A 72,089-nucleotide genomic window follows, 5' to 3' on the forward strand; every position below is an offset into this window, starting at 1 on the left:
GGAGTTAGGGGAGATACCGAGGAGGGGGAACCCAGAACCCGGGAAAAACTAAGAGTGATCCTCATGCTTGCAGCTATGACAGTAATAGCACAAAGATGGAAGAGTACAGAGGTGCCCATTGTACAAGACTGGTTACGGAAAATTTGGGAGATTGTGGCTCTTGAATGGGCAACGTACGCCACACAGGATAAGACTCACACTTTTGCGAGCGAATGGGGAGAAACTCTAACCTTCCTCAGAGACGACTTCCGGGTGGGGTGGTGTCCCCAGCGCCTAAGACTATTGGACTTACAGTGAACTTTGGTGTTTGATCCATGAAACTAATGGACCGAGTACTAGGATGAATATGCATCTGGGGGTGGGAGAGAGAGAAAAGAATGTTGGGGGGGAATGGGTTTATATGTTGTAAAACCAATAAAGAGATTCATAAAAAATAAAAAATAAATCACCAAACCCTAATAGGAATTGTTCATGCTTTGGATTTTGCCATGAGGGTTGGTATGACTGAGGGGCAGGTGAAGATCCTAGGAGCTTTGGAGCCTTCCCTTTGTCCTTTCGCTCTCATTTTTCTGGTTTGGTCTTAACAGCTTGAAGAAGATTTTTCAGTTTTATCTCCTACCACATCTTGTCGCCAAAGTAAGAAAGACACATCCTCCCTTAGAGATTACCACCTTGGATTCTTGTTTAAATCAGGCTGTGGCTATGTTTGAGATCCCGATTACAGAAGTAGCAAACTGCCTTAATGCTACACATGTAGCTCCACTTCCACGGGGTGATGATTGTCTGTGCCCTACAATACAGAATATAGTGCATAGCGGTCCGTCTGTGGCCTGCACTCCTTTGCTGTATAATTCTGATGCTACTTTAATTGAATCAATTAATGTAGCCCTGGGGTTGGCGGGTCTGAATTAAGGGGTGATGACAAAAATCAGTCGAAATTAACTAGAAATTAAAAAACAGCCTAAAATAATGTATATGAAAATGTCCAAGTATGCTGGTAATATGCTGATGGGTGAGTAGAAGCAAAACGTTACAGGAGCCATTAAAAGGTCTTGAGTGGGTTAAGCACGGCAATGAGACCATATTTATGGTTCAACAGCTACAGGGTGATGTTGGGAATGTAACCTGTTACATTCGGACAAAAGGGTTACCGCTTCAGCGCTTCCCTGGTGGAGTTCCCTGGAAGATGTCTCTTATAAACCTTACAACTGCTGGAGAAATCCCTTCTTAATCTGTCTGACGAGGTGGAAGATTTGGAGTCTTTGCATTTGGGAACATTTGTGCAGCTATTAAAAAAAATAGTTTAAGGTTAATATGCAACATTATACAATCCAGGATGTCTCTGAAAAAGAGATATTGGCTCTCTGGCTCTAGTAAATTTGAATCCAATTAATGAATGAATTAAAGCGGGGAAGTAAGTTGTGTCTAGTTTGGATCAGCAAGTGGGGTTTACGTGGCCATCCTGTAAAATCTACAAGTGTGGTTCATGGCCCTTGCATAAACCTACGTAATACCTATGAAAGAATGACCAATTCAGTCCCTGTCAAAGAAATACCAGGCTGTACCACCTATGTGCTAGATATAAGACAGGTCCTGGGGATAATTGCTGCTATGAAAAAGGATACAGTTCGTCTGATTAATAAAGTGACAGACTGGATGAATAGCTCTGGCCTGGAAGGAAGAGTTAAAAGATAAGATTTCCTTATGGTTAGGAGTGTACCATGGATAGGCAATAACTAAAAGCACTTGGATGGTGATTCTATTGTACTGCCCTTAAGGAAGCTTTGGCTAGTAGCGGGTATTGTAAACACAATCGTGTAGAGTAAATAAACCGGCATTTAAAAATTGTCCTGGAGTCACAAGCAGAGGCGGAGTGACAAGCAGAGTATCGTCTGGTTACTGGTGCTGCGCGCCAGAGGAACCTCTGCCTCCTGCAGTTTGCTGCCTGTGAGGACCATTTTGACTTCAACACCTACCAGTGTTATTCCGCATCCAGGTGTGGCGTGATGAGCAGAGTGTAGTCTGCTAACTGGTACTGCATGCTAGAGGAAGCTCTGCCTCCTGCAGTATGTTGTCTGGGAGAACCATTTTGACCACAACACCTACCAGTGTTATTCCGCACCCAGGCACGGTGCACCGTGCAGATTGACGAGCAAAGTGACAACTGCAGTAGTTTGCAGGGATTGGTGTCCAATGACATTTCTGTTTGACACTTTTATTGCAGCTGAGATAGCTTGCTTTCGGTAAGCTTCTCGCCAGTGTATGTTCTGTTTTATATGTATTCCTATGCCTTATTCAGCAAAACAACACCAGCAATGAGTGTGCTCCCCAGTGCCTTTTTAAATGCCAAAGTGGTGACATGTTGTCAAACATGACTAATGCAAAAGATGACTGCGCAGATACTGTAAACTCAGCCCAAGATTTTAGGTCTTCTTCTACATCGCCACAAAATGTGCATCAGTTACATCAAACAGATCCGGATATGATAGTTCTCTATTAGAGGAGTTGTGGACGCTGAGGTCATGATGGGGTCACAAGAGAGTGACTCGTCAACCTTGGTGTGATTTTGAAGTCAAGAAACAGAAATGCATATGTGTCCTGGTGAAAAGTACTGATATTCGTGAAGCTGGGAAGTGTCCCAAGGAACTGTGTTGTTTTTGAAAGCTGTAATATTTGAACTTGGGGAAGGGAACCCCCATAACTTGTGAACTGTTTTGAGCTTGGGGAATCTGACCATAAGCCAAGAGCTGGAAGAAGCTCTAAACTTTCTTTTGAACACTATTTGTTTTGATGCTGATATCCCTACACATTGTATACAGTTAGTTGTGAGAGAAAATATAGGGTTTGGGCACAGACATACTTTCGATTTGGACTTCCTGACACAGACTATCCTTAGTGTTTTTTAGGTAGGGAAATCCCACCTTAGAATAGGGCACGTTAGGCCTTACTCCATCCTGCCTTTTAAGTTAATAAAACATTTGAGTACCAATTTTGAATCTGTTGTCTGTGTCTACTTCATGATGCCTTCGCAGTATCAAGACAACATTGAGAGGGCTTGAGTGCCCTTAACAAATGCAAGACTACATCTGTGTACATCAAGATAAGGCGCCCAAACCATTGTAACTGCATGTAATGATATCTGTTCCTTTTGCAGTTTTTCATGAATGGCAGCTACTTTGAAGATGAAAAATATATTAAAATCATTCACCAGCTGGAAGGCTAGTTTGCAATCTGGAGACGTCAAGTTTTTAGTGATGGTGAAAAGTTCTTTAGGTTTGTTGCCAGCTGAAAGTATCTGATTGTGGAGATGGTCCTCTTTAGTTTCAAAAATCGCTTTTTTATAGGCTTTAAGGCTGGTATATATAAGCAGCCGGGAGGATAGTTCTCTTCATTGTTACCACCTTTTCTAATGCTTTATAAAAAATGTTTAGGATCTTTAGGTTCGGAGAGTACCATGATTTAGACTTATTTTTTTCTCCAATATTTTTTAAAGGAGCAAAATGATCTACTACCCGTTGGAGACCCAACATATTGCTCTAAGACATTTTCACAGTTTAAATCCCTTTCTGGGCTAGGAGGCAGAGCCTGCAATGATATAAGTGGGACACTGAGTACAACTTTGTTCAATCCAATTTTGCGTGACCATGATACATTCTGATTGTTCAACTTCAACCAAATGATCAATGTAAAAAACCTTATAGAGGGATCCTTCCAAGACACAGGAGTGGCAGCGATGTCTGTGATAGTAAGATCTCCATGTATAGTGAGGTGGAGGAAATGGCTGGTCATTTGAGAAGGGTTTTTAAAGAAAAGACATGAATGCATGACAATGTAATAGGTCTCTCAGTTTAATAGAGTCAGACAGCGCTATATAATCGTACCATCTACTAAAATCACCAAGTGTAAGAAGTTTAATATAAATCAAGGCAGTAGAAGCTTAAAATTCACCAAACCCGATTCAAAGATGGCTGCCAGCACCAGGTAGACGTGCTGACAGCGCTTTCCTGGACCCAGCGACATAGAGGTGCCCACCAGCCCGTCTGACTGCTGGGGAGGGGGGATGCAATGACCCCCCCCAACAAGGAAGAGACTGACGGCAAAAGGCACCCTTCGGCACCCCATAGCGAAAGCCGAGCCGGCGGTGCGGGACGGACCGGGGCCCCCGCCTGCGGAACCATGTGGCCTCGCGTAATTGCCCACCGGTAGAGGCTGCAGCGGGAAGCAGGAGCAGAGCTCCGCCAATAGCTCAGAAGAGCGACGGAGAAGAGGCCTCTCCCGCATGCAGATAGAGCGGGACCTGAAGCTGCGACTCCCGTGTGTGCTCTGGAGAGAAGGTGGAGCGCCAGAGGGTGAGGGGGCGCTGCTTGTGGGAGACTCCGGGGCTCTGGGCCGGAGACTCGGGGCAGACGGGCCAGCTGGGGTTGGCCCGCACCGGAGCCTGATCAATGCGACGATTTGGAGCAGGGAGGTGGGGAGGAGCCATGGGCGCGGGTGGAGGTAGTGGTGTTGCTGCACGGCACGATCACCTCCCTGCCCCGAAGTACAGGAGAAGACGCTCCATCCTGGGGCACTGAAGAAGGGGCAAGCAACGCCAGTGGGGGAGCAGTGAGGAAGAGGATCCCACAAACCCACCAGGGACATTGGGGACAACTAGCGTGTGGGGGAGATTGCCAAGACACCCCTAAAAAGAGTCAGCAAAGCGGACATTCAAACTGCCTGCAACCCCGCTAGGGGATTATATATAAGATCCGGGAGGACAGAGAAGACCCTGAGTAGCCCCCACACCCACGGGGAGGACTGAACCTGAGGCAAATCTATCCGAGGGCCGGTGGCGGGAGGCAACGACCACCGATCCACTAATTGTCCTTTCTGGGTCACGACTGCCATCTAAGCAGCCAGGAGGAGAGGCAGATAGGCGCGGGCATTGAAACCTGCCATACGAGCACCCCGGTTGGGACACGACTTAAGGGGGTGAATTTGGAAGAGGCTAAGCCCTATTGTGATGGCGGAAGGCGAGAAGGGTGAACAGAGGAGTGCACCTAAAGGAGTGAGGGGCTTCCCTGTAGGGAGCGGGGGACAAGGGTTAAATACCCGGAAGTACATCGAGAGCCCGGGTGGACTATAGGGCCCCGGTGAGAAGAGCAGAGCATCCACCCCGGAGATTCCCACTGGGGGAAAAGGGCCAGCAGGAGGGGCAACAATGTCAGTGAAACAGAAGGGAAGGGGTGGGAAAGGCCCACAAAACCAGGCGGACGCCCCAGGAACACTACCCAGCATCTGGCCCTCACAGGACAGCAGGGAACTGGCCATAGTCACGACCGAGAGCCCCAGCAGAGGAGCTGCAGCACGAGAGGGGGACGCGCACGGCCCAATGTCAAGGCAGGACTTTCAAGGAGAAATGCTGGCCTTACAGAACAGCTTGTCCAAAACATTCCATGAACAATTTCAGCTGATGAGATCAGACATTAGCGCTTGGCCTTGGGGGAGATCTGGCAAGATATGAGGCAACTAGGAGAGAGGACAGACCTCCTGGAGAAAGGGATACAGGAAATGGACAAAGAAACAACAGCGAACAGCGAAGCGATTGAAAGACTCGACATAGCAACACGGAACCTCGAAATCCAGGTACAGGACATGGAAAACAGGTCACGCAGGATCAATATCAGGGTGAAAATGCTGCCGGAATCGGTCTCAGACAAGGACCTAAAGGCGGTGGCCCAGTCAATCTTCGCAGAGATCCTGGGAGAGTCAATGCCTGAAAGGATGGAACTGGACCGCATCCACAGCGTGGGGAGAATAGTGAAGGGGCCATCTGCAAGACCAAGGGAAGTATTGGCGGCGTATATATACGCTCAGAAAGAGGCAGTGCTCCAGGTGGCAAGAAAACAGGAACCGATCATGTACAAAGATCACCGAATAGCGCTGTTCCAAGACCTGGCGACTAGCACCCTGTTGAAAAGAAGATTGATGGGCCCAGTGCTCAAGGCTCTCAATGAGAGAGGAATTTGCTACAAATGGACCTTCCCATTTGGTTTGGCGTTCTACTGGAAAGGAGCTCAGAAACGCATCACAACGGCGCGGGAAGGAGCGAGTATCTTGCAAATTGACGTGGATGATGGAGCTGCGAGGGGGGAGAACAGCCGTGGAAAATAGACCAAGGCCGTGGGAATGGACAACGGTGAGAGAGAAAAGGAGAAGGGGGTCAAGATTGTCCAAGTTGCCACCACAAGATGAGAGCAGGGCGCCGGCAGGAGAAATGGATCCGGCGGAACAAGAGGAGCCATGAATGAGACCGGTACTTTAGGGGTGGTGGGCCTCTAAAGGTGGTAATTGAGCATAGGCGGGAGGGCAACCATCTGAGAATCAATAAGGGCGAGGGAACCCGAGGCAGGTGAGGTGGGGAACTGGGGAGGGCAAGCCCCTCCAGTGAGGGTGAGGGTGGGAGTAAGGGGGTTAAGAGGGAGGGGGGTGGGGGAAGGAGGTGGGACGGGGACAGAGGGGGGGATGAGGTGGATTTCACGTGGAACATCGGATGCAGCAGGCAGAGGTCCAGGGTTTCCTAGGGGACAATATGGGAGAGCAAGGGGGCAGCATCGAGCAAAAGGGATGTCCACATCACTCAAGGACAGGATTGGGAGGGCAGGGTAAGGGATGTCTAGCTAGAACTGCAAAAAGGCGAAGAGGGCTACACCTTTCTATCGGGGGTTCATGGATTGCAGTCCAGAATAGATTATATTTGGGTGTCAACGGGTCTGATGGGTCAGATTGGGGAGGTGATGACGGGCCCCATTGGCATAGCGGACCTAAGGTGGTATCTATGCTTATGGACTTGGGGCGCAAGGAGAGAGGAGTGTGGGGATGGAAATATCCGAAGTTCCTACTTAGAGACCCAGTAATCCGAGAAGAAACGGTAGGGAAAATTAGTGACTTCTTCGCACAAAATAGGAAGGGGGACTCGAGTGAAGAGATAAGATGGGATGCCTTCAAGGCCACACTTAGGGGGGAACAGATAGCAAGGGCACAGAGGGAAAAACAGCTGAAGATATTGGAAGATCAGCTTGAGGCGGAGGTGGAAACAGCAAGGCAAAAGACGGGAGCAACCCTGACCAGGGCCTCCATGAGGGAGTACAGGAGAGCACTAGGGCAGTTGGAGATCCTCCGGACGAAAAAAGCTGAAGAGGCGCTCCTTAGAGTTCGTCAAAAATAGTACGCAAAAGCCAACAAGGCGGATGCACTCCTTGCACGCCTCCTGAGAGGGGTGAATTCTAGTAACGCGATTACGGCTCTCAAGAAAGGCACAAGGGAACGGGTCACACTCGTGAGAGATATACAGGAAACACTGATGGAATATTACGAATCCCTGTATATGTCCCAGAGCCCACAAGCCCACTGGCAGGCAGAATTCCTGGAAAGGGTCGCGTTCGGAAAAGTTGGGATGGAGTCACTAGAACTCCTCGGAAGGGAAATCACGGAAGAAGTAGTATGAGGGGTGATCCACAACCTACCATCAAATAAGGCTGTGGGCCCGGATGGTTATACCTCGGCCTTTTATAAAATGTTTGCAGTGGAACTTGCCCCTCACCTGACTTCCCTATTTAACACCTTCCGGCGAACAGGGAGGATAATAACGTCTATAGAAGAAGCCAAGCTAACATTGATTCTTAAGCCCAGCAAGGACCCTGAGGAAAGGACGTCATAAAGACCCATTGCATTGGTAAATATTGACGCCAAGATCTATACGAGGCTAGAGCCCTTCCTCCCAGAACTGATCCACCGGGATCAGGGGGATTTATAAAAGTTCGTCAGACAGCGGATAATATTAGGAAGGTGGCCCACTTAGTGGAAAAAGCCCAGCGGACGGTCACTCCCGTGGTCCTGTTAGCATTAGACGTAGAGAAAGCATTGGACCGCGTGGAGTGGTCCTTCCTATTTAGGGTTATGCAGAAGATGAGCCTGGGGGGGAGTTTTTGAAAATGGTGCAGGCCAATTATCAAACACCATCCACGAGGATTGCAGTGAATGGGGCCATGTCTAGACCCTTTAGGCTGATTAGGGGCACAAAACAGGGGTGCCCTCTGTACCCAATGTTATACGCAATTTATCTGGAACCACTCCTACAAGCAATAAGGGAAACGGGAGAGACACAGGGCATTCCTTTTGGGGGGACCACTCAGAAAGTGGCAGCATTCGCAGACAATATGTTGCTCACCCTGACAATGCCGTTGGAATCTATTCAAGCTAGTAGAAGCCTGTTAGAGGAGTTTGGGAACGCTTCTGGCTTAAAAATCAACGTGGGCAAATCAGAACTCTTGAATCTGACCTTGAAAGCAGAGATGCGTGAATCTCTGAGGACAGCCACCCCATTTGTATGGAGCCCGGGGGGGATTAGATATCTGGGGATAAAAATCACAGCAACTCTCGAGGGTTGGTACGCTGCCAACTACCCCCCACTGCTAAAGGGCATTACGCGTGAGTTTCGTAGGTGGGGAAACCTCCGGGTTTCGTTGATGGGTCGGGTGGCGGCAGTTAAAATGGTCACACACCCCCCTGCATGTTATATCTTTTTCAAGCAATCCCCTAGGCGATACCAGCAGGCTTCTTCAGGGAATTAACAGGGATAACCAACGAGTTTTTGTGGGAAGGGAAAAAAGCAAGAATTGGTAGGCAGTTATTGATGGTGCCTAGATGGGAGGGAGGGATGGCCCTGCCGAACTTTCAACAGTACTTTAAGGCTACGCAGCTGCGGGTAATTAGAGAATGGCTCCGAGAAGGGGAATCTGGGCAAAATAAACAATGGGTGAAAGTGGACAGAGCAGTCATACATCCCAATTTGGCAGAGGTCCTGTGGCTCCCGAAACACTTCAGACCCAAGCATCTTTATGTGAGCACTATATCTAAATTAGTGGTGGATAATTGGGATAAACTGGTAAGATCCAAAGGAATCACAACCTTCCCCTCCCCTTTCACACCCATATTTACCAATGGGGATTTTACACCTGGGCTAGAACAAGGGGCGTTCAAGCAATGGCAGGAAGGGGGTTGCAAAAGGCTGGGGGATATATTCCGGTATGGGGAAATTCTCTCATTCTTGGACTGTAAGAGGGAATTCGGACTTCGGGAGGTGGAAAGGCTGCAGTATGCACAGATACTGCACTGGGTCTTGCACCCCGGAAACAAACAGGCAGCGACCAGGAACATGACGCAGTTTGAAAGGTTTCTCCTGTCCAATGACGGGTCAAAGGGGTTAATATCAAACCTCTAAAGAATCCTAGATAGCGCACTACCCAGACAACACTGGCCATATATGTGGAAATGGGAACAGATCTTGGGGAGGGAGATGGGAAGAGAGGAGTGGGAGAGGCTATGGAGGAGAATACCCAAATTAGCAAGAGCATCCCAACTACAAGAGGGGTGGTATAAGATACTGTTTGGCTGGCACTAACGCCGGCCCGCCTTCACAAGATATATCCAGAGACCTCGGGAGCCTGCTGGAGGGGGTGTGGGATGGAAGGCACGGCAGAGCACATCTGGTGGAGATGTCCAAAAATAGAACCTTTCTGGCAAGAGGTACAAAAGGTGCAAGAACAAAGAACAGGCCTATGGCCCGGGAGGCAACAGATCACCGGAGCAAATCATACTAGGAGTTAGGGGAGATACCGAGGAGGGGGAACCCAGAACCCGGGAAAAACTAAGAGTGATCCTCACGCTTGCAGCTATGACAGTAATAGCACAAAGGTGGAAGAGTACAGAGGTGCCCATTGTACAAGACTGGTTACGGAAAATTTGGGAGATTGTGGCTCTTGAATGGGCAACGTACGCCACACAGGATAAGACTCACACTTTTGCGAGCGAATGGGGAGAAACTCTAACCTTCCTCAGAGACGACTTCCGGGTGGGGTGGTGTCCCCAGCGCCTAAGACTATTGGACTTACAGTGAACTTTGGTGTTTGATCCATGAAACTAATGGACCGAGTACTAGGATGAATATGCATCTGGGGGTGGGAGAGAGAGAAAAGAATGTTGGGGGGGAATGGGTTTATATGTTGTAAAACCAATAAAGAGATTCATAAAAAATAAAAAATAAATCACCAAACCCTAATAGGAATTGTTCATGCTTTGGATTTTGCCATGAGGGTTGGTATGACTGAGGGGCAGGTGAAGATCCTAGGAGCTTTGGAGCCTTCCCTTTGTCCTTTCGCTCTCATTTTTCTGGTTTGGTCTTAACAGCTTGAAGAAGATTTTTCAGTTTTATCTCCTACCACATCTTGTCGCCAAAGTAAGAAAGACACATCCTCCCTTAGAGATTACCACCTTGGATTCTTGTTTAAATCAGGCTGTGGCTATGTTTGAGATCCCGATTACAGAAGTAGCAAACTGCCTTAATGCTACACGTGTAGCTCCACTTCCACGGGGTGATGATTGTCTGTGCCCTACAATACAGAATATAGTGCATAGCGGTCAGTCTGTGGCCTGCACTCCTATGCTGTATAATTCTGATGCTACTTTAATTGAATCAATTAATGTAGCCCTGGGGTTGGCGGGTCTGAATTAAGGGGTGATGACAAAAATCAGTCGAAATTAACTAGAAATTAAAAAACAGCCTAAAATAATGTATACGAAAATGTCCAAGTATGCTGGTAATATGCTGATGGGTGAGTAGAAGCAAAACGTTACAGGAGCCATTAAAAGGTCTTGAGTGGGTTAAGCACGGCAATGAGACCATATTTATGGTTCAACAGCTACAGGGTGATGTTGGGAATGTAACCTGTTACATTCGTACAAAAGGGTTACTGCTTCAGCGCTTCCCTGGTGGAGTTCCCTGGAAGATGTCTCTTATAAACCTTACAACTGCTGGAGAAATCCCTTCTTAATCTGTCTGACGAGGTGGAAGATTTGGAGTCTTTGCATTTGGGAACATTTGTGCAGCTATTAAAAAAATGTGTTTAAGGTTAATATGCAACATTATACAATCCAGGATGTCTCTGAAAAAGAGATATTGGCTCTCTGGCTCTAGTAAATTTGAATCCAATTAATGAATGAATTAAAGCGGGAAAGTAAGTTGTGTCTAGTTTGGATCAGCAAGTGGGGTTTACGTGGCCATCCTGTAAAATCTACAAGTGTAGTTCATGGCCCTTGCAACCTACGTAATACCTACGAAAGAATTACCAATTCAGTCCCTGTCAAAGAAATACCAGGCTGTACCACCTATGTGCTAGATATAAGACAGGTCCTGGGGATAATTGCTGTTATGAAAAAGGATACAGTTCGTCTGATTAATAAAGTGACAGACTGGATGAATAGCTCTGGCCTGGAAGGAAGAGTTAAAAGATAAGATTTCCTTATGGTTAGGAGTGTACCATGGATAGGCAATAACTAAAAGCACTTGGATGGTGATTGTATTGTACTGCCCTTAAGGAAGTTTTGGCTAGTAGCGGGTATTGTAAACACAATCGTGTAGAGTAAATAAACCAGCATTTAAAAATTGTCCTGGAGTCACAAGCAGAGGCGGAGTGACGAGCAGAGTATCGTCTGGTTACTGGTGCTGCGCGCCAGAGGAACCTCTGCCTCCTGCAGTTTGCTGCCTGTGAGGACCATTTTGACTTCAACACCTACCAGTGTTATTCCGCATCCGGGTGTGGCGTGATGAGCAGAGTGTAGTCTGCTAACTGGTACTGCATGCTAGAGGAAGCTCTGCCTCCTGCAGTTTGTTGTCTGGGAGAACCATTTTGACCACAACACCTACCAGTGTTATTCCGAACCCAGGCACGGAGCACCGTGCAGATTGACGAGCAAAGTGACAACTGCAGTAGTTTGCAGGGATTGATGTCCAATGACATTTCTGTTTGACACTTTTATTGCAGCTGAGATAGCTTGCTTTCGATAAGCTTCTCGCCAGTGTATGTTCTGTTTTATATGTATTCCTATGCCTTATTCAGCAAAACAACACCAGCAATGAGTGTGCTCCCCAGTGCCTGTTTAAATGCCAAAGTGGTGACATGTTGTCAATCATAACTAATGCAAAAGATGACTGCGCAGATACTGTAAACTCAGCCCAAGAGTTTAGGTCTTATTCTACATCGCCACAAAATGTGCATCAGTTACATCAAACAGATCCGGATATACCACAACTAATCAGTGATAGTTCTCTATTAGAGGAGTTGTGGACGCTGATGTCATGAGGGGGTCACAAGAGAGTGACTCGTCACCAAAAGTAGTCTGCAGGTCCCTTTTGCTTACCAATATCAATACGAATTTATAAAGAAGAATGGATCCTGTAACTATACAAGTTGGTAAAGGTGGTGTTAGTCTGCATTTATCTATGATAGTTTAGCATGAGCTAATCCATTCATTGATCCATTTATTCATTCATTCATCCATACATGCATCCATTTAGCATAAGCCATGTTTAAGCATTATAGTTGTTTTGTTCATAGATCGATTTTGCTGAAATCTATGCATATATGTGAAATCCTCTTCCGACCCGTCTTGTCCGGCTAACTATCGCCCAATCCCCATCACTCATTTCCTGGGCAAACTCTTGGAAAAGCTGGCCATCTCCCAGCTCAATCTTCACACTTAATCTGTTGGTTGTGTCCATGATCATCAGTCTGGCTTCAGAGCTGCCAGAAACACCGAAACTGCTCTCCTGAACATCCTCTGTGTCCTCATCTTACTTGATCTCTCTTCTGCCTTTGACACAATCAACCATGCCATCCTGCTCAACCGTCTCTGTGATAACCTGGGTATCACTGGTCAGGCCCTTGAGTGGCTGACTTCTTTCCTCTCTGATCGACCCTCCCAGGTCCAACTTGGGTCCTTCCTCTCCTCCAGCTCTATCTCTACCTGTGGTGTTCCCCAGGGGTCTAACCTCTCTACCTGGATGTTCAACCAATACCTGGCACTTCTTGCCCACTGCATTGCCGCGCTGTGCCACAACTTCCAGTGCTATGCGGATGACGCTCAGCTCATTTTCAGGCTACCCTCAGCCACCTCTGCTCCCTCTCTCATCTCTGACTGTCTGTCCGCCATCCAGGAGTGGTGTGTCACCAATGATCTCTGCCGTAATGCCAGTAAGGCTGAGATTCTCCTCATCGGCACATCCACTCCATCCTTTCCTTGCACTCTCTGGCCGGCCTCTCTTGGCCCTCCTCCTGCTCCCACCTGCGAGGCTAAGAACCTCAGGGTCATTTTCGACTCCACACTCTCCTTCTCTCCTCAAATCTCTGATGTCTCTAAGAAGTCACACTACCAGCTGCACCTCCTCAGAGGTAATCTCCCTTTCCTCTGCTAACCCCAGAAGCTCACTGTCTCCAAAGCTCTGGTTCTCTCTAGGCTGGACTATTGCAACAGCCTCTTTCTAAATCTGCCTGCTTCTACTCTCTGCCCTCTGCAACTCATCCAGAACAGGACTGCGAGACTTGTCCTTGGCCTCAAGCCCAGGGATTGTATCTCTCCAGGACTGAAATCTATCCATTGGCTCCCAGTGGCTGCAAGGATTAAGTTCAAAACCCTCTGCATTGTCCACAAGGCCTTCTGGGGCTTGGGGCCTTAATACCTTCAACTCTCTCTTCCTAAATATCTTCCTTCTCGAGCTCTTTGCTCATCCGCCTCCAACTCCCTCAGGGTAATTCGCTTCTCCAAGCAATGAGTTGGTGGTAGATCTCTTCCTTCGGCAGGGGCCTCCCTCTGGAACAGCCTCCCTGCCTCCCTGAAATTTGAGGAGAATCATCTCCGGTTCCGGAAGCACCTCAAAACATTTCTCTTAGCTTCTGGTTTTTCTCCTCCTCTCCCTGCTGACTTTCTGGATGAAACTGAAACTGCACTGGTTACCAAGCCACCTTCTGATCTCAGGCCTAGGTCCCCTCCCCCGCCAGCACACACCTGCACTGCCTTCCTGTCAACCCCTGCACTTGGGGACTGTTTCTGTATCCCTACAGTCCCACTACCAGCACTTGACACCTGTTGTCTGCACTTACCCTTGCACTTGCCAGCTGCTGCCCGTACTTTTACTTATTGTTATTTATTCTATTATCCCATGTACTGCACTGTCCCCTTCTCCCTCCCCCCGCATTTTCCCACTTTCCCCTTCCCTTGCGCAATCTGAATGACACATGGCCTAGTAGGATCGTTGTCTGTCTTCCCTCTGTTCCCCCTCCCTTGCCTCGTCGCGCCTTGAAACACTTGTGTATAGGCATGTTATAAATGCCTTATCATATCATATCATATATATTTAGTTTGTTATTTTGTAGAATTCACATTGTAGTTTGTTTTCTAGGTGCTATTGCTATTGTGTTTTTGACCATCATGAATCTGGCTCATGTTGAGCGCGAGGAGAGAGAATCGTGTTCGTAGCCGTACACAGTGGAAGCGGTGTTTCCATAATAAAATGATTCTTGGCAGACTGTTAGAGAAATAACCTTGCTGGCTGCAGAGAAATGCTTGTTTTTGTTCTCAATGAGACTGTCTCGATGTGCGGAGAGACAGGAATGTTCTGGTCTTAGAATCGAATAGAGTACATGTCACTGTGAAGTAGTACAGTATATGATTATGCTATGATGGCTGAAATTATGTATACACGCACGTAGCCATAGTATGCACATAGACATAAGAATGCTTTCTACCCACACAATTGTAAAATTTGCATACAGATTGTAGAAATGTGCATACAGATTCTACGCACACAATTGTAAAATGTTATACAGAGCCTCATTGCTCTGTATAACAGTAGATTGTTGTTTTGTTCTGTAGTTAGCCTGTTAGAGAGCTAGATAGAGGAGGCTGTCTCACAGCTGGTTGAGAGAGAAGGGAGGCAGTCTCTCACTGCCTTAGTCTTGGAGGTTGTGTGTGGGGGTAGAGCTAAAGCTGGCATTTGCTGGGACGCTGAAAGGGTTGGATTTGCTAAATGCACTCGTAGCTAGAGAGTGCTATGCTTGTTAATGATTAGTGACATTTTGTAATGCATGAATAAAGATGCAATTTGTTTTGAAATAATCTGGTTCCTGTGCCTCTGTGATTCTCTTCTGTTGTGTTTGCATAGCATAGCATAATTAGTTTTACAGTGGCTCAGAGTCCCGCCTATCTAGAACCCACTCCTTACATGCTTATGAAAGCTCAAACATGTTTTAACCATCTGCATTTTCTTATCAATCCTCTCCGACTCCACTGAATTCTCCCAAGTTAAGTCCAGATTTACATACTTCGACACAGGATTAATCGTCGGCTCTATTTGCGTTCTAAATTTTGTTCTTAACTCCTTGGTGAAACTTTGAGAGAATAAGCCAAGAGTTGAAAGAACAAAATAACTTACTTGCGTCAAAGTCAGCCAAATAGAAGGTTATATGTATGCCAAATCCGATGATCACAATACAGGTAATATGCCTGAACCACCAGGTCAGCCAGTTGCAAGTGTGGACTCCTCTTTGTCCCTTTCTAACGCTCAGGGCTGGTCAATAATAAGTGTTGAGACCCCAGAGTCATGTGTACCTTCTGTGTCATTAATTGATACTGCGGCCCCACCAGAGAACCATCTCATTCCATCTCTAGACCCTACACTGTGGAGGAATTTAAGGATTCATCTAAACCTAAAAAGTCATAAAATCAAAAGAACCCTCCAAACTCTAAAAATAAAGGTTCATGCAAGTTCCTCAGAAGGTTAAAACATGCGTTATTAGCGAATGAGGTCCTAACTGCATTTGATTTGAACTCCTCTTTGCTGGAGCCTAACAATCAATTGCCCAGTGAGGTTACCTTGATTAGGAATAGCTCTAGAATGGAGAAGGAAGGTTGTAAGGAATTGAAAGCATCCGTGAATCCTATGGATGGAACAAATTTGATAAAATATTTTCTGAAACTTGTGGTTCCTACCGCCATTCAGGAGTACTCAGAATTCAATGTAAAAAGTTTGACAGAGTGTTTCATTTGAATTCAATAATCCTCCCTCAGATATTACAACTTTGACTAATATGCCTGCAAGGGACTCTGGAAGCCAAAAGACTTCAGCTATCAACTATTATTCAACTATCAAAGACTCATTTCTGTGCCATCAAGGACCACATCAACACCCTGGCTCAAGCCTTGGTTGATTTCTGCAATCACTCCTTTTCCACTAGAACCTTCCCCTCCCCCCTTAAGCACTCCCTTGTGCACCCCCTTCTTAAGAAGCCCTCTGCTGATCCTTCCTCTCTGGCTAACTGTCGCCCTATCCCCATCACTCCTTTCCTGGGTCAACTCCTGGAAAAGCTGGCCATCTCCCAGCTTAATCTGCATACAGAATCTGTTGGTTGTCTCCACAACCACCAGTCTGGCTTCAGAGCTGCCAGAAGCATGGAAACTGCTCCCCTGAATACCTGTGAGGACTTGCTCCCTAATCTTGACTCTGATCTTATTTCTGTCCTCATTCTCCTTGATCTATCCTCTGCTTTTGACACGGTCAAGCATGCCATCCTGCTCAATTGCCTCTGTGGCAACCTGGATATCACTGGTCAGGCCCTGTCCTGGTTGACCTCCTTTCTCACTGACCGGCCCTCCCAGGTCCAACTGGGGTCTCTCCTCTCTTCCATCTCTCTATCTACTTGTGGTGTTCCCCAGGGGTCTAACCTTTCTCCCTGGCTATTCAACCACTAGCTGGCACCTCTGACCCACTGCAGAGCAACATTCTGTTCTAACTTTCAGCGTTATGTGGATGACACCGGGCTCTCTTTCAGGCTCCCCTCAGCCAACTCTGCTCCTTCTCTCATACCAGACTGTCGGGCCGCAATTCAGGAATGGTGTGCTGCCAATGATCTCTGCCTTGTTGCCAGTAAGACTGAGATCCTCCTCATCGGGACACCTGCTCCCTCCTTTCCTCTCTCTCTCTGGCCGCTCACCCTTAGCCCTCTTCCTGCTCCTTCCTTTGAGGCTAAGAACCTTAGTGTCATCTTCGACTTCACCCTCTCCTTCTCTGCTCACATCTCTGACGTCTCTGAGAAGTCACACTTTCAGCTGCACTTCCTCAGAGGTATTCTGCCTTTTCTCACTTTCCCCCAGAAGCTCACTGACTCTAGAGCCCTGGTCCTCTCTAGGCTGGACTATTGCAACAGCCTCTTTCTAAATCTGCCTATCTCTACTCTTCGACCCTTACAACTCATCCAGAACAGGATTGCAGGACTTGTCCTTGGCCTCAAGCCCAGGGATTGTATTTCTCCAGCACTGAAATATCTGCACTGGCTCCCTGTGGCTGCAAGGATCAAATTGAAGACCCTTTGCATCGGCCACAAGGCTTTCTGGGGCCTGGGACTGCACTACCTCCAACATTTGCTTCCTAAATATCTTCCTTCTCGAGTTCTCTGCTCATCCACCTCCAATTCTCTGAGGGTCAGAAGCTTTTTCAAGAAGAGAATGGGGGGCAGATCTCTTTCCTCGGCTGGGGCCTTCCTCTGGAACAGCCTCCCTGCCCCTCTCAAACGTGAGCAGAACCACCTCTGTTTCTGCAAGCAAATCAAGACCTTCCTTTTCACATATGCTGTCTCTCTTCCTCTCCCCTGCTAATGTCCCTGATAGCTCTGCACACTGGTCACCTGTCCGCCCCTGAACTTGGTCCCAGGCTCCTGCATGACCAGTTGCCCTTGCACTGCCTCTGGACTCCGTCAGCACTTAAGGGTCTGTATCTGTAACCTTACAGTCCCTTCTCATTGCACTTAAAAGCCACCCTCTGGCAGTGCTTATTGAGTCACCTGCACTTCTTCTCACCTCCCCACCCCCCAAAACCTCTTGGCACTTTTCCCCTCTCCTCTTCCCTGCACTAGCGTGATCTGAATGACACAATGCCTAGTAAGATCCTTGTTTATCCTCCTTCTGTTTCCCCCTCCTTGTCTTGTCGCTCCTAGAAACACTTATGAACAGGCGCGTTATAAATGACTTATCATATCATAAGATCCAATCTGGTTCCAGTGTTTAAGATTTCACAGAACCGGCACCAAATCACCTTGCTCGGTTGAGCTTACTTCTTCTAATTCTAAATCCCTGAGGAGAAAAGGGCTGAGGATTTTTCTCTCTGCTGTTTAGCTGTGGCGATACCGAGTGACTTACTTTCTCTTCTCTTCCGTGCATCTCAACCTACTGCCGACACAGAGGATAAAGAGGTGCGTGTGCCGGTACCTGTACCTTTAATTCCAACAACCAATAAGGCCACAGGGTACAAAAGGCCGCCTCTTGCGCCCTTGTGGCGCTAAGCCCTGAGGAGAAAAGGGCTGAGGATTTTTCTCTCTGCTGTTTAGCTGTGGCGATACCGAGTGACTTACTTTCTCTTCTCTTCCGTGCATCTCAACCTACTGCCGACACAGAGGATAAAGAGGTGCGTGTGCCGGTACCTGTACCTTTAATTCCAACAACCAATAAGGCCACAGGGTACAAAAGGCCGCCTCTTGCGCCCTTGTGGCGCTAAGCCCTGAGGAGAAAAGGGCTGAGGATTTTTCTCTCTGCTGTTTAGCTGTTTGGCGAGTTGGGAGTTGAGGGACAAACCTCATTAAAGTACTTCTGGCAAAGATGTCCTCGCCCAAAACTCGTGCTCAGAAGAAACATGGGGACTTAGCAGCAATGCATCGAAGTCTGCTAAGCAACCGGCAAAACCAAGTAAGTAACTATCATTCATGTGTTTCAACAAGCGAAGATCTGGACGATATGGAAACACACACGCATACAAACTTGCTTGCACAATCTGCCGCATTATCAAACTTTGGCATTCTAAATGATGATGTATTTTGCGAAGGAAGCACCGGTAACACACAGACTCAGCATGGGGGGACAAAAACTTTCTGTTCGACTGACTTACCAGCGGACCAAGTGCACGCTCCGCCCCTACATCCTGCATCCGAGTCATGCAACACTGTGGTAGATCAAGTAGCTCAACCCCCACATGACATACTGGAGACACGGATAGACAACAAAGCCAGGAGAGACACAGGAACTCACACAAATTTACCTGTGGTGTGTTGTTCCTTGGCAGAGGCCGAGTGGGGGGCCGTGTTGTCGGTGGCGCCGGGCGCGATGGTGTGTGCCTCGGCTGATCTGTCCGTGAGTGCGGCGCGGAGCGAGGGGCTGTTGTGCGGAGGGTGGGAGGCGGGAGCGGAGGACCGGCGAACTGTCGTTCCGGGCGCCCGTGTCTCGCCGCCTTCCGCGGGGTGCCTGTCTGTCGGCGTCCGGCGACCTGGCCCGCCCTCTCCTTGGATTGAGGACGGCCCGGCGACTGGCGGGATGGGCGGGATAGGGTGTTCTGGCGGCTCTGGCGTGGATGTACTCACACTCGCGGAGGAGGAGAGGATCGGCCTGCCCACTGACCTTTGCGTGGGCTCGCGAGCTTGCGCGGCGACGACGGACGCGCAAGTTGCTCAGAAAACACGGCGAGAACCGTCAGAGCCCGTAACAAATGTACTACAAAATTCAATCATATTAAATAATGTTCAAACAAAAGATAGTGCAGCTGATACAGTCACAACCATAGTTACCCCTAACAACGAAGGGGTTAAACATTTATTAAAACGCGACATTTCGAGATTAACCTGCGGGTGCGGCTCAAAAGATGAAGGAGCTGTAAACATTCCACACAAGCGAGCGAAAATGTCGATAACAAGAGAGCGTGTGGACCTCAGCCCGGATTTGCACAGTTTACCACCTCTGTCACAAAAAAGATCAAATAACACAACCAAATGTCAATTGACCATGACTTCTGCACACAAAAAAAAGACACTGTCGTTGAGTAGCAAAAACTCTGACCTTGACTCAGACAGTGATGAGACCACTGAGTCTTCCTTCATTGAACGACCATTCCCGAAAATTAGAAGAAACAGAACTAATAATGCCAGAAGCCTCAACCAGTCGAAAGCACCCACTCACAGCTCCATAGACAGCACCGCTATGACGACCTCATGTCTGCAAGAACTAGTCTTATCCACATTAACCATCTCTCTTGCCCCGTTCATAAAACTATACGAACACATACATGAGGCCACCCGAGATTTGACCACGGTAGTGGCTCTACTCAATTCAAAAGTAGTGAATGTAGAACAAATATGTGGATTAACTAATAAAACACAACTGGTGGGCGCAGGAAAACTAGACGACCTACACAAGCTTGTGACTAAACAAAGGAATAATGAGGCAACTGACAAAAGACTACTCGCTGAAGTAGCCAAGGAAGCATTAGCCTTATTCAAATGGGAAGGAAATCGACCACACTCACTACCAGGACAAAAGGGATCTGATGACCTATCACAACTGGCAACTGAAGATTCTACGCAAGGAATAGATCACTGCGATGTCACCACAAACTCGCTAGGCCTTTGTCCAACTATTAAATCTAGCCTAACACAGGTGAACTCTGGAGTCTTGTCTGAGAAGACACTTGACCAGACCCCACCTGTGGATTCCTCTACGGCCCCTATTATTACATCAAAAAAACCTAGACTACAGCCAACAAGTCTCAGTGCCTCAGCAAGTATAGCAACCCCAAGTTCTGATGCTATTCCAATCACTGAAATTATTGACGTATCCTTTCACACTGCATTCGAACAAGCTAAAAACTCTGCAAATTTAGCTTTGAGAGATTCACAAGTTGAATCAACCTCTACCACACAGCCGCAGCGTGCGGAATCAAACTGGACCGAGCAGGGCCCTACTGAAGATACAAATCGTCCATTATTCTCCATTTTCAATAAAGAAGATGAGACATCATCACAAAAAAGTGTGGGTAAACACCTGACTGGACAACAATTAAAAAAAAAATCCAAAAACCTACCTGTCAAGAGAGGCAACAAACAAAATGGAGCACGAAAATTTTTACGTAACATCAAAGTGGTCCACACGTTAGCCCCAAGAACAATAAAGCAGTCTGCTAAGCAAACTCAAAAACAGGCTTCTGCCAGTCTATCTGACACTGAGAGTGTCCCTAAGGAATCCAATAAAGTAAGCACAGAGAAAGAACCCTCAATTGACTTATTAAATTTGTCAACTTATGATGACAGCGTGTATGAAGACTTGGAATCCAGTGCTGTTCTTTGTGAAAAACCATGTACTGGTAACGAGCCGAAAACGGAGTGCTTAAAGAAAGAAGCATCCGCGGTGGGCAGAGCGACATCCACTGGGAACGACGCCAAAGCGAGTGCTCCTACCACGTCACTCAAGGCTGCCGTTGAGTGTCCACCTGGGCGAAATTTCCAAATAAACGACAAGGGAGTCGCCCTACCGAATAAGAGTCACAATTTCTTGACCATGCAAGACAAACGACAAGAACAAAACAGAATTTACCAATTAGAAAGGTGTACTGATCAAGTTCATCCACCATCGGATCAGAGAAAGACTCAAGCAGGAGCCTGTAACGAAAGAGTCGAACTCCAACGCTCATTACTACCAGAGAGGAACAATAATGATCACAAAACAAGACCTACAAATACAACTAAAACAATGAAAGAGATGCTAACATCCAGGGGATCCCATCATCATCCCTCGGTCAGAATACTTGTCGAGCGATTGCAGCCCCATGACAACTTGATTCTAAATCGCAGGAACATAGTAACACTATTACATCACGTCCCGAGATTACGTGCCATCAACTCAGACGATCTGCTTTTAGTCGAATTCCCAGAAGAGGCCCGGAACGACAAAGTGGTGCTTCATATAACCTCTCCCTTGATCGCTTCCTCCATTTTAGAGGAAAACGTGTCCCTGCTTTCCATGGGCTTTGATGTCTATAAGTTGCAAGACGAATTATCCACCGTAGTAACATACAATCATAGTCCACAACTTAAGTCCATAGGACGTGTCTGGGACACCCAAAAAGCATCAGAGAGCCTGTACGAGGCGGCGGCAAACGCCTTCGCGGGACAGTTAAAGCCCCCGCACCAGAACTCAAATGTCGAGAGCTCAAAAGCAAAAATTACAAATAATAAGTTTCCGTCTACTGGTAAGAAACACGTCTCATTTGATAACGATTGCTGTCAAGAAGAAAATGTGCCCATAAAGCAGTTTTCTATAACAATTCAAGGCTATGGAAAAACAAACGATGAAGCAACAAATACTCATATTACCTCTCTTCCCCGTGGGGTGGAACAAAACTGGAACTGGGTAGCAGCAACACTGAACATCAACCAACCACAATAATGCCAGGCTGAGCCCCCATCCCAGACATGTTCACTTGGATCGTGGAACACACGGGGTTTCAACCATTTGTTCTACAGTGAGTGGTTGGGTGATTTGACAATTGCTTGTTTACAAGAAACATGGTTAACTGAAGCTCCGGTAGCGACGGGCTTTCAGATCGTCGTAAACCCTGCTATACAATCTGGCAAGGGGCGCCCAATGGCTGGCCTGCTAACGATGGTAAGGAGTATATCTGGGTTCAGGATTACAAATTCTGTGAATCATTCTCCTTTCATTCAAGAATCAACCTTGACCAGACCAGACTGCGACAAATTAGCACCTGAACAAATGACAATTATTAACGTTTATTGGAACCATGCCAGTGTGGGGAATGACGACTTCATCGATGCAATCTCGACTATTATAGATCGTCTACTTGTGAACCAAAGGAGCTCCAACATAATACTTTGCGGCGACTTGAACATTGATTTCTTTCATGCAAGAAAATCCTTAACAAAAAAACCTGGGGTTAAAAATAAAGAAAGAACTAGGCGCTCGAAATTTACAAATGTTAAATGGTCACACTCAAGGCGACATACCACCAGCGCACACATGGAAAAGTGGTTGCCACGGCTCAACAATTGACTATATATTTGTCTCAGCAGATCTTCACAAACGAGTAACCACACTAAAAGCGATCTCAAAGGAAATGAGTGACCACGACATGTTAATAATGAACTTTACTATTCAGACGCAAAACGCCAAGTCGAAATGGCCACAAAGGATCAAAGTTGGACCAAACAGAGTGAGATTAAGGCTTGACACCGAAGAAGTCGTCCAGATATTAGACCAGTATTGTACAGGAGAACCAACACCTGACTACGCAGGTCTATTAGTAAAATTTCAAATAAACAAAGGTGGGCTAAAACGACCTAGCATAAAACGCCTTCATTGCTTTGATCTCAATGTATTGCAACAAAAACGTTTAATGAGGCGTACTATCCGACTAGCCCGGAACCACGATAACGCTACACGCGTAATTTTGACCAAAGAGGCCAGACAGCGGTATAAAAACTGGATCAAATCCCACAAAAGGTCAATGTTACAAGGTGACTCAGAACGAATGTTAAGAAGTCTTGGAAATAAAAATACCAGAGACTTCTGGAACATCATTAACGATTCAGAAGCCTCCCAGTGTGGCATGCAAGCCGTGATGGTGCCTGAGTCAGGTTGGATTGCCCACTTCAGCAATTTATATAAAAAGAACTTTGAAATACCTAATCCGTGTGCCATAATCTCAAACAAATGGGACTTGGTATTCAACAAAGACGACATCATAAACATAATTAAGAAATCCAACAACTCGCGAGCTCCCGGCCCGGATGGCCTTACAAATTTTACAATCAAGCAACAACCAGAGTTGTGGGCCGACTTTTGCATGATACTATTCCAGAGAATAAACGATCAAAGGCAAACCCCAAGATCATGGAAATCAGCAGTAATCGTACCCATCTACAAAAAAGGTGACAGAACCTGCCCAAAAAACTACCGACCAATTGCTTTACTCGACGTATTAGGAAAAATTTATGCAACCGTGTTACAAACAAAGCTAGTGACGTGGGCAACCCAATCTAATCATGTTGATACGCGTCAAACTGGCTTTGTTAAACGTGTGGGATGTTCTTTGAATTTATTGCTACTGAATTTACTGAAGATGGAGGCTATTAGATCTAACACAGCTGTATACCTCGCATTTATTGATTTTTCCAATGCCTTTGACACGGTAGATCGAGAACTGCTATGGGAAAAACTGAACAAATGGGGGTGCCCAATCGACCTTTTAGACGCAATAAAAGACTTACATACTGGTACCACTGTGAGAGTAAGACTGGACCAAACTGGAACATTGTCTGCACCGATCAAAACATTTAAGGGGGTTAAACAAGGTTGCCCCCTGGCGGCAGCCATATTTTCCCTGTTTATTTCTGACATTGGAATTCCAATAGAGGCAGTAAGATCTTTTCCGCCGAAGATTCATGGGTCCCCCTTGAATTGGCTTCTGTATGCGGATGACCTTATATTACTGGATCGGACACCGATTGGTCTGCAAAGGAAAATCAACGCAGTACAGCAGTATGTGCTTGAAAATCATCTTCTTATTAACACAAAAAAATGTGAAATTCTTGTGTTAAACAATTTGCAGAGGGGTCAGAAAAGAACGCGAAAAAACCAATCTTGGTTCATAGGAACGGAAAAACTTCTAATATCGCCGAGTGTAAAATACCTTGGAATGATCGTCAGTTCCTGTCTTAATGACAACCCTTGGGTAACAGAGACAAAACGTAAATGTAAACAATTAGCAAACCAAGCCTTAGTTCTAAAGAATAGATTCGGCAGGTTTTCACTCAAAGTGGTACTAAAATTCTATCAACAAAAAGTAATCCCATCCCTAATATATGGAGCTGAAAACGCCTTGGGGTGCTCTTGGAAAATTTGGTCCACGCTCGAGAATATTTTCTGGGTAAAAGTCCTGGGACTACCCAAAGGGACTTCAACAGCATCAATTAGGTACGAACTATCACTGATCTCCATGCACGCACGTGTTTGCTGGAGTTTGTTGTCTCTATACCGAAAAACAAAAGTCGGAGAGGGAATTCCGCAATTTGCCATTTTCAACAATGAAACTATATCAGCTTTAGGAGTACTAGAAATGTGGCTAAAACGCTGTGAAAGCTTAATGTCGGAATATGACATCAAACCAGCCCTGCTAGAAGGAAATCCGGATGCTGCAAAATTAAAACTATGGCGTCTAGACTGGGAGCTGACTTGTTCTGAAAGAGGAGCCTTGAAATTATTGAGCGAAGTGCCACCCGAGGCTTGTGCGTTTAACAAATTGCAAAAATACATTGAGTTATTTCCTGATCCGAACGCAAGAAGACTATACATGCGGTTTCGGCTTAACATGTTCAAAACAAAAGAACGTCTGAGAACATGGACAGCTAACAGGAATACGAATCCAATGTGCCGACTCTGTGATCAAGAACCAGAAACTTTAAAACACTTAGTGCTATTTTGCACAAATCTACGCACAGAAAGAACCCGACTGCTGGGTAACTGGAGTGAGAGTCACCCTTCCCTCAATGCTGAGGAGTGGTGGTCTCACATGTTTAGAGGAACGGATCAAAAATTGATACTACCACTGACAACTTTGTTAGCATTAATTGAGAATTGTTTAATGGACTAATGTGGTGGCTCAAAAATCAATGTGGATAATGTGAATGTAATGAAGAGCGATTCATAGTCTCATCCTTTTTGCTTTTCTTTTTAAAGGTTTGTAAATAAACCAATAAAAATATAAAAAAAAAAAAAAAAAAAATCCCTCTTGGTTTTTCAGCCAGAGAGGCAAAATATCTGCGAGATAGACCATATTCCTTACCCCAAAGTTGGGAAAAATCAAAACCGAGTTAGTTCGCTGTCTACTTAGAAAGACTTTTCTCTTGTGACAACCCTAGTCCTTTAAATGTGTCATTGTTTCTCTATGAAATCCCTCGGCTGTGATCAATTACTTCGGCCGATTTGTTGCAAGTTGAATTTGTTTTCTGATATGCGGACTGACTTGGTGATGTTACATTTTAGTTCCAATTTGTTTCTAACTATTTTATTGGAAGAAGCCATCTTTTCTATTATTTAAACATATGGGTTGCAAGAATATTGTAGAGAAACAAACTATCGACTCCAGGGTTCAAGACCTCCTTGCCTCACATGATTTTAGGGAAACACTGAAAATGCGATTTCCCTTAGAAGGAGCCTCTGAGAGACAAGATTCACTTCCTACAAATGTCAAGTCATCCACCAAATGAATCCCTGTCTGGTCTCCAGCTTTACATTAGTTACATGCTAGTAAACCCAAGAAGGTGTTCACAAATTGAGATCAAGATATTAACCAGCTCAGTGTTATGTCTTGAAATACTTGTTGCCATTCCCATCTTTTTAGGAAATCCTTTTCCAATTTCAATGGTAGGGCTCATTCAACCATATGCTTTCAAGAAACCTGGTTGGTTGATGTTCCTCTTATCAATGGTTTTACTGTTTTTTTATAAACCAACATAAACATGTTTGCTAGGCAGGCTCTTTCGTGGGCCAGATTTGTGCAATACAGAATGGCGTTGGCCTGTTAGCTGAGTCTTCAAAGGGAATCTGTCCGGACATCTTGGCACTTAAACCGAGCTGGATAAATTATGTGTCTAACAGACAGGAAAATTGTCTTTTACTAAATGTGTATTGGAATCACAAAAAGGTATCGGTGTATTCATTTTCTACCCTGCTCACTGATATTGTTGAAGAATGCCAATTAACATGTTCAGGGTGGGTGATATTTTTGGGTGATTTCAACTGTGAATGCCTAGACCCCTTTTTCTATGCAAACCGTCCTGCCTCTAGAATGCTAAAACTGGTGTTATATCTGGCAGGTGTCATGAGGAACATAATGAAGTTGTGGGACCTTGTGCTACTAAGTGGTCATGTTCAGGGCAACATCATACTGCATTTTACATGGCATAATTTAGACCGTGCTCAACGTTAGATTATATCTTTGTTTCTGAGTTGTTCCAAACTGATGATGTCAGAAACGAATGGAGAGTGATCATTGCATTTGAAGCCTGTGTATTGAGATTTGTATACCTCGGGAAGTTACCGCCAGTTTACTTTTCGCTGTGGAAATTGTGCCTTGTAATTCCAAGGTGTTGTGGAGACCAGGCTTGGCACAGCCTTTGAATAAGTGTTTAGGCGAAATCGTGGCTAATGGCTATCCCGAGGCAGAAAGGTTATTGGACCCTCGTTATTTTGTTGATCAGTGTCACCAGTTTTTGAAAGGGCTGCTCATAGACAGCAATCATTTTAGAACTAACTTTCGGAAAAAAACATATTCATTGCTATGACAATGTAGTGCAAGTGAGGAAAAAAGATTTGAGATCTAAAATAAGACAGTTATCTCAACAGAATTCTACTCTATATTTGAAGGAAATTAAACTTCTAAAGCAAGCCTATAAAAACTGGCTAAAATCCCACAAACAGTCTCATTATCTACAGGCCCAACCTATTGTTGCGGCTCGGTGGGTTGAACATTTTGAGAACCTCCATGCCATTACGGGTATGAACTATAATGGGCCTCATTACGACCCAGGCGGTAAGGGGTTTACGGCAGCGTAAACAGCGCCGACCCTTACCGCCTGAGTATGAGGTCCCTTAGCGCCATGGCGGATTTAACACCTGCTTTTAGCAGGTGTTAAAATCCATGGCGCTAAGGGACCATGGAGTTAATTACGCCACCGTAATTTACGGTGGCGTAATTAACGCCTTCCCCACTCCCATTATGCCCTATGGGGCAAAAATGGGAATGGGGAAGGGTAAATGGGGATTGGGGACTTACCGCCCCGCCAAGGTCGGAATGGGGCGGTAAGTCCGCCAACCACCATGGCGTAAACGTAGTTTACGCCATGGTGGTAAAGTCACGGCCCAGGCGGTAACTTACCGCCTGGGTCGTAATGAGGCCCAATGTGTTGCCTTGTAATTATACCTGTGGATGGTTTTTAGATTTTTCAATTGAGGATGTTGTATATATTATCAAAAGGTTTAATCCATGCAGGGCCCCCGTCCCAGACGGTTTTTCTAATGAACGTCCAAAACGCATCCTGAGCTGTGGGCCACAGTTTTGGGGAATTTGTTTAAGAATATTGTTGCTTTCCAAAGTATTCCTGCTTCATGGAAGATCTTGAACATTATTTTTATTTTGGTATTTAAATAGGGTGATAGGCTTAACCCGGGTAATTACTGGCCAATCTCCCTTGTGGATGCCACAAGTAAAACATTTTCAGCCTTGATTTTAAGCGATCTACAGACTTGGGTAAATGCGTCAGGGGTAATGGGCACATACCAAGCCAGTTTCTAGAAACAAGTGGGAACTTCCGTTAACTGTTTTATTTTGTATCTTTTATCCCAACAAGTTAAGATAACAAAATGCCCAATATATACTGCATTTATTTATATATCGTTGGCATTCGATTGCAGGAACGGAGACAAACTGTGGCAAAAATTAAAACAGAAAGGCTGTCCATCTCATTTGTTAAACATTCTAATATCCCTGCACTCAAATACCAAAGTTGAAATTCGCCTTGATCACGAGGGTTCTTATTCTCGTCTTATCACTACATTTTCCGGCCCCTCTGCCAGGGATGTGTTTTAGCTCATTTTTTCTTTAATTTGTGTATATCAGATTTGAATGCTACTCTATCCTCTGTAAAACCTTTACCCCCTCATTTGGACACTGCATCTATTTAGTTTATAGCTTATGCAGACAATATTGTTTTATTTGATTTAACCCCAATAGGCCTCTAGAGGTCGCTGAACACGTTGTCAAGCTATTTGAAGGAGTTACACCTGGAAATCAATGTATTAAAGATGAACATTCTGATAATGAAACCTGTGAAGACAAACAGTTAATTGGCACTTGGAGGAAAAAAACAGTGAAACGCTGGACGAATTTAAACACTTGGGTGTAAGAATATTGTCCAAAATGTTTAACAAGGACTATAAAACACTATACTGTTATTAATCCAATGGAGTCATCACAGATTCCCTAATGGGAACCTCCTTCCGTGTGGCCAGGCGACGTCAGCCGCTACCTGATCCTGACCCTGGGGGCGGTTAATGAGGGAGGATCACATAGGAGGAGACAACTACCGGGGGAGATGTGTTGACTTAATTGGAGAAGATGCAGTATTCCCCCCTTTCCTATGAGGAAGACCCTCTGACACCCAAGGCCGTAGTGGCCCATTGTCAGCTAACGGATCCACCTTGCAGGGAAAGTCAAGAAACCTTTTCTTTGCACTATTCTGATCAGGTCCCCACCTGTGATTCAAACACCCACAACTAACACATAACACTTTTTGTTTCTGATGTGGCTTTATGTGAAGTCTCGAAGAAAAACCATCTAAGTTAAAAGTCCGAAGACATCCATGGACTCCAAATCCCATAACCACCCACGTACTGAAATGAGAATGAGGGAGTGTGTGCAAAAAGACAGGAGCTCAAAGTGCAACATGAAGGCTAGTTGTTTTTCCAAGTCTTCAGTGCCCGAGACATTTAAAGATGGCAACCACACTGTTGGATCAAGCAGTGCAGGAGAGGACGTTGAACCCCAGTCTGAGGCTCACGAATGCGAGGCACATGGACAGGCTTGGAGGAATGGGGAGGGCCGACCGGGACAGAAGAATATAAGCCGCATGTGAACAAGTAGTGCCATGGAGACGCCGGGAGGTTGACTGCAGAGCCGCTCTGGACGCTGGAAGAACGTCTGCACACACCAAAGTGGAAAGTGGGTGAAGGAGCCACACCGCAGAGGTGGGAGCAGAATCGGAGACGCTGGAAGGAACTGGTGAGTCTGCCCAAAGCAGTTGGGGACCCCGGGGCGTTCCGACAAGCACAATAACAAATGTTTGAATGGTGAGAAATTGCTGATGCAGAAAATATCCAAAGTTTGTTTGAATGCAGTGAAGGCAAAGTACAAATTCAACACCCAATAAGAACATTTTTTTAATGCAGTCAAGGCAAAGTACAAATTCAGCACCGAAGTAAGAAGAATGTTTGAATACAGACAAGGCAAAGTACTAAGGCCAACCCCAATCCAGTACAGATGCATGAGATGCCAGTGTAGGGAAAAGTTTGATCAAATGTTAACATAGATAGATCTACCAAGCACCTCACAGTATATGCTATTGTAGTATATCCAAAGAACTGCAAAATGTATAAGAAGTCCTGGCAGGCGACTACACTAGGCAGCGGAAATTGTATAAGGATTCCTGACAGGGGAGTATAACAGGCAATCTGCAGAGTTAAATGATGTTCTACAGAAAGACTGTTACAGAACCTATTGAAACAAGAACTTTGTGAGTCTGGTGAAGCCACAAAGAACTTTGTGAGTCTGGTGAGTCTGGTAATTAAAGAGACTTTTTTGCCATCCTATTTAAAAATCATGGGGAAAGGGACCACCCTCTGGGTCCACTGGTCTTTACCTTGGAGAACATTTTTATTCGAGTCAATCTTATACTTTTGATTTTGAAGTCAAAGGCATTTCCTTGCACCCTTTTTTGTTTTGTTTGTAGTGTGAGGGTCAGGATAGAACATTTAGGACACAAGGACGGCTTTCGAGTTACTGACATCCTGACACAGACGGATCCTCAGTTTTGATTTTTAGGTAGGTAGGGATTTTTAGAATGGGGCCCAACCCATTTTCATTTAATAAATGTATTTTCTTTAAACAAACATGACTAACTTGTGTCTGGCTCTCATTTCTGACCCCTCACAATACCCAGTTATCAGGGTGATGACAGCACAAACAAAGAGAGTTGGCCTGAAGTATGGTCGGTTTTCTATCCTGCCTATGGTGAGGTTATATAAATTAAAGTGATACCGAGCTTCATTTTTGGGGCCGAGGTGAAAAAGCTGGAGGCCTTATTTTGGAGACAATGTTGATGCCTGTCGACTGGGGTTCCTACAACCGCCATCATACAGGAATCGGACAGGAATTAGGTATTATCTCAATTCAAACCATAGCCGAGTGGAAACAACTACATCTATATTATAAAATCCTGTCCCTACCGCCAAGCTCCCTTTTCATTGAGCTGCACTCCCTTTTGGTCAATAAAATGTGCTCAGCATTAAATATCTGGTCATTGGCCTGTTTAAACAATTTGACAGCCATGGATTCCGATACGGCAGAATTACTTCATAATCCCACTAGAATTAAATCTAAAATGTGGTCCCTTCATTGGATCAGTACCTATGAAGTACCATTTATTTTCTTACTCACTGGTGGAGGTAAAAGCTTTCAACATCATTCCCGTTATTCATTACGTCATGAGCTAAATTTAATCTAATTTTAACAAATTAAATAATAGGTGCCAGAAGTAATATCACAAGATTATCTAGACTTTGTCAGTTTTGTGGTTTGTCTGTTGACATTTTAAAAATTTGATTATAGAATGCCAAGCTCGGCTTTTAAAGAGAATTTACTGTTTTATTCACTTTGTACATAATTAAATGAGTTTACAGACTGATCAATTTTGGGAAATAATTCTTAAAGCAAATGAAATATCCTTATCTTTTACAGTCTTAGCTTTGGTAAAGATCAATTTTATCTGATGTGTATATATATATATGTGTATATATATATATATATATGAATTAGTTGCCAATGTATCGTTCTAGGTATTTGGGATTTGGGGACGTCTTATGATGTCATTTCTATTCATCTATGTTGTTGTGTGTTGAATGTGAAAAGTTTTATACGTAAACCAAAATTGCATAAATAAAAATGAATAAAACAATAAAAATGGTCCCATTTGGCTACTTTTATCCGCTGATGCAAGTCATTAATATATCCAAGCGTATTAATGATTGCGGTAACTTGAGATAACATGCAAAGATATTGTGTACCGATGGGTAACCTAGATTGCAGAGCAGGTTATTTCTTTTTTATTTTAAGAACTGATTTGTAGTACTTAGTGCTTTAGAGGAAAAAGGTTAGCTTGTGGACCTAGAAGACATTGCTGTATCACAAAACTGATTAGCCCTGAATTCAGATCCGCCAGGCCATTGCACACTTTCAATAGGCTCTTGAAATGTTGGTGGTTTAGCAAATAAGTGAAATGACAACGGATCTAAGAGCTTTATCAGTACATTTGACATCCCCATAGTGCACAAGAGCTGTGTGTATCTGCCTGATGAAATAGATGGATTTATGTGTAAGTTTTCAAAGTGGAGAAGTCAGTCAAGTGCAGTAAGATGGATGGATGGATTAATTTGGGTATCTGTCAAATTGAAGCTTAACGCCGTTAAAATGTGTATAAGTTCTAAGACAATATTGGCCCTAAAAGTATGGTTTAATACACATCTAGGCCTAATATTTATTTATATATATAATGATGTAGATAGAATGAAATCATGGACCATGTTATCACTTGTACAAATCTATCTTTTTGACCTATTGGGAAGTAATGAAAAACATAATTAATGTAAATTGCTCTTCTCACCCTTTTGATTTTGAGGAGGACCTGGCTTTGGGCCTCCTACCCTTCGTCCTTACTAATGCAAGGATATATTTTCTTAAATATGTGTATGAGGTAGGTGTGACGAATTGACCCGGGTATGGGTCAAGTCAATGAACTCAGAGGAGCACCGATGAAGAAGCTGGTGTTTTCGCACAGCGCCTCGAGCAAGGCAAGGCAGCAGTACTTCGTGGTTCGATCCTACGCAACAACGTGCTTCAAGTGCCATGGTGCAGCAGCCAACGGGGTCGAACAGCTGTTCAGATAACAATGGACACCAAAGGGTAGCACGCAAGGGTCCAGCTAGATAGCTCGGCGTCGAGCACACTCGAATCATGACCCGGAGTGGGCGGTCATTGACAACAGGGGCCTTTTCTGGCTTGGCGCCCTGGTGCTGTGCGTCCCACTCCACGGTCTCAAGACCCAATATTAGTCATCATCTCAGGCTCTCAAATACGGGGGGGGGGGCTGGCACGCACCTTCAGTGAATCTGCAGCACAGTGAGGTCCTAGGCAACAGGGTAGCTGGCAGAGAGGCAGGTCTATGATACAGCAGAAATGTTCACCCTCAGTGGTGCCTGAGTATGGTTAGCAGACAGAGCTCACCTCTGCCTTGTAACACCTGCTTTCACCTCACAACCAGAGGGTATTTTAAAAGAACTGCTCTCCCAGCAGGGCTCACCAAAATCCTCTTCAGGATCAAAGTCCCAAGCATGGTTCAAAGAAGTGATGGGAGACCCCTTCTCTTATAGGCAAAAGTCTCGACGTGATTGGACTAAAGCTAGCCTGTCTAGGGGTCCAATCCCTGCTCTTGAAATGTGCGGGCTAAGCCATTCCGATGTCACACCCGAAGTTAATTATTCAAGAGAAAGTAGCAGGGACAGGAAAGAGAATGAGAGATTTAATATGGTGGAAGTCTCCGTCTTGAAACAGAATTCCCCTGACTACTCCAATCCCGCCCCATTCCCTTCTCTCTAACAACAAAAACAAGGAAAAGGGTGTTACCTGCCCTTAGCAATGAAAAAAGAGAAGCATTTCCCCAAGGCTACAGTCCTGCCAGTGAGCCAGGGTGAGCCTTGTCTGGGAGGAATGCACATAATCCACCCATAGCTCAAGTGGGCCCACAGGGCTGACACATGTACGATATCAACTTAATGTGACAGAAAACTGTTAGAGATGCTGGTCACCATACGCTAACTCAGGTATGGCTTAATTTTAGAGTTTACTGTGCCACCAAGACAGGATCTTCAGAGTTATGCAGTTTTTGGAAGAGGATTGAATATTTTAAATGCGGCCCGTGTGCTGCAGAGACTTGGATGTCACTGCAGCTTTGAAAAGGGCACCTGTGGCCTCTGAACCTGCTCTGTGACATTGGTAGAGCAGGTGCTGCGAATCAGGATAATGATGCAGCAGGGCACAAGTACACACTGTGCTTTTGGCATGTCGTTTATGAAAGGGGAATATGATTAGAAGATTTCCCATTTAGAGATGTAATTACCTGTATCATTTTATTTAACCTGCATCATTTTATTTAAAGAAAATCCAAAAAAGCCTGGGCTCCTACACCCTTGCCAGATGGCAAGTCCTCGCAGTAGGATTAAACTCAGTTAATGGGTATTTGCCCTCTGACACCCCACGGAAATATACGATTAACATAGGAGTTAGAAGAAGCCCTAACATAGATTATTTTGTAATCCCATTTGAACAATTGACAAAATTTGAGCATATGGAATCAATAGACCACATCGAAAGTGACCATAATCTCTTGATGGATTTTATTATCTACCTCTTCATTTTGTAAACGGTAAGGGCCTGATTTACAAAGCACTTTTGAATGGGGCTTTCCCATTAAAAAATGCTTTTGTAAACCAGGCCCATAGACTCTGAGAGCATCTTCAGGTCAGGTTACAAACCTTATATTAGACATGTTTTATGTTAACTTGGGAGCTGTGCAAGAACTCCACATGCCCCCATGCTGACTCTCTTTGTGAGTCTACCGACCCTGATGTAGTAATATATCTTTTCTGTAAAATCACGTGTACATTTAGATCTAAACATTTCAACTGATAGTCAGTGAGGTCCAGGTCATGTTAGGAGTCAATCTGGTTTGTTAATCGCTGCAACAAAGCCATATTGCAAACGGTAAGCTTCCTGAAGTGTTCCTTGTGGGGCTATGTACTTGGCGCAAAGTTGTGTATTGAATATAAGAATTCTAAAAGGACTACTAAGTTGAATACTCAAGGAAGAGCCTGGGAGACACTGAATGAGGTTATTGCACCAACACAGCAGGCTACATTTTGGCTTCCTTTTGCAAAGGGGGCATCTGATCCTGTTATTGCCCCTCCAGTGAAAGCAAATATATTAGAATTTGATTGGCTGGCACACTTTTGTTCACTTTTCTTCACTGTATGACCGCCCAACAAAATTGGCAACAGATGGTCATGATTTTTCACTTGTTGACTCCAGAGGTTTGCCAGTTGGAGGCTTGGACCTGACATTTGATTTGGGAGAAGATTGTGATATATATAGAGCACTAAGTCAGAAATATCATATTACCTTCTGGGCACCAATTTTAAAAACTATCCTTAATACATTTCGTAAGAGTTTATTGGTCCCAGAATCTTGGGGCAGTTCATTATTGATTCCTATTTTTAAAAACAGGTCATGGGGAGACCCAAAGTGTTATTGACCGTTTTTCCTTCTGGATGCAGCATCGAAGTTATTGGAAGGATTGCTGATTAGGAAACCTCTAGATTGGGTTAAAGTTAAATAGCCAAAAGCTAAAATACACTTTGACTTTATAGAAGAACCTGTCATGGCCGAGCAGGCGCTCAATCTATCATTGATAGAGAGTATTGCAAACTGAAATGGTGCACCTGTATTCTTAGCATTCATGGACTTATCATTCAAGATCATTTTTGGCCTCACATTGTACAGTGTCTTCTTCCACAAACATTCACAGAGAACTGCACTTCAACTTGTGGGTGCAAGTGAGATATGGCCCCAATTGTGCGCCTTTCGATCAACATGTGGGGTTCAGCAGCGGTGCATTCCTACACCCTTGCTATTTAACTCAAATGTTAATGACTTATAAGACAGGGATAGTCTGTCTGGGAGAGTGAATGTACCAAAGATGCAAGGTTTTCTTGTTTTCTGCTGTATTCTGACGACACTGCTGTTTTGGCCAACACCTAGAGATGTACAGTCATTAAATGCCAAATATACTGCATGTGTGCAAACCTTTGTATAAATCCTGGGTTAAGAAATGTGAGATCCTGTTTGATAAATCCACAAGAATGTTTTGACCATGTAAAAAGAATAGCAGCAAAAAAGAAGCAATTTAGATATGTATTTTTTCGTTTTGCGAGTCACAGTGGGTCATACCTGGGCAAACCTATACTTGCAGTTTATCAGGCAACAGTAATGGAGTCTGTGGTTTATGAAGTAGATATTGGTGGCATTGAGACATGCAGGCTAGTGGTTGATCGTGGTGGGATGAGGGAGGAGGATGGGAAGGGAAGTGACAAGATGGGGAGGAGGAGGTACGAGATTGGAGAGTGAGAAGTAAAGGTGTATCGAGAACTCTGGTGTCTGCGTCATTATTCCAAGACGCTGTGTGGTTGAATGAGTGTTAGGTCGGACGGACACCCGATCTGCAATATAACATTGGCCACAAGCGGGTGGGAACGTGTGCACACGAGCGAGCAGCAGAGAGGTCCAGAGTACCGGGCCGCCTTAGGAGGCCTCACATGAACTGCGGGGAGCGGTAGTGAGAAAAGGCATACAGCGTTCAAGAAGAACCCAGTGGAGCCGCGGGGAGCGGCCACATATAAATTGTGCATTGGCTACAAGGAAGGCAGGGGAAGCTGAGACCTGCCATCAAGGCAGGGTCAACGGCGGCAAAAAAGAGAAGACAATTTCATCAAGGTCTGCAGGCAAGTGCACTGATGTGGAACATCAATCCACCACACAGTGAAGGCCCTGAAAATAACAGCACTGTATTTTGAAAGTCAAATGCCCTGCATCTTAAAGGCCCTGAAAAGAAAAGCCCAGCATTTTTTCACAAAAGCCCTCCGCGTTGCAGGCTATGCATTTCACACCACCAATAGGGAGACAAAGAATTAAATAGAAGAGTGTTGCCAGAAGGCCAGCACTAGTACATCAAAGAAGCCTTACTGAACCATGTTGGACCAAGGCATCTCAGCCACTGTGGCTATCACACCGCCCATCCAAGTGCCAGTCAGTCCGGCAGAACCCATGGCACTACAACTGCCTGGTGTGTTTGCTATCATGGACACCAGCAACATGGGACCCATTTGGGACAAAGACAACCATAGACAACAATGCCTTTTGAAGCTGGCAATAGGTCGAGCAACCAGAGACGACATTGACAAACTGCCAGAGACCTCCACAGACACATTTTGTGGGTTGAGGTCAGTGCTCACTGACTATTTCACTACACACACCAATGTGGATTATGAGAGACATGTTTTCCATTCCACCAGAATCTATTTTGTTAAAATAATTCAAACCTATAGCTTAAGTTCTTAGCTCAAACTAAATGTCCCTATGGAGGAAAGGAATATGTTCCTGGATGCATCCAGAGAACAGCCAAAGGGGCACTTGCCCTGTCCTGGCTCACTACCTTCATACAATTGCTAAAATGAGGTGCACGCCCTTGGGAGTCAACAAACTTCTTTTAATCATGTCGCTAACCCTCGGTGTGACTTATGTATAAAAATCACAGCGATCATTGGTCCAGAATCTATAGGTCCAATCACTGCTGCGTACTAAAAATGCAATGGATATTATTTTCAGGCTCATATATTACTTTCTTATGAGACAAGTGGTACAGGTCATCACCCTGAACCTATATTTGTCAACCGGTTTCAGCGGGGAAATATAGTTTGCCGCCTTCTTCAGGACTATAGAGATATTTTTTGGAACTCTATACATTCACAAATAGACAGTGAAAATTCTCTGTCTTTCAATTTCTTGATCTGGATCCAGCGTGTTCCATTTCTAGATGGGACATCTCATCTGCGTTTCAGCTCCCTGTAAGGGAAAATGCACACATCAGAGGCCTCGAGGTATATGACTACTATACATTCTATGGTACTCTTATTCGTCTAGTTTCTTACCACTATCTTTTGTCTGTTATGATAGGTCTTCAATTCAGGTCTTCTTTTCCTCTCAGGAGTTATAATCTCTAGTGAGTAAAGAATCCCTGATCAGCTGTGTTTCAAAACCCCCCTGCATTAATCCAGTGTAAGATCTAATACTTCAATTTTATCTCACTTACCGTCACTTAGTTTCCAGTGCACGGTAAGGCGTCTATTTTTGTTTTATTCTTTTTTTCTTTTCCTCTTTCTCTCACAGGTCTCATGTGGCAGTGCAGTTATTCCTGCAGAGTTTTAGAGAGATAACATTGTTGCAGGTACACATCCTACATATCTTTCCCCAAACCACAGTCATCATTTCCATAACTAATTACAGTGTATCAAGTATTTCGTTTCCCCGACCAATGTTCGGTCGCGAGTTATGCCAAATCTCTCGTTGTTTAGGCTACTGTTGGGTTTCACTATTCCCTGTCTACAGCCGAAACGGCCGGATCTGTTCGCCGCGGCGCTTCCCTGTGTTAAGAGAGAGGAGCCGCGTGTGTTGCGCGTTGCTTACGTGTAACTCTAACGCTTTTACAAATGAGTGCACAAGTAGCGCACCTATAATGCTGGTGCGTATTTTTAAAAGACGCAAAGAGCTTTCTCAGATCAGGATGCAACAATTGTGTTTCTTACCTGGTACTTCTTATTCGAGCTCTTATCTGGATCCGTTCCCTCGTTTTAAACGCGGCCGCCATCTTGGGGAGGATTATTTATATTATGGCCGGGTCCCCTGGTCCTTCCTTTATTTTTAGCATTAATATCTTTTGTCATTGTGGCAATCTCTTACGTTACACATTATTGCCTGGTGTGTATATCTCAGCTATATTAATGGTGGCTATACCAAGGCAGTCAGAGTACTGCTATCATTGTGGCATATCAGTTTTACATTATTCTGCCATGCTTAATGGGCCGGGATACGGGCCATCTATATTTGATCCTGTGTAAATGCTGGAAACAAAGGGGGATTTATTTTTGAACTGCTAAAGTTTGCCAACATATACCTTCATTGAGGCCAGTAATATGGCTTTTTAATCTGAAAATCCACAATTGTTCTCGTTTCAATAACATGGCTGCTAGATCTCCACCCCTCCGTGGGATATTAACTTTCTCAAGGATAGTCCAGTGTATGTCGTTCTCAGAATGTTTATGCAACATATAGTGTTCCACTAGTGGTGCAGTAATTCTTTTTGTCCTGATGTTCGATCGATGTTCGCCTATTCTCGTTTTTATTTTCCTAGTTGTCATCCCGATATAGATCTTATTACAGGGACACTTAATGAGATACACTACATTAGAGGTGTTGCAATTCGTCAGCGTCCTTTGATTCCACGGCGTATTCCAGCCAATGTCCACAGTTGTGGATCGATCTGTGAAAGGACAAGCAGCACAGGTTCCACATGGTGTATGTCCCGTGGGCTTCGTTGTATTCCATACCCTTAGTTGGTTGTCATTTTGGGTATCATTTTCTTCCTTATAAGTGTGTACTAATAGATCCCTTATATTCCGTCTCCTCTTGATGGCAAAGGTAGGTGGGTCCAAGATTCCGTCGCCCACATTCAGAATGGGCCAGAGTCTTTTGATTTCTTTTTTTATTCGATTTATTATAGGAGAATGGCTAAAGACCGCCGTGATCTGATTGTCATCTTTATCTTTTCTAGGGTGCTGTTCCAATGTTGTTTCCCTTGGAATATTGCGTGCCCTTTTCTTTGCATATCTGATGATCTTTCGGGGATAATTTCTTTCTTGCAATTTCTTAGCCAAATTCTCTGCTTGGATGTCATACTCCATTCTTGTGGAGCAATTACGCCGAAAGCGTAAAAACTGTCCAAACGGTAAGTTTTCTTTTAGGGATCTCTGATGGAAACTACTAAATTCCAGTAGTGAATTGCGGTCCGTGGATTTCTGATATACTGTTGTTTCGATTCTTGCTCCTCTTCTTGTAAGTTTCAAATCCAAAAAGGTTGCTGTGTCTTTGCTGGATTCGGACGTGAATTTTAGGTATGGGTTCTGCATATTCAACCATTCTATAAATTCTTTCAGTGAAACTTCATTTCCTTCAAAGAGCAACATAACGTGATCAATATAACGTCGCCAGCTCAGGATGTTCTTCAAGAAGGGATTAGTCTGCTGGTAGATGACTTTCTCTTCAAATTCTGCCACATATAAATTTGCTATAGACGGAGCAAATGTGGCCCCCATGGCTGTCCCAGATACTTGTTCAAAAAATCTGTTGTCCAACAAGAAGTAGTTCTTTGTTAAGGCAATCTCTGCCAATTGCATGATAAAAACAATTGGTATCTGTATTTCTGGTCTCTTGGCATGTAGTGTCTTCTCTATCACTTTCAATGTCTCACCTTGTGGTATCCTTGAGTACAGCGATTCTATATCCATGGTTACAATATAGATGTCATCATTTGATAGTACCAAATTTTCTAAATAATTTAGCACAGCAGTAGTGTCCTTGGTGTATGATTTCATACGTTTGACCTCTTCTTTGATGAAGAAATCAACGAATTGGGACAAAGGTTCCAAAATCGAGCCAATCCCAGACACGATTGGACGTCCTGGAGTTGGTATAATGTTTTTATGTATCTTAGGTAATGCGTAGAACGCAGGACATTTTGGATATTTTGGAGAGAGGAAGTCTGCCTCTTTCTGACTGATGTACCCTTCTGCTAGGCCCTCTTCAATGATTGGATCGATCATTCTCCTTAGTGATTCCGTTGGGTCACCTCCGAGCTGTCTATATGTTGTTCTATCGGTGACCAAAGCATTGACCATTGCTTGATAATCCTTTTTGTTCATCAGGACAATCGCCCCCCCTTTATCCGCAGGTTTTATTACAATCTCCTTGTTATTCTGTAATTCCTTCAATGCCTGATGTTCCTTTTTCTTGAGATTGCAGAATGGGTGGTGCTCTTCCTTCTCGATCTCCTCGATCTTTTTTAGTATAGCTTTTTCAAAGGTAATTGACTCTGGTGTAATAGAGTGTGGAGGGGGGTAGTACTGTGATTTATTATGGAGGTCAGTAACTCCCTGGGTAGGCGGAGACTTGTTGTCCATGAAGAATTGTTTCAGGCGAATCTTCCTCATCAGTTGTGTCACCTCAATACGCAATTCGAAGGGATCATGTTTACTAGTGGGGACAAATGATAGTCCCTTTTGTAGGACTTCCAATTGATCTTGGCTCAATGTTATATTAGATAGATTCACTACTAAAGATTGCTCCACATGTATATTCTGGTTTCTAGTAATTCGTCTCTGATTCACGATTCTAGGGCGTTTTGTGCGTACCATCCTCTCCCTCTGTTGCGGGTGACCCGTGGCGATTGATCTTGCCACCGTCCTCTGGACTTTCCACGGCCTCTGGGCTGTTGAACACCCTGTGTATTTCCTCGTTGGTTCTGCTGTTGGTCTTCGAATCTCAAAGATCTTGCCGGTCTCGTATTGTCTTCGTCCGAGCTGCCGCTGGAAAAGTTCCAATTATTTGGTCTTGGTCTACTATTTCGCTGGTAAGGTCGACCCCTCTGTTGGCCCCTCTGTGGTCCAAACTGTTGGTTCTGGTTACTGTTCTTTTCTATTTCCTCATAATATTTATCCGTGATGTAGGGATATTTCTTCTCATGTGTAAACACTGCGATGTCTTTCTTAAGTTTAATGATCTTTTTATTGAGATTGAATTCTTTAAATTCCTTAATTGTTGCATCCAATGCTTCCATGCTCTTTGTATAGGTCCCCACAATCATTTTCGTAGCTAAAGCATCTTGTTTCTCTATGATTTCATTCATGAGTTTTTCAGATACTGTCTTTGCTGTATTAATTATGAGTATTAACCAGTCCCTAGTGCATTTGTTTGCTATAAAGCTCCAATCTTTTCTGAATTGTATCTGGTCCAGAAAGATACGTGGTTCAATTCTTATAATTAAACCATTGGGAGCTGTTTGTGACCTCAGATATTCTGTCATGATGGCACCGTGAAGTTCTGTTCTTATAAGTTGTTTTCGTAGAACCTCTAATTCATTCCATTCGTCGCCCTTAGGTTGGAGGGTCGTCTGTTCTTCAATCCCCAGAATGGAAGGATTGGCGAGTATACCTTCCACTAATTCCTCTGCATATGCTAGAAATGTTGCTTCCGCCATGTTACTGATGTCTCTTTATTTACTTCAATTTTTCTGTAGTCATGTACCTCTTAGCCCCGATCAGTGCTACTCTTCAATCTGTTTTTAAAGTGTCCTTACCTAGTACACTAACTCACGGTGTGATCACACCGCTCGAAGAACAGTCAATACAATTAGAGTCACATGGGTATCTGGATTCTGTCTCCCCCAGTATATTCCAACACATCACAAACAGAATCTATTTTGTTAAAATAATTCAAACCTATAGCTTAAGTTCTTAGCTCAAACTAAATGTCCCTATGGAGGAAAGGAATATGTTCCTGGATGCATCCAGAGAACAGCCAAAGGGGCACTTGCCCTGTCCTGGCTCACTACCTTCATACAATTGCTAAAATGAGGTGCACGCCCTTGGGAGTCAACAAACTTCTTTTAATCATGTCGCTAACCCTCGGTGTGACTTATGTATAAAAATCACAGCGATCATTGGTCCAGAATCTATAGGTCCAATCACTGCTGCGTACTAAAAATGCAATGGATATTATTTTCAGGCTCATATATTACTTTCTTATGAGACAAGTGGTACGGGTCATCACCCTGAACCTATATTTGTCAACCGGTTTCAGCGGGGAAATATAGTTTGCCGCCTTCTTCAGGACTATAGAGATATTTTTTGGAACTCTATACATTCACAAATAGACAGTGAAAATTCTCTGTCTTTCAATTTCTTGATCTGGATCCAGCGTGTTCCATTTCTAGATGGGACATCTCATCTGCGTTTCAGCTCCCTGTAAGGGAAAATGCACACATCAGAGGCCTCGAGGTATATGACTACTATACATTCTATGGTACTCTTATTCGTCTAGTTTCTTACCACTATCTTTTGTCTGTTATGATAGGTCTTCAATTCAGGTCTTCTTTTCCTCTCAGGAGTTATAATCTCTAGTGAGTAAAGAATCCCTGATCAGCTGTGTTTCAAAACCCCCCTGCATTAATCCAGTGTAAGATCTAATACTTCAATTTTATCTCACTTACCGTCACTTAGTTTCCAGTGCACGGTAAGGCGTCTATTTTTGTTTTATTCTTTTTTTCTTTTCCTCTTTCTCTCACAGGTCTCATGTGGCAGTGCAGTTATTCCTGCAGAGTTTTAGAGAGATAACATTGTTGCAGGTACACATCCTACATATCTTTCCCCAAACCACAGTCATCATTTCCATAACTAATTACAGTGTATCAAGTATTTCGTTTCCCCGACCAATGTTCGGTCGCGAGTTATGCCAAATCTCTCGTTGTTTAGGCTACTGTTGGGTTTCACTATTCCCTGTCTACAGCCGAAACGGCCGGATCTGTTCGCCGCGGCGCTTCCCTGTGTTAAGAGAGAGGAGCCGCGTGTGTTGTGCGTTGCTTACGTGTAACTCTAACGCTTTTACAAATGAGTGCACAAGTAGCGCACCTATAATGCTGGTGCGTATTTTTAAAAGACGCAAAGAGCTTTCTCAGATCAGGATGCAACAATTGTGTTTCTTACCTGGTACTTCTTATTCGAGCTCTTATCTGGATCCGTTCCCTCGTTTTAAACGCGGCCGCCATCTTGGGGAGGATTATTTATATTATGGCCGGGTCCCCTGGTCCTTCCTTTATTTTTAGCATTAATATCTTTTGTCATTGTGGCAATCTCTTACGTTACACATTATTGCCTGGTGTGTATATCTCAGCTATATTAATGGTGGCTATACCAAGGCAGTCAGAGTACTGCTATCATTGTGGCATATCAGTTTTACATTATTCTGCCATGCTTAATGGGCCGGGATACGGGCCATCTATATTTGATCCTGTGTAAATGCTGGAAACAAAGGGGGATTTATTTTTGAACTGCTAAAGTTTGCCAACATATACCTTCATTGAGGCCAGTAATATGGCTTTTTAATCTGAAAATCCACAATTGTTCTCGTTTCAATAACATGGCTGCTAGATCTCCACCCCTCCGTGGGATATTAACTTTCTCAAGGATAGTCCAGTGTATGTCGTTCTCAGAATGTTTATGCAACATATAGTGTTCCACTAGTGGTGCAGTAATTCTTTTTGTCCTGATGTTCGATCGATGTTCGCCTATTCTCGTTTTTATTTTCCTAGTTGTCATCCCGATATAGATCTTATTACAGGGACACTTAATGAGATACACTACATTAGAGGTGTTGCAATTCGTCAGCGTCCTTTGATTCCACGGCGTATTCCAGCCAATGTCCACAGTTGTGGATCGATCTGTGAAAGGACAAGCAGCACAGGTTCCACATGGTGTATGTCCCGTGGGCTTCGTTGTATTCCATACCCTTAGTTGGTTGTCATTTTGGGTATCATTTTCTTCCTTATAAGTGTGTACTAATAGATCCCTTATATTCCGTCTCCTCTTGATGGCAAAGGTAGGTGGGTCCAAGATTCCGTCGCCCACATTCAGAATGGGCCAGAGTCTTTTGATTTCTTTTTTTATTCGATTTATTATAGGAGAATGGCTAAAGACCGCCGTGATCTGATTGTCATCTTTATCTTTTCTAGGGTGCTGTTCCAATGTTGTTTCCCTTGGAATATTGCGTGCCCTTTTCTTTGCATATCTGATGATCTTTCGGGGATAATTTCTTTCTTGCAATTTCTTAGCCAAATTCTCTGCTTGGATGTCATACTCCATTCTTGTGGAGCAATTACGCCGAAAGCGTAAAAACTGTCCAAACGGTAAGTTTTCTTTTAGGGATCTCTGATGGAAACTACTAAATTCCAGTAGTGAATTGCGGTCCGTGGATTTCTGATATACTGTTGTTTCGATTCTTGCTCCTCTTCTTGTAAGTTTCAAATCCAAAAAGGTTGCTGTGTCTTTGCTGGATTCGGACGTGAATTTTAGGTATGGGTTCTGCATATTCAACCATTCTATAAATTCTTTCAGTGAAACTTCATTTCCTTCAAAGAGCAACAAAACGTCATCAATATAACGTCGCCAGCTCAGGATGTTCTTCAAGAAGGGATTAGTCTGCTGGTAGATGACTTTCTCTTCAAATTCTGCCACATATAAATTTGCTATAGACGGAGCAAATGTGGCCCCCATGGCTGTCCCAGATACTTGTTCAAAAAATCTGTTGTCCAACAAGAAGTAGTTCTTTGTTAAGGCAATCTCTGCCAATTGCATGATAAAAACAATTGGTATCTGTATTTCTGGTCTCTTGGCATGTAGTGTCTTCTCTATCACTTTCAATGTCTCACCTTGTGGTATCCTTGAGTACAGCGATTCTATATCCATGGTTACAATATAGATGTCATCATTTGATAGTACCAAATTTTCTAAATAATTTAGCACAGCAGTAGTGTCCTTGGTGTATGATTTCATACGTTTGACCTCTTCTTTAATGAAGAAATCAACGAATTGGGACAAAGGTTCCAAAATCGAGCCAATCCCAGACACGATTGGACGTCCTGGAGTTGGTATAATGTTTTTATGTATCTTAGGTAATGCGTAGAACGCAGGACATTTTGGATATTTTGGAGAGAGGAAGTCTGCCTCTTTCTGACTGATGTACCCTTCTGCTAGGCCCTCTTCAATGATTGGATCGATCATTCTCCTTAGTGATTCCGTTGGGTCACCTCTCATGTGGCAGTGCAGTTATTCCTGCAGAGTTTTGGAACCTTTGTCCCAATTCGTTGATTTCTTCATCAAAGAAGAGGTCAAACGTATGAAATCATACACCAAGGACACTACTGCTGTGCTAAATTATTTAGAAAATTTGGTACTATCAAATGATGACATCTATATTGTAACCATGGATATAGAATCGCTGTACTCAAGGATACCACAAGGTGAGACATTGAAAGTGATAGAGAAGACACTACATGCCAAGAGACCAGAAATACAGATACCAATTGTTTTTATCATGCAATTGGCAGAGATTGCCTTAACAAAGAACTACTTCTTGTTGGACAACAGATTTTTTGAACAAGTATCTGGGACAGCCATGGGGGCCACATTTGCTCCGTCTATAGCAAATTTATATGTGGCAGAATTTGAAGAGAAAGTCATCTACCAGCAGACTAATCCCTTCTTGAAGAACATCCTGAGCTGGCGACGTTATATTGATGACGTTTTGTTGCTCTTTGAAGGAAATGAAGTTTCACTGAAAGAATTTATAGAATGGTTGAATATGCAGAACCCATACCTAAAATTCACGTCCGAATCCAGCAAAGACACAGCAAACTTTTTGGATTTGAAACTTACAAGAAGAGGAGCAAGAATCGAAACAACAGTATATCAGAAATCCACGGACCGCAATTCACTACTGGAATTTAGTAGTTTCCATCAGAGATCCCTAAAAGAAAACTTACCGTTTGGACAGTTTTTACGCTTTCGGCGTAATTGCTCCACAAGAATGGAGTATGACATCCAAGCAGAGAATTTGGCTAAGAAATTGCAAGAAAGAAATTATCCCCGAAAGATCATCAGATATGCAAAGAAAAGGGCACGCAATATTCCAAGGGAAACAACATTGGAACAGCACCCTAGAAAAGATAAAGATGACAATCAGATCACGGCGGTCTTTAGCCATTCTCCTATAATAAATCGAATAAAAAAAGAAATCAAAAGACTCTGGCCCATTCTGAATGTGGGCGACGGAATCTTGGACCCACCTACCTTTGCCATCAAGAGGAGACGGAATATAAGGGATCTATTAGTACACACTTATAAGGAAGAAAATGATACCCAAAATGACAACCAACTAAGGGTATGGAATACAACGAAGCCCACGGGACATACACCATGTGGAACCTGTGCTGCTTGTCCTTTCACAGATCGATCCACAACTGTGGACATTGGCTGGAATACGCCGTGGAATCAAAGGACGCTGACGAATTGCAACACCTCTAATGTAGTGTATCTCATTAAGTGTCCCTGTAATAAGATCTATATCGGGATGACAACTAGGAAAATAAAAACGAGAATAGGCGAACATCGATCGAACATCAGGACAAAAAGAATTACTGCACCACTAGTGGAACACTATATGTTGCATAAACATTCTGAGAACGACATACACTGGACTATCCTTGAGAAAGTTAATATCCCACGGAGGGGTGGAGATCTAGCAGCCATGTTATTGAAACGAGAACAATTGTGGATTTTCAGATTAAAAAGCCATATTACTGGCCTCAATGAAGGTATATGTTGGCAAACTTTAGCAGTTCAAAAATAAATCCCCCTTTGTTTCCAGCATTTACACAGGATCAAATATAGATGGCCCGTATCCCGGCCCATTAAGCATGGCAGAATAATGTAAAACTGATATGCCACAATGATAGCAGTACTCTGACTGCCTTGGTATAGCCACCATTAATATAGCTGAGATATACACACCAGGCAATAATGTGTAACGTAAGAGATTGCCACAATGACAAAAGATATTAATGCTAAAAATAAAGGAAGGACCAGGGGACCCGGCCATAATATAAATAATCCTCCCCAAGATGGCGGCCGCGTTTAAAACGAGGGAACGGATCCAGATAAGAGCTCGAATAAGAAGTACCAGGTAAGAAACACAATTGTTGCATCCTGATCTGAGAAAGCTCTTTGCGTCTTTTAAAAATACGCACCAGCATTATAGGTGCGCTACTTGTGCACTCATTTGTAAAAGCGTTAGAGTTACACGTAAGCAACGCGCAACACACGCGGCTCCTCTCTCTTAACACAGGGAAGCGCCGCGGCGAACAGATCCGGCCGTTTCGGCTGTAGACAGGGAATAGTGAAACCCAACAGTAGCCTAAACAACGAGAGATTTGGCATAACTCGCGACCGAACATTGGTCGGGGAAACGAAATACTTGATACACTGTAATTAGTTATGGAAATGATGACTGTGGTTTGGGGAAAGATATGTAGGATGTGTACCTGCAACAATGTTATCTCTCTAAAACTCTGCAGGAATAACTGCACTGCCACATGAGACCTGTGAGAGAAAGAGGAAAAGAAAAAAAGAATAAAACAAAAATAGACGCCTTACCGTGCACTGGAAACTAAGTGACGGTAAGTGAGATAAAATTGAAGTATTAGATCTTACACTGGATTAATGCAGGGGGGTTTTGAAACACAGCTGATCAGGGATTCTTTACTCACTAGAGATTATAACTCCTGAGAGGAAAAGAAGACCTGAATTGAAGACCTATCATAACAGACAAAAGATAGTGGTAAGAAACTAGACGAATAAGAGTACCATAGAATGTATAGTAGTCATATACCTCAAGGCCTCTGATGTGTGCATTTTCCCTTACAGGGAGCTGAAACGCAGATGAGATGTCCCATCTAGAAATGGAACACGCTGGATCCAGATCAAGAAATTGAAAGACAGAGAATTTTCACTGTCTATTTGTGAATGTATAGAGTTCCAAAAAATATCTCTATAGTCCTGAAGAAGGCGGCAAACTATATTTCCTCGCTGAAACCGGTTGACAAATATAGGTTCAGGGTGATGACCTGTACCACTTGTCTCATAAGAAAGTAATATATGAGCCTGAAAATAATATCCATTGCATTTTTAGTACGCAGCAGTGATTGGACCTATAGATTCTGGACCAATGATCGCTGTGATTTTTATACATAAGTCACACCGAGGGTTAGCGACATGATTAAAAGAAGTTTGTTGACTCCCAAGGGCGTGCACCTCATTTTAGCAATTGTATGAAGGTAGTGAGCCAGGACAGGGCAAGTGCCCCTTTGGCTGTTCTCTGGATGCATCCAGGAACATATTCCTTTCCTCCATAGGGACATTTAGTTTGAGCTAAGAACTTAAGCTATAGGTTTGAATTATTTTAACAAAATAGATTCTGTTTGTGATGTGTTGGAATATACTGGGGGAGACAGAATCCAGATACCCATGTGACTCTAATTGTATTGACACTTCCATTCCACCAGGCAAGTGAAAGGGGAAACCATAGACACATTCATAATGAGACTGGGAATCAAGCTAAAACATTGAAACTTCAACAACTATTCCAACAATGAAGCTTCATTCCCACAAATCATTGCAGGATATGAGTCTCAAAATGTTCACAAGAAGCTGCTACAAAAGCCCTGAATGTTGAGGTAGATACTGATGCTTGAGAGGGCCGAAACGGCAGTGGAATTACAGGCGGAAGCCATGAACAACACAAAAATCTAAACATCAACTTTAGCTCAGTGGCAATGCGTTCATCTTGGAAACAAGACGACACAGAGCAACACAGGTTTGAATCCCGGGCCCGTGCTTAGAAGTCTCTGCAGTATTAATGCGTTATAAATAACCTATCATAACATCTGACACAATCCACAAGATGGCCACCGCACCACCCAGGCCCCAAACAGCACCGTTTTGTTACTGATGTAGATATAGGTCCGCATGAGGGCATGTACCCAGAGCTAGGTCAACTGTGCTCAAAATGTGGGAACAGATAACCATTTTAGGTCAGTCTGCAGAATGTCCAGGAACCCCTGCGAAGGGAGAAAGTGAAGACAGTGGCCCGAGCAGACAGAAAGAAAGTAGCAGGGTCCAGGATGAGTGATAGTATCTGGAATATAAAACTGTGATTTAAACTGGTTCACTAGGCATGCATTCATTTGTATTTGTATTTATTAAATTTATAGAGCGCTTTACTCCAAAGCGCTTTACATTACAACAACTGTATACATAGAATAATTGGAAGCTTAAATGCAAAACATGAGACAGACCATTAAAAACAATATATAGAACAATGTACCTAGGATAGTAAAACAGAAACAGAACAGTGAAAGACTAAGAGAGAAGTGATGAGTTTAACAGGACGGGGAAGGAAGAAGATGAGATTTCAAGGAGGAACGGAAGGAGGGGTATGAGGAAATGGAGCAGATAGAGAGAGGGAGAGTGTTCCAGTGTAGGGGGGCAAGGAGCTGAAAGGAACAGAAACATGAAGGGGCACAAGTAGGCGGAGGAACTGTGAGAAGGAAGAGATCAGCAGATAGAAGGGTGCGGAAGGGAGTGTAGAATGAGAGGAAAGAGGAAAGGCAGGGAGGGGCGAGATCATGAAGAGATTTAAAGACGAGACAAAGGAAGTTAAATTTAAATTGAGAATGGAAAGGAAGCCAGCCAAGATCAGAGAGCGAAGAAGAAATTGAGTCGTGAGGAGAGAGAAGGCAGAAGGTACGGATGGCAGAGTGATAGAGGGATCTGAGGGGAGCAAGATGAGAGACAGGGAGGCCAAAGAGGAGAATGGAGCAATAGAAAAGACGAGAGAAGAAGAGGGAAGAGAAGAAGAGTTTGGTGGCATGGAAGGTGAGGGAGGAACAGATTTTGCGAATGTTGAAGAGGTGGAAGCGACAGGCGCGGGAGCTAAGAGAAATATGGTGGGTAAAGGAGAGGGAGGAGTCGAGGTGGAGGCCAAGATTGCGAGCATGGTCAGAGATGGGGAGATTAGAAGGGGGGAAGAGAATGAAAGGTGGGGAGGAGGAGAGGGAGGCGAGATGAAGGGAAATAATAAGACTTCAGTCTTATCAGTGTTGAGGGAGGGAAAGTGGGATGACATCCAGTTTTTGATAGCGGTGAGACAGGAAGAAAGTCTGTGGTGGATGTCAGGTCTGAGAGATGAGAAAGTTGAGAAAGATAGAAAGACCTGGGTGTCATCAGCATAGAAATAGTGAGAGATACCGAATGAAGAGATGATGGGGGTAAGAAGAGCAGTGTAAAGAGAGAAAGGGAAAGGGCCCAGTACAGAGCCTCGGGGGACACCGAAGTCCAAGGGGAGAGTAGGGGAGGTACGACCACCCCAAGAGACAGCGAAAGAAGGGTTTGAGATGTAGGAAGAGAACCAGTTAAGAACAGGGCCTTTGAAACCAAAGGAAGAAAGAGTGTTGAAGAGTAAGGGGTGATCAACTGTATCAAAGGCAGCAGAGAGGTCAAGGAGGACAGAGAATTGCTTAGAATAGCGAGCGGTAAGGAGGGAGTTGAGAACAGAGGTGAGGGCAGTTTCAGTGGAGTGCTTAGGGCAGAATCCAGATTGAGAAGGGTGGAGAAAGGAGAGATTGGAAACAAAAGCTGAGAGTTGAGAGTAGATTAAGCGTTTGAGAAGCTTAGAAAGGAATGGAAGAAGAGAGATTGGACGAAAGTTGGAGGTAAGGAGGGGGTTAGCAGAGGGTTTTTTCAGAATAGGGATGATAGTAGCATGTTTGAAGGCGGAAGGGAAGGAGGCAGAGGAGAGACAGATGTTGAAGAAGGAGTTGAGGTAAGGAATAAGAAGAAGGTAGATTTTAGAAATAAGAGGGGTGGAGAGTGGGTCAGAGGGGGCGGCAGTAGGGTGCGTTTTGGACAGGAGGAAGGAAACATCGGAAGGAGTAACAGGGAAGAAATTAGACATGTAAGATGTAGGAGTGGTGAGAGAGGGGGAGGGGAGTAAGAAAGAGAGTGAATCATGTTTTGCTGCAGAGTGAGTATTTAGAAAGAGAAGAAGTTAGCGAAATTGGAAAGAGAGAGAGGAGAGGTAGTAGAATGGCCAGGGCTAGGCGGGGAGAGAAGGCAAGATAGGGTCTGAAAGATGCGATGCGGTGGGAGGATTGGGATTGGAGGATGTTAGAGTAGAAGGAGAGTTTAACTAAGCTAAGGCAGGAGTCATAAAGAGAGTGGTATGAGAAATAGGAGGCTTGATTAGCAGGCAAGTGGAATTTGAGCGCATAGACAGTAGTTGAGGGGAAAGTCAGGGCTGGGAGGGTTTGCGGGTAGGGTTGAAAGTGGAGAGAGGGTGAAGTTGATCGAGGCTGGAAGAGATAGAGGAGGACAAAGAGGATAAAACTTCATTAGCCGAGAGAGGGGAGAAATCGGAGAGAGGGGAGGGAGGAAGAGCAGGTATCAAGGAAGAGAGATGGTTTAAAGTTACGGCGATCCCGTCGAGAGAAGGAAGTGGGGGAGGAGGGTGCATTGGAGGGAGGGAGAGCAGGAGTGAGGGAGAAAGAGAGTAAGGCATGATCAGAAAGATAGTTGGGAAGAGTAGAGACTGGGGAGGAGGAGAAGGTAGAGATAAAGATAAGGTCAAGAGTGGAACCCAAGGAGTGAGTAGAAGAAGTAGGGAGAGGAGTGAGAAAGTAGGAGTCGAGAATGCAAAGAAGAGGTGAAGGTTGAAGGGAAGAGGGAGGTGAAGGTTGAAGTCGCCAAGTACTGTTAGGAGAGAGAGGGAGGGTGAGATGAGGGAAAGCAGGTGATCAAGGTCATCGTAGAAGGAGGAGAGGGGCCAGGACGTCGGTTGATTATTAAGAATGAGATAGCGAGAGGGGAAGTGAAGGATTTGTACAAATATTTGAATGAAGGGAAGAAAGTAAGAGGCAGTCAAGAGGAGGAGGGGAGACAGTTAGGATGATGGAGGAGACCAACGCCATCACCGCGGCCGGAGGGGCGGGGGATATGAGAGAAGGAGTAGGAGGAGGTGGTAGCAAATGGGTGAACATTGGCACTACAGTTCAGTTCAGTAGGATTTTATTTGATTTAATCATCTCGCCTTAACAATTATTACAAAATACATAGACAGAAAAATCTATCCACATATATAAAATATGACATTAAAACAAGTTTTGGTAAAAATGCCTATAACCGGTACCCAATGGCACTATTAGTGCAATTCATTCATACGCAAATAGGCTTCATGACATTGATCTGCCCTCTTTTACTTTTTTGGCTCTTATCCACCATGCACACATGAGGAATGTGGACACACAAAAAACACTTTAATCTCAGCACATTTTTTGAGAAACCTCAGTGCCTCGACTATTGTTCTTATTCCATTAGCTTTCAATAGTGGGACTAATAGGCTACATGGGGGAACGCAATAGTCTTTGCAGAAGAACAAGAAATGCATCAATGACTCCTCTGCTATCAGACATACTGGGCAAGAGCCATTACCATTGGGGACCACTTCTTAGTAACACATGCTAGGTGTAGGCTAGAGACTCTAAACTTGACATATAAATGACGTGACACTGGGGCCTTACGATATCAAGATATGCTTCAAAACCCCATTCCTTCTTACCTTCTAGGTAATTTAATTTGCTCTTTGTTAAGGCTCTATCTCTGTGGTACACTGCGGCCTTCACCATAAGTTCAACAGTCCCAAGCTGCCCAAAGATGATTTACTTGCCGGGCCCAAGGAGGAGATCTTCCTCCCTCTACTTCGAGGATATGAGTCATAGCTTTTTGGTAGATATGGAGCTCTGGGACTGACCAGATCCTCAGCCAAAAGAGAGCTGGTCTAAAATTGACCTCTCGCTGTATTGGACGAAGCCCCAGTTCCAAATAAATTTGCTTACTGGGGGCTGATTTTGGTAGACCCAATCATTTCTTTAGGACTGCACATTCTGCTAGGCCCAATTTATTACAGTCCGCTTGTCCCCATAGTTCAGCTCCATATGTCGCTGCTGGCTTCGCCTGGGTAGTTAGCGTTTTAATTGCCTGTGAGATCAAACCTTGACCATGCAAGTGAAAAAATCTTGTTGTGCCCCATTCGTATTTTTCTATTTGCAAGCTTGCTTTACTTACTTGCGGGGGCCAGTTCCCATGGTCATTAAAGTGTATGCCCAGATAATCATATTCCTGCTCTTGTTCTAATGCAATTCTCTTAAGCCGCAACGTCATTTTGGTGTATTTACTGAATTTGGGGTGAAATATCAGGGTCTTGCTCTTAGAAATATTAATTTCTAGGCACAGCTCGGAGCATTTGTCCTCGAACGCCTCCAAGGTGGTCCTCAGCCCTTTAGGGGAAGTAGCCAATACAACAGCGTCGTCGGCAAGCAAGAGTAACATGCATTTCTCTTCTCCCATCTTAGAGGGATCCAAGCAATTCCCCCTAACGTGAGTCACTACCTCATCCATGTACTTCAGGAATAGTAGGGGGGGCAGCTACAGCACTGCCGCTCTTATTGTAGGAGTGCACGCTGGTGTATGAGATTATTGCAATGTTCAAAGACTGATGAAAGGCAGCAAAAGTACCACAATATTAGTATAAACTCCTCTTCATGGTTCTTGATCGACTATAATTGTACCAGTGCTACAATTCAGATAGCTTTATGGGAAACGTTTAAATGAGTTAGAATAAAGCCACAATGGGTTCAAATAACCTTTGGTGTCACATGAGGCCCTGCAGCCCTGTCACAATTCTTCCGCATACCAGTTGCCTCAGAAGCCAACTCTCCCTTCCCGTGCAGCTCCAAAGAGATCTGTATACCCTCAGGTTCCACAGCCCAATGTGAATATATGGGAAACAAATCAAGGGGTGATAGGCAGCTGGCTCTTCAGAGGTTTCCTTAAAGCAATACAATAAACACATGTATAATTTCCATGCACATCCCCTAGGTTTTCCTGGATATTTGTTGGTGAAGGACTTAGCCGGAAGAGGGTTACTGGTTGTGTGGCCCTGCCAAAAACTGCCAGCACCCTTTCCTCCTGATTGAACTGGGGAAATAGGGACAAGTAAAGCTTACCGGATGGTCAAATATTAGAACTTGGATAGCCCGTAATATGGACACCAAAGCAACAGGTGCAGTATAAAAAATAAATTGAAGATGTGGAGGAAAAACTACTGCCCGATCTCGCCATCCCTGGAAGGGACAAGTGAGAAGGCAAATGGGCAAGGCTTGACCTTAATCCCAAACATCATCTATTAGCTGAAAACACAGGCTAATTATGCCTTTAGTAAGCTTTAATTCACCACCTTTAATTTGACCCTACTTGCAAGTGGCCCTGTGTCTTTTTCCTGCCATAATACCACTTCTTCCTATTTCTCTGCCTTCAGTCCTATCAAGCCCATGCAGAGCGGGGTGGATGGTGGTCTTTAAGATCCAAAACACATAAAGAACCTTTTCATATAGTTCTGTAGACGTGTGCAACACCAATACATGCTAATAAATCTTGCATACAAAAGTATACATCTTGAATTAAATATCAAACATCTAACATTGTTCAATGCGCATATATAAAAAAGACATCACCACCAGTGACACAATTATTGCATCACCACCACCAGTTAGGCTTAGTACTAATACACAATTATCAAATGTGTCTGTACACAATCATTTTCATATTCTGAGTGTACCACTTAACACCACATAGACAGGTTATATGAAGTATGTGGCGAAAAACTGCCCGACATGTTTCATCCTTTCACAATTGAATTCACGGGTTGCAAGGACTTCTTCAGGGTAATAATGGTGTATGCAATGATATGGCGAATCTTGGTTAAAATTTCAAGTGTAACGCAACATCTACAGAAAAGAATAGGACATGCCTATTAGTTGCTAAAGCAAAGTGTAAATTATTGCTATCGTATAAAACAAAGACAATTTATTATCTGAGTCGAGAACTATGCTTTTGAGGTCATTTGCACGGCTCCCTACTAGTGGTGATCGTCCATGGGTGGCCACTGGGTGGCTCTGTTTCATGTGTGCCTTAACTGGAAATGGGCTAGTCTACTCTCACATTTCAAGAAGAAGGGTTATTCATGCTTTTTTATACCAGTGTTTGTTAAACATAACCCGATGCTCCAACCGCAAGGATGTCAGACTATACATCCCTGATGATCATCCCTAAAGAGGGGGATGCATGCACGTGATTGCCTGCATCCATGAGATTGGTTCGTCTTGGGTTGATAAAGCTATGTATAAAATAATGCTCTCGCTTTTGAGCAAATAGAATTCTTGGGAGGAAAGAACATGCTTTTGAGCTCATTTGCATAATCATAATGCATTTTTCGGTGGCTCTGGACTGCAGGTGAAATTTCAGGGATGTTTAAGAAGTGGCACTGTGACATGTGTGGTTTAGCTGGAATCGCCTATTCTACTGAAGTGATAACCACATTGTTTCTCGTCTCTGCTCATTCACAGATGACAATCTGTCTTCTTTTTCCCACGAAGGCCCTCCCTCAGAAGCCACAACGACCTGAGCAGAGATACACCTTTGTACATGTGAAGACACGGAATGTCATTGAAAGGAATATTGGACTGTTGCAGTCACGCTGCAAGTACCTGTCTGTTTCAGGAGGGGACCTAATATGTAAACCATGTCTTTTTGTTTCAAAGTGGGCTAGCGTGTTCTATTTTGCATAATATCGATGGGCAGCAAGGCATGACGGCCAAAGAAAACCTTTAGGACTATGGACAACAGCCACCTACGTAGCTGAATCGGGGACCGCCACCACAAGGAGACTTAGCAACCCAAAGGTCACTGCATATAAGAGCTTCATGGAGTCATACATGTTACATTCATGTATAGATGTTAATTAGTTCTGAGGAGCTTTCTGGATTCCATAAATGTATTGTGCAGGTCTTTAAATGATTAAGAGACCCTTTTGCTTTTCATTTTTTCTAAGCATTGGCTTTATATTTCTAGAGTGTCCTAGCAGCACTTTGGGGATTCATTGGGGTAATGGTGCGCTCATTCTCCATTATCTGATGATATCACCTGCGTGTCAATGGTGCAGAAAATCATACACATGTCTAAAGTTCCAGAACCGTGTCTCTTGTAGTTCATTGCAAAATTGCTAAACATGTCTTTCCAGGCTGGTGTGACCCTCTCACAAGATGGCAGGGTCACCAGGGCTTACTTTCTGGTAGGTCTGCATGTTATCCTCACTCAGGTGAGGGGGTTTAGCGACCACAAAAGATGCATGGCAATGGTGGGCGGCATGGCTTCCCTTCACTTTCCTAGTTGAATGGAGGAAGAGCCACCCTTCTACATAGCCACATTTCCACCTTTGGATGAATATCAACGCATGGCGTGGTTACAACTTGCAGTGGACAATATTAATGCGGCTAAAAACCACTTCAGTGAAAAATAAGAATTCCAGAGAAAATTGAAGGTTGGAACTGAGTATGTCCCTGTACTCATCGTGAACATCAACAGGAACAGGAGGCAGAGGAGAGTGGAAATGACAAAGTAAAGGGCAAAAAATCTGGTTTCACTTGCGATAAATGAAACACGCAACATATATGTACCAAAAAGCAGGCAGCTAAAATAAACACGTTTAACAGGAGGGAAACCCCTTGTGTGTTAGGACCTAGGGTAAGAATACTCATGTAACAAGAAATGTTCTAACAGACAAATGTATATGTTTATGTTTATGTTTAACATTTATATAGCGCACCAGGTAACCGAGGGCTTAAGGGCGCTTCAAAACTAAACACTCACAAAACAAAAGAGACGGACAGTAGAGACAAACCCAGTTAGACACAAAAAAGGTTCATAAGTGGGGCGAGTAATCAAGAAGCGAATCCGACTTATGAGAAAAGCGCAGTTTTAAGCCTTTTTTTAAAGATTTCTACGGAGGTGGTATTCCTCAATGTAACAGACAGTGAATTCAAATTAATGGGAGCTGCTGAGAAAAAGGCTGAATCTCTGGATTTTTTGGTTTTCACCCGTGGGCTGGCCAACATGTTTGTTTCATCCGAACGAAGGGTACGGATGTTGTTTTTTACTGAAACTAGTTCTTTTAGATATAGTGGCATAACTCCATGTATGCATTTCTGGGTGATAAGAAGCAATCTAAACATAATTCTGGCCTTGACCGGCAACCAGTGGAGGCTGCGACGGGCCTCCGACACATGGTCTCTTCTTGCTAGGCCTTTCACTACCCTAACTGCTCCATTCTGAATGACTTGCAACCGGTGGATGTCAGATACCGGCAGCCCTATGAGAAGGCTGCAGCAGTAGTCGATCTTGGAGCTGATTATGGCCCTAGCCAATGTTTCTGCGTTGGCTTCCGATATGAAAGGTCTCAAACATCGAAACAATTTGAGAAATAGGAAGCGGAGGAGACCAAGTTATTCACTTGGGCGTTCATGCTAAGGTTTTTGTCTAAATAAATGCCTAAGGTTTTCACCCTGCTCATGACCTCAATGCGACAGTCATCAATAATGAGCGATTTATAGCTAGGCCCTAGTTTGTCTAGTTTGGCCTCTGAGCCAATGATTAGAAGCTAGGTCTTTGCGCTATTCAAAGCTAGGCCATTGAGTACCATCCAGTCCTGAATTTTCTTATAAATATTGTTAATTCTTGCCTCATCTTCAACAATGGAGCCATTGGGTGTCATCCGCATAATTTGCAAATACAATCCCCTTGTTCTGGAGCATCTGGAGAAAGGGAATCATAAATATATTATAGAAGCAAGGCGACACGCAAGCACCTTGAGGAACCCCATACATAAGTATTGTCAGGGTGCCCAGGTCCAAGGCGCAGGAGCGACGCAGTACCAACCACCCCCTCAATGGTTTCAGTGCCTGCAAGTCAAAGCTTACACAGACCTCTTTAACCAGAGCGGGGAAGGAGGGTTAGGATCTCGATGAGTGGATAGGTAGAGGGATTTTAGGATAACCGGATTGAGGGTTGGGGAGAGGTTATGGATGGGACTGGGGATTTTTAGGGTAAACGATGTCTGCACACTTTCCTCAAACTGGCTGATGGAACTGCCTTAACACCTTTACATGTAAAGGTGTTTTCCTTCACCTTACCCTCAGAACAAACATGTAGGTGCTCCTTTGAGCACGACGGTAAGCATACTAGGATTGACAACAAACAATTGTTGGCATGAGCCCATTTACATTTTCATGAGCACAGTCACATGCACTAGCACACTTAGCTTTCGCTTCAGTCTTTTGAAGTCCTGTCCTGCAAAGGCTGTCGAGTCCTGTGCCACATCCTCGCAGTCTGAGGTTCAGGTTCAAATCAGGTTCAAACTAAAAGAAAACAAAGGACAAGCATTAGCGTATGTCTTTCGTTCTGTCGGTCTCTCACTCTCACAAACTCACTCAACACGCATTCAGCGCTTAATATATTCCACGAATCTCAAGTTGCAATGGGTGCACTCCCGCACGTGGCTTATTAACCCCCAAGTTTTACAGTTTTGCCAAAACACTGTCTTTCCTCAGACCGGGTGCCAAAACGCGGTCTTTCCTCAGACCGGGTGCCTTAAGTTAGTGCTCTTCCATCTCATGCGCCTTTCCGGCACGTTCCCCACGAGACAAATGCACGTGAAACCATAAACACTTCCTTCCTTCACTTTCGCACATTCATTGAAGCGGTACCAAGACTATGACTTTCCCGTGAACCTGCCCACTTAGGTTTTACGTGATGCGCAGGGGCTCTGGGGGGGGGGGGTCTGGCAATGCCCCCTGCGCTTCCCCTAAGGATCCCAGGAACTGCTTGGGCTGAGCGGCACTTATCTTGTATCAGCGAGGGGCCGGATCGTTGTTCCAGTGGCTCTGGGCCCCTCGCGTATGGATTCCGGGGAGCTGCTGGGCTTACGTCCTCTCTCCTCGGTGTCTCGAGCACAAGCCCCGTGCCTTGGGGCTTGCGCATGGGCATTCGCGTGCCACACCCAGCGCGGCTTTCCATTGGCTCCCGAGCCCGCGAAGCATGCTGGGGATTGAAGGCAGGCCCTCCTGGTTTATCAGGGTGGTTTTTGTGGAAAGTGCGCAGCAACCGTGGGGCATGCACATGGTGTGAGGGTTCCCAGGAGCGGTCTTCGGGCCCGTACCCCACCCAGTCAATTAAGTAATAGATTTGGCCATCCTTTAATTGTTTGGAGTTCAGAATAGCTCGAACCTCATACTCGGGTTCCCCTTGTATGAGTACTGGGGGTGTTTTTTGGGTGCTCGCGCCAGGCAGAGCTGGTTTCAACAGTGACGTGTGGAAAGTAGGGTGAATTTTCATCTGGGGTGGCAGGGCTAGCCGTACCGCTACTGGGTTGATTACTTTTTCAATGCTGAACGGGCCTAAATAGCGAGGTTGTAATTTTTTGGGCCCTTCTAACCGTAAGTTTCGGGTGGACAACCATACCAGGTCCTTTTTATGATACACAGGGCTGGCACGTCGATGTTTATCGGTATATATTTTGTATGTATGTTTGGCTTTTACGAGATTATCCTGCACCTCCTTCCAAACCTGCTCTATTCCGATCCGTTGTCCTGCCAATGTAGGCAATGCCGCTTCTGCTGCTTGGATGGATAAAGGTAAAATCCGTGAATGTCTTCCATACAAGCAGAAGAACGGGGATCGTTTTGTGGAAGAGTGAACAGCATTGTTGTATGCCAATTCTGCTAGCCAAGTGTGTTGAACCCACGTCGTCTCTCGTCCCGCGGCCAAGCAACGCAGGAACTGTTCAAGTCCTTGGTTCACGCGTTCGGTTTGGCCGTCTGTCTCGGGGTGATAACCCAAGGATAATCGAACTTCCATTCCAATGATGTTGCAAAACTCACGCCAGACCCTGGAAGTGAACTGTGGACCCCTGTCAGTTATTATACGGCATGGAAGGCCATGAAGGCGAACCACATTTTGCAGGAACAATTCTGCAATTTCCTTGGCTGTTGGAACCCCTTTACAGGGGATGAAATGAGCCATTTTCGAAAAGGCATCTACCACCACCAGTATGGAGGTGTAGCCCTGCACTTGTGGGAATTCGACTATGAGGTCCATAGTGACTGTATGCCACGGTGTAGTAGGCGTTGGCAGGGGACATAGGAGGCCCGCTGGTTTCTGGTGGTCGGCTTTATTCCGGGCACATATTGCACATGGTCGCACGTATTGCTGAACATCAAGCCGCCACCTTGGCCACCAAAAATGTCTTGCTACCAATTCTAAAGTCTTTGCCCTACCGGGATGACCCGCTAGGGAGGAATCATGGCACCATGACATCGCTTTTTCTCGTAGAGGTATAGTAGGCAAATACAAAGAATGCCCATGACATGGGAGCCCATCTTTAATGGTATGCTGGGGATCCTGGTTGCCCCATTGATGAAGGTCGTGCATGGAAAGCTCCTTTTGGATGCTCTCAAAAATGTTGGTGGTTAAACCCACTATCTGTGCCGGGGAGACTATTGGCCGAGGCACAGTTTCTATTTCCTCAGAGGCCTTGTCTGGATAGCGGGACAGAATGTCAGCTTTCCGGTTGTTCGTTCCGGGTCTGTATGTGATAATAAAATCAAACTCTGCGAAATATTGGGCCCAACGCAGTTGACGCGGACTCAAGGTCTTGGCAGTCCTAATAAACTGACGGTTGCGATGGTCGGTAATAACCGTCACTGTGTGACGTGCCCCCATCAAATAGTGCCGCCACTCGCCAAAGGCTGCCTTTATGGCCAATAGTTCCCTATCTGCTATGATGTAGTTCACTTCTGCAGGAAGCAGTTTCCTCGAATAGTAGGCTACTGGGTGTAAGAGGCCCGTCTGAGGATCTCGTTGGGACAGAACGGCTCCCAGCGCATAGCTGGAAGCGTCCGTTTCCACCACAAATGGTTGGGCAAGTCTGGATGTTTTAATACCGGCGCATCGGTAAAGGCCTTCTTGAGCCGTTGAAATCCCTGCTCAGCCAAGGCGTCCCAAATAAACGGGCAGCCTTTGCGTAGAAGTCTCGTGATCGTAGTGACCAGCTCAGAGAAATTCTTGACAAACCGTCTATAGAAATCCGCAAATCCCAGAAAGGATTGCACGTCTTTTACATTGGCTGGTGGGGGCCAATCAAGAATGGCCCTTACCTTTTTTTTATCCATTTGCACGCCTGTCGGAGTAAGGTAGTACCCCAAGAATTCCACGGTAGTACGGTGGAATTCACATTTCTCTAGTTTGGCATATAGATGGTATTCTCTTAACTTTTGTAAGACAGCGCGTACATGCTGGACGTGATCTTCAAGGCTGTGAGAATAAATGAGGATGTCATCAATGTACACGACAGCACATATGTCCAAATATTCCCGAAGAACCTCATATAGGAAATGCTGGAAGGCAGCAGGTGTGTTACATAGACCAAATGGCATAACCTGGTATTCATACAATCCGAATTTTGTTCGGAAGGCGGTTTTCCACTCGTCACCTTCGCGCACCCGCACAAGATGTAAGCCCCACGAAGATTCAGCTTAGTATAGATGACCACGTCCCTAACCTGATCTAGAAGGACTGGGATGAGTGGAAGTGGGTAACGGTTTTTGATGGTTATCCGATTCACCCCGCGGTAATCTATGCAAGTCCAAAGTTCCCCGGACTTCTTCGGTACGAAGAACAAGGGAGAAGATACCGGCAAATTAGAGTGTCTAATAAAGCCATTTTGCAAGTTGGCTGTTATATACTCCCGGAGGTGCTCGTTTTCAGCCTCGGTCAAGGCGTATATACGGCTGCATGGTAATGTTGCCCCTGGCTGTAGGTCTATCCGGCAGTCGAATGGCCGATGTGGGGGCAGGGTTTCAGCGGCTTTCTCATTGAAGACATCTACAAAGTCGGAGTACTCTGTGGGTAGTTCTTCTGAGCGCGCTTCGGGTTGAACACCAGTAATGCTTGCGACTTGGGAGGCCGCGGCCACCGGCTGTTCACAATGCTCTCGACAATAAGGAGAGCTAAATTTTACCAAGCCGGAGGTCCAACAAACCTGAGGATCATGTTTTCTCAACCAAGGCAACCCTAAAATAAGGCCGAATTGCGGGGCAGCAATTAAGTCAAAGGCAATGTATTCCCAATGCCCAATACCACAACTCAGGGTCACTAAATGAGTGTTATGTGTAATGGGTCCCGAGCATAGAGGTGTACCATCGACAGCGCGTACAGGCTCAGGTTTTGCCTTTTGCTGGATAGGGATACCCAACCTAGCCGCAAACTGGGTATCTATAAAGTTACCCGTTGCCCCCGAGTCAATCAACATGGTGACCTCTTTTGATATACCCTGAAAACCAAGACACCCCCTTACCGAAACGTGTGGGGCAAAATTGGGACAACCTTCAATTGGGGCCCTGCTATCAGTCAGGCTCGACCGGGTGACCCCCACTACCGACGAGCCGAGGCGTTTCCCTGAGTCTTGGGCTTTGTGGGGCATTCACGAACAAAGTGTCCGGACTTCCCACAGTACATGCAAACACCATCTTTTCTCCTTCGTTCTTTTTCTTCTTTAGATAGGGGACCTCGAACCGACCCAATTTGCATCGGCTCGTCTCCATCGGACTTGTCCATTGACCCTCGTGTCGCTTTAAATTGGTCAAACCTTGCCGCTGGACGTGACTCCCCTTTCTTCCTATCCCCCCGTCGCTCCGCCTGACGATGATCCAACCGCATGGCCAGATCGATCATATCCGAGCATTCTCTGGGTTGGGGGTCAACTTGGGCGATAAGATCTTTTATATCATCCCTCAGCCCCTGATAGAATAGGGACATGCATTTGTCACGTGGCCATTCGGCTTCGGCTACCAATCGGTTGAACTGAGTGACGTAAGTCACTAGTTCTTTATTTCCTTGCCTCAATGTCAGCAATTCCCGATCCTTACATAAGGTGGCAGCCCTACGATTGAATATTTTCTCAAAATCACTGAGAAACTCGTCCCAATCATATAGGATTGTATTGTCCTTTTGGACTAAGGGGTTTGCCCATGCTGCAGCATCTCCTGTGAGATAGGAGATAACGAATGCAGTCCTAGACTGATTGGACCGGAATGCTGCCGGCTTCGTAAGGAAATGGAGACGGCATTGCGTAATAAAGGTAGAGAATTTCTGCGGGTCTCCTGCATACCGCTCAGGTGGTGCCAGAGGAATCACGGGCTCTGGGGTGACTTGCACCTGTACTTGTGCGTGACCCGGCAAAGGTGCTGTTTGTGCGGCCAAACTACGTACCTGCGCTGACAGCGTGGCATAGTCCTGTCTGGACGCCGCTAGCTCGCTTTGTAGGTCCTGTAAGACCTTGGCAATCTCTTCCATGATGGTGATGGGGGTTGGCTACACCACTCAGGTGCCTGAGTATTACATGGGCTTGTGCTTCTGTCAGGGTGCCCAGGTCCAAGGCGCAGGAGCGACGCAGTACCAACCACCCCCTCAATGGTTTCAGTGCCTGCAAGTCAAAGCTTACACAGACCTCTTTAACCAGAGCGGGGAAGGAGGGTTAGGATCTCGATGAGTGGATAGGTAGAGGGATTTTAGGATAACCGGATTGAGGGTTGGGGAGAGGTTATGGATGGGACTGGGGATTTTTAGGGTAAACGATGTCTGCACACTTTCCTCAAACTGGCTGATGGAACTGCCTTAACACCTTTACATGTAAAGGTGTTTTCCTTCACCTTACCCTCAGAACAAACATGTAGATGCTCCTTTGAGCACGACGGTAAGCATACTAGGATTGACAACAAACAATTGTTGGCATGAGCCCATTTACATTTTTATGAGCACAGTCACATGCACTAGCACACTTAGCTTTCGCTTCAGTCTTTGAAGTCCTGTACTGCAAAGGCTGTCGAGTCCTGTGCCACGTCCTTGCAGTCTGAGGTTCAGGTTCAAATCAGGTTCAAACTAAAAGAAAACAAAGGACAAGCATTAGCGTATGTCTTTCGTTCTGTCGGTCTCTCACTCTCACAAACTCACTCAACACGCATCCAGCGCTTAATATATTCCACGAATCTCAAGTTGCAATGGGTGCGCTGCCGCACGTGGCTTATTAACCCCCAAGTTTTACAGTTTTGCCAAAACACGGTCTTTCCTCAGACCGGGTGCCAAAACGCGGTCTTTCCTCAGACCGGGTGCCTTAAGTTAGTGCTCTTCCATCTCATGCGCCTTTCCGGCACGTTCCCCACGAGACAAATGCACGTGAAACCATAAACACTTCCTTCCTTCACTTTCGCACATTCATTGAAGCGGTACCAAGACTATGACTTTCCCGTGAACCCGCCCACTTAGGTTTTACGTGATGCGCAGGGGCTCTGGGGGGAGGGGGGGTCTGGCAATGCCCCCTGCGCTTCCCCTAAGGATCCCAGGAACTGCTTGGGCTGAGCGGCACTTATCTTGTATCAGCGAGGGGCCGGATCGTTGTTCCAGTGGCTCTGGGCCCCTCGCGTATGGATTCCGGGGAGCTGCTGGGCTTACGTCCTCTCTCCTCGGTGTCTCGAGCACAAGCCCCGTACCTTGGGGCTTGCGCATGGGCATTCGCGTGCCACACCCAGCGCGGCTTTCCATTGGCTCCTGAGCCCGCGACGCATGCTGGGGATTGTAGTCCTGGTGAGCCAAACGCTGGGATTTGTAGTTTGTAGCCGCATTTTGTCTGCAGAAAGGGCATAACAGCCCTCTAAAGTACAGTACCCTTCTGGATATGAGTTTCTTCATGGTCCCTGGCCCCACAGCTCCAACAGTACTTGGCTTAAGGCCAACCCTTCTCATGACAAGTATGTTCGGTTCTGCTTCTGCAATGTCGCTGGCCACTCTATTTAGCCTATTCTTCAAAAACAATATGACCCAATTAACTGCTTCATCAGAGAAATTAGCATTCTGTCTTAGCCTGGTGGGCAGAATGTTATGGTCCACCAGGTCAAAGGCAGCCGACAAATCTAATATCATGAGAAGGGAAATATGACCACCATCCATTCTCTGTGAGATATCAGACTTGAGTGCCAATAGAGCTGTCTCTGTTCCGTGATTCAAACGGAACCCTGATTGAAGTTTATGATAAATTTCATTTTGTTCCAGATAGCTAGCAATCTGGTTATAGGCCACCCTATCCAAGATTTTTAACAGGAACGGGGTGTTAGTAATAGGCCTGTAGTTGGAAGCGGTGAGAGGACAAAGGTTGGGTTTTTTTAGCAATGGAGTGATCCATGCTTTTTTTATGTTATCCGGGACTTTATTAGCTGCGAGGGACGCATTGACGAACTTGGTTAGGGCTGGAATAAAGACCGGAGAACACTCTTTGATTATGACCGAAGAGCAGGGATCCCCTTTACAACTTGTGGGTTTTAGATTGGAAATTATCTTGGACAAATCTTGCTCTGAAATAGGTTGTAAGCAAAACGCACCACTGTGTGCATTACTCTTTTAACCATGCATGAAATTTAATGTCCAATTATTTTGAGTAGTCTGTGCAACAAAAATAACAACTTTGGCTGTTTGTTTCAAACTGGTAGGTTTATATATCATCCACACATTCTTTTTATATTTTTTGATGTTTTCATTCTGTAATGACCGTATTGTACGTTTATTTTCCTAGAACTGGTCTCATTTCTTACACATTTTGCTTTTTTGACCCTTTTATTCAGGTCTGACTTAATATGCATTGGGAAACGTCAATGAAAGTGCGAGCATTCTATTGTTAAATGGAACCAAAGGACCTAGCAACCAAACACCCAAGCGTATACACTTTAAAATCTGACATGCCGTTAATATTACACTGACAGCCATAAATATTTCGCTAATGTCCTTAACCAGACTGTTTGAGATACTGGATAGCAAAGTCAGCTATCAATTAAGCAATATGACCCGAGCGGCGGGGGCATTAGCGACTCAGGTAATGCCCCAGGGCCCATAGCTTAACGAAGGCCTCGGGGGCATTACCTGAGTCAGTAATGCTCTCGCCGCAGGGGTCATATTGCTTTTAGTACCCCGGCCCGCAAGATTTGCATGACCGGGGCACTAAAAAAAATGTTTTCTGTCCTGAAACGCTGCAGTATTTCGGGACAGAAAAAAAAGAAAAAAAGACGACCAACGAAATGGCCACCGGGAAAGGGAAAACAGAGTCCATTTTCCCTTTCCACACGTGGCCATCGGGAGCGGACGCGCTGGGAACAGAAGTGTTACCAGCGCGTCAGCTCCCGAAAAAAAGGAGAAGGTAAGTGGGGTTTGGAGTGCGGAAGGGGGTGGAGTTTCTGGCTGACCGCTCACAATCAGTGTCTCTCCCTCCTTTTCGCTCTAGCCCAGTCTTATTACCGTGCGTTGTACCGCAGGGGTCTGCCCTCTCCCCGATTCTCTTCAACTTGTATATTAGGCATCTTCTGGCTCTCCTTCACTCCCATGGCTTCCGCTATTATTCCTACGCCGACGACACCCAAATTCTGGTCCGTCTTGACCTTAATCATGCCAATATAGCCAGTCAATTTAGGTTGTGTCTTCAGGAGGTCGGGGAATGGATGTCATATAACTGGCTTAAATTAAATGGTAGAAAGACAGAGGTATTGGTGGTCGGTACCACCTTACCTCTCCTTTATTGGACCAGTTAATGCTGGCCGGCCTCCCTTGGCCATCCCCCGGTCCCTGTGGCATCCGTAAAGAATTTGGGGGTTGTTATTTCCTCCTCTCTTGCTATGGATGCCCAGGCTGCCGCAGTATGTAAGAGCGTTCATTTTAAGCTGCGCATACTCCGGAAGGTTCTCCCTTTTGTGCCGGAAAAATGCTGTGCTCCGGTGGTAGCAGCATTTGTTTTGAGTGATCTAGATAACTGCAACTCACTGTATCTTGCCCAGCCCCGCTATGTGATCCATCGGTTACAGTTACTGCAGAACGCCGCTGTCAGAGCTACTCTTCGGCCCCCTATCGAAGCCCACATTACCCCTTTGCTGAGGCAGCTCCACTGGCTCCCAGTGGACAAGAGGATATTGTTCAAATCCTTGTGTATGGTACATCAGGCTTTCAACGGCCTCGGGCCAGAATATATTCAAGAAAAGTTCCCCCATTACGTACCAACACAATGTCTCCGCTCTCACTCTGCTTTCTTGGTCAAGGTCCTCCGGTTTAGACTGACTCCTACTGGCGGCCGGGCCTTTTCTGTGGCTGCCGCAAAGGCCTGCAATGCTACTCCCTTGCCATTGCGGATGACAGCTGATCACCTTCCCCTTTCGGCGTATGCTTAAAACATCTATGTTCTAATTTGTTATATGGTAGCTCTGTACTCATCCTAGCGGCAGGGTGCCTTCGGGTGTTTGTGAGCTCTAAAAATGCGTCTAACATAACAGGGAGAAGGAAAAAAACCTACCTGCGTCCCCAGAGGGGGACGATGGAAGCCTCCAGCTGTATGGAGGCGCGGAGCGGGGATGGCCCGCTCCAAGCCTCCACACGGCTGGAGGCTGCCATCGTCCCCCACCGGGCACAAAGGAGCAAGAAGGTAAGTGAGGTGGGGAGGGCAGGGAGGAAAGGGGAGGGAGAACAACAAAAAAACCTTACCTGAGTCCCCGGTGGGGTGGCGAAGGCAGCCTCTCAGCCGTGGGGAGGCTCGGAGCGGGGATGGCCCCGCTTCAGGCCTCCTCATTAGCTGAGTGGCTGCCACGCCCCCCGCCGTGGACAAGGAGGCTGGAATCCCGACCGAGAATCGAGGGATTCTCGGCCGGTTAACGACCCCGTGAGAGCCAATCAGAATGCGTGTTGCATTCTACTTGACTCTCGCCGGGTACTAAACCTCATTAATCACACAGTTTATGCAATGGGAAATTGTAACTACTCATGGTAAACCTCAGGATGACTTGTCCAGCAATGGTTTATCCGTGCGAATTAACGCCTCTCCTCCTCCGATGGCTTCAGCAACCACGTATTGAGACCTGACGCGGATGCCTCCTTCCTCTCGGGCTTCACAATCAGCCAGCAGTCTTCAGCTGACCCTACGTCGCACAGGGAGGCATACACTAGTCAGGAGATCCTGCCGGGGATCCCCGACTGCACACCGTGTCAACGGCGTTCGTCTTGCTATTTCCATCCCTCGAGCACTGTTGTCCTCCAATGTTATACCAACTCTGGCAGGAGTCATTCCCCTACCACTTAAGTCATATATGAATGTGATGTCAGATCAATCGGAGCAGGATAAGGGCAGGATAGTGTAGGATTGCCCAGGAGCTCACAGGCTCGCAGCCATCTTGACTGGGCTCTCTAGCGCCCCCTGTTATTACATTCTTTGGTGTGATATCCCTGATCACCCCTACTTCTGGCCACTTAATGAGCAACTCCATGACTTCTATGATATAAGAGTCTCTACCCCTGCGAAAGTTCAGGGGTCTGAATAAATCAATGGCAATGGTATCCCACAGGACTTTGGGTGCCTCTGTTACCACCTTGGGTGGGGTCTTTGTCCCCAAAACCTTGTCACTGTTAATACACTCTTCACATTCCTTGATCCTCATCTCAACAACCCTATTCATGCCAGGCCACCAAAGATCCATTCTTATGAGAGCTTTGGTTCTACACACTCCCATATGTGCATTATGACCAATGTCCACTACCTTTTCTCACATCCCCACTGCAACTAATAATCTCTGACCCCTACACACCAAACCACCCGAGGCACTTACTTCTTCCTTTACCTTCCCAAATTCACTGAAACCTCCATTGCTCAACCTCCATCTGGTTTCTATCAACCCCTTAACCTCTTGATACAGCTCATCATCAACATGCTTCAAGCCAGTTTCTCTCACTCAATGACTATTCCACCACAAATAGGTCCTTAATACCTTCATCCAACAGGAAATCAAGTTCTTCATTCTCAACAATGTGATTCCTGGACAATGTATCAGTCACCACATTATCCTTCCCATTGACATGCTCAACCACAAACTCTAGAACTTGTAACCTTGTTATCCAATTGGAAATTCTCCTTAAGACCCTGTCGAGTCCCTTCCTGTTAAAAATGGCAACTAAAGGTTTGTGATCCGTTCTCACAGTGAACCCTCTGCCATACAAGAATACCCTAAACTTGGGTATCACCCACAACACAGCCAGTGCCTCCTGTTCTATTACAGAATATCGCTTTTCAACCTCCTTAAGTGCCCTAGAGGAACAGGATATGGTATGCAAGCCATTTTCATCTTCCTACACTCCCTTACCCTAGTTCCGAGGCATCAGTAAATACAACAGTGCATGCATTGTCCATACAACCCTGCAAGACAGGGGCCTTCGTAATGTCTTCCTTGACCCTCTCGAACTCCTCTTCACATCTCACATCCCATTCAAATTTCACACCTTTCCTGGTCACCCTTTGCATATTCCCTGTCTTGCTAGCAAGATTTTTGACAAGTTTGGCATAATAGTCAATCGTCCCCAAGAAAGATGACACTTCCGCTTTGCTCCCAGGTGATTTCGTTCCAGGTGATTTTATGGCTCTCACTGTGCTCAATTCGGGATGAACACCATCCCTAGATAAACTGTACCCAAAATAGTCCACTTGCGGTACCCCACATCTACATTTCTGAAGGGTTAAGGCCATTCCAGCCACTTCCAATTTCTTCGACACTGGTTGTAAACTGATGTCATTTTCACTTCTGTCCTTCCCCCAAACTAAAATGTAATCTTGGTAGAATTGTACACCATCTAGACCCCCTAAAATATTGTGCATTACTCGTTGGAAAACATTTGCTGCTGAAATCAAACCAAACGGCTTTCTGACACATTGAAATAGTCCATCATGTGTAATGAAGGTAAAGACATCATGAGAGGCAGGATGCACCCTAATCTGATGATAGGCAGATTTGAGGTCCAAAACAGAGAAAACCTTGTCAATCTTTGGCATGGGGAATCTCTTGGTCACAATGCTCTTATTGACTTGTCTGAGGTCAATACATAACCTTATGGAACCAGTTTGATTTTTTCAACCACCATGGGACTAACCCATTTCAATGCCACTGCCCTCTCAATGACTCCTTCCTTCAGCAATCTGTAAATCTGCAACTCCACATCCCTCTTATATGCTATGGGAACCAGCCAAAGCTTGGCAACAAAAGGAACAGCATTCTTTTTGAGCCTGATCTTGTTAATAAACCCCTTCAGGCACCCAACATTGGATCTGACAACATTTGGAGACAAATTAGCCACCTTACCTTCACTCAAGACCTTGTACTCTTTTTTTTAGCACATTCCGATGAAGTCGTTGAGATCGTGTTACATCCATAATGAACCTGTTCCTTGCCATTGGGATCCAGTTTCATTTTAAATGCAGCCTGGCAGCTCCATGACAACAGATTTCCACCAACACTGGTTACATATATATTGCTGGTACTGGTCTTATCCTTAAATGATAATGTGGCATCTAACTCACCAATAATTGTCATTCGATTTTTCCCATATGCATTGGCCTTCACCCTGACCTCCTTCAATTTGCGCTTACATAGACTTTCTTCCCATGATTTCCTGCTAATCAAAGTGTAATCGGCACCACTGTCAACCAGCATCTCAATGAGCGAGCCATAGACTCCATTCACTGCTTGTATGACATTCAACCCTTCATACACCTCTTCGTAATCATCACCATCATCTTCAATCATTCCTACATTCCCACTCCAAATATTGCAGCATTCTTCCACAGTGTCTACATTCAACACTTAGCGCTGTGCATTCTCTGTCTCTCGCAAAGTGATCAGAACTCCCACATCTATAACAATTCCTAAATGATCGTGGTCCTCCACGACCACCAAACACTTCTCTTCGGTTGCTTGGGGAATCTCTTCCTCTTTTCTTGCCTCTACCTCTGTATCACCAATCGGTGGGTTTATAATATCTCGTCCCTCCCCTCGCTGCAGTTCTACCGCTTGGTTTGTCAGTTTTTACTTTGCTAGAATCGGACTGCACAAGTGGTTTCTTGGAATTATCCAATCCCATCTTGTTTTCCTTGAGTAGTTCCTTGATGCACAATGCTGTGTGTTCCACATTATTGGCTATTTCTATGGCTCTGTCAAGAGTGGGGTCCTTCTCCCTACAGAGTTCTTCTCGCACTCTGTCATCAGCACACTTGATCATTAATTGATCCCTAAATTGTTCCTCTTGACAACACAGTTTGAACTGACACATTACAGCTAATCCTCTTACAAATGTGAGGAATTCCTCAATGCTTTCCACTGTGCGCTGACTCTGGTGGCAAACCTGTTTCCAGCAAGAATTATGTTTTCTTTAACTTCATAGTGTTTATGTTTCTCTAGCTTTAAAACACTTTTGTCAAATGAATTTAGATTCACTCCATCCTCCATTGTTGGTTCAGAAAGTCCTTTTAGCACTTCCGGGCCTCCATGCCCCAAACAGTGATATAGTAAGGCATATTTTCTTTCTAAGGAGTAATTGGGACCATATACTGCAAAAATAAACTTTAAGAAGACCTCCTTCCAATCCTTCCATCTGACACCACGTGTATGTGGATGCAACTCCATGGTGGTTGTCCTGTTTTCCTATTGGAACTGATGTGGTGTTATCAGTGAGTGAGTTTGGGTTGCCGGTGAAAGTGTTTCACTTTTATGGATAGCTCAGGAGCAGCACTTGCTACGTTTTAAAAACAAATCCCCACCATGTCTGATCATGGAGAATAAATTTGATAGTGTATATCTGTCTGGCCATATTCCCCCCTCTTTGTGTTCGGCAAATATTATTCCGATTTACAAAAAAGGGAGTTGGGATGATCCAACTAACTTTAGGCCCATCGCGTTGATGGATGCCTCAGCAAAGATTTTCACCTATCTGCTGTTGGAATCCATCCTACAAATCATTACCGAGCAAGATGTTCTGCCGAAATTCCAAGTGGGTTTTCGTAAAGATCTAGGGTGCTCGCTGAATGCTTTTATCATAGCACATATATATGCCCAAACTAAAAGCGAACACACTGGGCCTATTTATATGGCTGCATTGGACCTAACCTCTGCATTTGATACAGTCATTCGAGCGGTACTCTGGGAGAAGATGATTGCTTATGGCTTCCCAATACACCTTGTAGCCATGGTAGCACTTTTGCATCAAGACACTACATATCGAATAAGATTAACTAAGGTGGGCGCAATGACAGACAAAATAAAGACGGAAATAGGCCTTAAGCAGGGCTGCAATTTAGCAGCCGTGCTATTCAATTTATATTT

Source organism: Ambystoma mexicanum, chromosome 2q, assembly GCF_040938575.1.
Source record: "Ambystoma mexicanum isolate Mex_15411 chromosome 2q, UKY_AmexF1_1, whole genome shotgun sequence".
Taxonomy (NCBI): Eukaryota; Metazoa; Chordata; class Amphibia; order Caudata; family Ambystomatidae; genus Ambystoma; species Ambystoma mexicanum.